The 68,947-nt window shown below is 54.1% G+C and overlaps 3 protein-coding genes across 3 annotated transcripts in view; all 3 read left to right on the top strand.

Annotated features, from left to right (window-relative positions):
* Positions 1-1,691, top strand: part of VPS18 (VPS18 core subunit of CORVET and HOPS complexes) — an 8,896-nt gene extending 7,205 nt beyond the window's left edge. Inside the window, exon 5 of the mRNA XM_082735561.1 lies at positions 372-1,691. Coding sequence (XP_082591687.1) covers positions 372-1,097 — 726 coding nt within the window. The 3' untranslated portion in view covers positions 1,098-1,691. The remainder of the gene's footprint in view (positions 1-371) is intronic.
* Positions 1,692-24,473: 22,782 nt separating this feature from the next.
* Positions 24,474-33,577, top strand: DLL4 (delta like canonical Notch ligand 4). The gene is made up of 11 exons (XM_082735563.1): positions 24,474-24,859; positions 24,971-25,240; positions 25,761-25,818; positions 26,653-26,916; positions 27,325-27,385; positions 27,474-27,604; positions 29,047-29,216; positions 29,374-29,593; positions 30,593-31,295; positions 31,812-31,920; positions 32,458-33,577. Exons 1-11 carry the CDS (start codon positions 24,794-24,796, stop codon positions 32,461-32,463), a joined length of 2,058 nt encoding a protein of 685 aa, XP_082591689.1. The 5' UTR covers positions 24,474-24,793; the 3' UTR covers positions 32,464-33,577.
* Positions 33,578-47,552: 13,975 nt separating this feature from the next.
* CHAC1 (ChaC glutathione specific gamma-glutamylcyclotransferase 1) lies at positions 47,553-49,970 on the top strand. The gene is made up of 3 exons (XM_082737634.1): positions 47,553-47,962; positions 48,344-48,379; positions 48,832-49,970. Exons 1-3 carry the CDS (start codon positions 47,696-47,698, stop codon positions 49,231-49,233), a joined length of 705 nt encoding a protein of 234 aa, XP_082593760.1. The 5' UTR covers positions 47,553-47,695; the 3' UTR covers positions 49,234-49,970.
* The last annotated feature ends 18,977 nt before the right edge of the window (positions 49,971-68,947 follow it).

Here is a 68,947-nt window from a genome sequence, read left to right as displayed (position 1 = left end):
ACGGCGAGCCTGCTTCCCCCTCTCTCTCTGCCTGCCTCTCTGCCTACTTGTGATCTCTGTCTGTCAAATAAATATATAAATAAAATCTTTAAAATGTGAATCCCTGGGTCTGGACCCAGGACTTAACTGAATCAAAGTCTGAGGGCGGGGCCCAAAAACCTGTATTTTGAATATGCTCCCCATTTGCCAACATCAGTGTTTCCCTCAACCGAAAGTAGCTTTTACAAAGCAGTGCCGGGGACAGACACATCACTGAGACAGGTTCCTCTTGGGGCTTCTCCCAGGGCCCAGGTTCACCCTGGGCATCTTTGTCTCCCCTAGTTTGTCCCAGTCTCTACCCTCGACCCCTACTGCTTGCGATCTCCCTGCAGGTGGACGTGGACCTGGCCAAGCAGTGTGCGGACTTGCCGGAGGACGACGAGGAGCTGCGTAAGAAGCTGTGGCTGAAGATCGCTCGGCACGTGGTGCAGGAGGAGGAGGACGTGCAGACGGCCATGGCCTGCCTGGCCAGCTGCCCCCTGCTCAAGATCGAGGACGTGCTGCCCTTCTTTCCGGACTTTGTCACCATCGACCACTTCAAGGAGGCCATCTGCAGCTCTCTCAAGGCCTACAACTACCACATTCAGGAGCTGCAGCGGGAGATGGAAGAGGCCACAGCCAGCGCCCAGCGTATCCGGCGAGATCTGCAGGAGCTGCGGGGCCGCTACGGCACAGTGGAGCCCCAGGACAAGTGTGCCACCTGCGACTTCCCCCTACTCAACCGCCCTTTTTACCTTTTCCTCTGTGGCCACATGTTCCATGCTGACTGCTTGCTGCAGGCCGTGCGGCCTGGCCTGCCGGCCTACAAGCAGGCCCGGCTCGAGGAGTTGCAGCGGAAGTTGGGAGCTGCTCCAGCCCCTGCCAAGGGCTCTACCCGCACCAAGGAAGCCGAGGCAGGGGCTGCCGCGGCGGGGCCTAGTCGGGAACAGCTCAAGGCTGACCTCGATGAACTGGTGGCCGCCGAGTGCGTGTACTGTGGGGAGCTGATGATCCGCTCCATTGACCGGCCCTTCATTGACCCCCAGCGCTATGAGGAGGAGCACCTCAGCTGGCTGTAGGAAGGAGGGTGTCACCCCGCTGGGTGGGCAGGTGGTCTGGGGCACAGCTGCCCCCTCTTGGGAAGACCACATCATGGTACACGCTAAGTTGCCTGGAGACCGCTGGGCCATGATGGTGTTGTGGAGAGTGGAATTAGAGCTGTCGCTTGCGAGGTGTCATCTGTGAGCACGTTCTGCCGCTGTCCGTGCTCCTCTTGAGAGCTGCTCTTAAACTGGGCCATCTGTCTGCCTCCCAAGAGAGGGCCTCAGCCTGGAGGAGTCAGAATTCTGACCCTGTCGCAATCCGCCCTCCAACAGCCCTGTTTTCCTCTCCACGGCCCACAGACCTCCTGTTCACCTTCTAGAGTGAGAGTACCATTCTTCTTTTTCCCTCTGTGACCCTTCTTCCTCAGAGGACAGCCTCTCCTGTGTCTGCCTCTCGGTCCCAGAGTGAAAAGGCAGCCCCTCTGCATCTTGGGCACGGAGGGTGGGGAAGGAGGTGCCGGTGTACACCTTCTAGGGCTCTGGGTGAGGGTGCCCTGGGGCAGAGGGCCTCCTGGGGGTAGGGGGGAAAATGGTGATGGGGGTGGGGCGCATTAAACAGCCTGCACTGCACTGGGGGCTCTTAAGTTGATGGCTTTGTGTCCATGCTGGCCTGAGGGGTGTGTGGGTTTTCTCCAGGGGTGCTACAGTGCCACAGGGTGGCTACTAGAAGCCTGAACACTTTCCAGCCTTGGCCCTCACTCCTTTGTCTGGAGATGTGACAGTTTTGTCATTGTTGTGATTTTTCTCACTTTCTTGTCCCGAGACTCCATCCTCTCTGGCTCTAGGCTTCAGCTGGGCTTGATGATGGCCCACTGTCCTCTCAGACCAAGAACTATTTTTCCCTTTGGCCAGCAGGTGGTGCTGCTCCCCACAGAATCCTCCTCACCGGGACAGCTGGGGGGCACTGATTTCTTGTCACTTTCTTCTTGGTCTGTTCCTCCCTAGTATGTTCTCGGAAATTGCACTGCCTAACCATGAATCTAAGCCCTCATCCTTCCTCCCTCCACTAGCCTGTATGCGTGTTAGATTTTGCTCCTCATCTAACTACCGTGACCAGCCCCCACCTCCACATTATACCTTTTTATCTGTGGCTACCCTAGAGAGCCCTGCATTGGGGCCTTCCTGTAACATCAGAGAGCAGCACCCTTTGCTCCATGGACTGGGGTTCACAGTCCACTGCTGGGCTCTATAGGTGTGGTCTATCAGCTGCCCAGAATGAAACAAAATAACAAGTGCATGTTCCTGGAATTAGGCTGAATACCAACCCCCAACCCCCGCAGGAGTGGCTGGTGACTGCAGGCATTTCTCTCCCTTGCAGAGTAGCCCTCTTCCGAGATTTTTAGCTCCTGCAGTCCTGGTCGAGTCTTGCCCTGCCGAGTTCCCTAATCACTAGAACAGGTGTCTCTTTGTGGCTTCTGCCAATGGTCAGGCTAGAAACTGGCCGTCTTTGATGAACCTCAGACTTTCCATTTTCCGCCAGAAGCAAGAGGGAGCAAATGTGGAAGGGGCTGGTAATCTGGGTGGGTAGAGGGCATTCTAACCCTGTTCCTTCTGTTCCAAGATTTGGAGAGCTCTGGTTCCCCTTCCTCTTCCCATGTGCTCTAAGGCTCCCCTCATACCTAGACATGCCCAGTAGAGAGCTAAGGGGTACTGTCCCCCACTGTCGGTATCAGTCTAAACTTTGACCTGCCACTTGCATGGTCACTTGCTTAGAACAGCTTGGGTTGTCTGTCGTGCCTAATACATGTTAGTTAAACAAACACTGCCCTATTGCTCCCTCCTCCCAGAGGACTTGGCTAAGACAGCCTGGGATGCCTCTGCCCCCTTCTGTCTCTTCCCAGCCTGCCCATCTGGTCCTAGGCTGCTTCCTCTTTCCTGGAAAAAAAAAAGCCCCAGGCTTCCTTGGCACTGACAGAATGGGGTTCCGTCGAGTCAGGGGAACGGGAAGCTACAGCTCTTAGATCCCTGGAAACCACGCAAGGCCTCGAATGGAGGGGGCGAGAGAAGGCCCTCAGGGCCTTGGCCCTAAGCCTGGGGAGGGCCAGAAGGGGGTGTGGCGGGGGAGCAGCTGTGTGGGCAGAGACCAAGATGAATGAGCTACTCCTGGAGCTGTCACTGGAAATAGGAGGAGTGGCCACAGGCAGTGACGCTGAGAACAGGGCAGGAGGCCTGTAAACAAGGAAGCCACCTGGGGTAGACTCAGGGCGGTCACTGGTCTTGGGGAGCAGGTGCTTCCTGAGGCGCGCCCTTAAGAGGGCTCTGGGGGGCTGCCTGGCCAAGTCGTCAGCGGGCACGAGGGGGCGCTGTCGGCTGGCTTCCCGAAACCACTGGCTCCCTTCCACAGCTGCACGGGGAGTGGCCATCGGAGGGTGTGCCGGCCCAGCGACTGAGGCCTGGCTTTCCCGCGGGGCGGCCCTCCCTTCGGTCCCTAAGGCAGACAGGCCAAGGGCACTAGCCCTGCCAGGGAGGGCACGGGGCTCCAAGCCTGGCCAGTATGGGGGTGAGCTCATTCCTCCTGGGACCAATTTTCCCCATCCCAGGGCTCAGGTTGCCTGCTGGGCCCTCATCAACCCCATTGGTTGGGAGGGGGCTCCGAGGCCACTAGGCTCCAGCCTGCCCTTGGCGCTAACCCCACCCCACCCCCACCCCCACCCCCGCCCCATGCCAGGGAAACAAAAGGTTAGGGGCCCAGAGGGAGTTATCTGGCCCCACTACCACCAAGGGAGGGGTGAGGGGGCCAAGAAGGGCACACCTCCTCCCCACTCCCCCAGCTCCACAGATTCTTCGAGACACTTTCACAGGCGGAAATTCCCAGAGGTCAGAGGAGGGAAACGGTTAATTCCTTTTATTCAATGGGTCCCCCCTACATGCCTCCCCCCAGCTTCCTCCCCCCACTTCCCGCCCCCCCCTGTGTGAACAGGAAGTGGAGAGGAAAAGGCTCAGAGCGGAGCAGCTGGGAGCAGGAGGCAGGGAGGGGGTGGCAGGCTTGGTGCCAGCCCTGCCCCTCATGGCTGCTCGCTGGAGAACCAGACCCTCTGTGGCCTGGGAAAGAACTGCAAGCCGGCAGGCAAGTGGCAGCGGAGCTGCGTGACGGCCTCCCATTGGAGTCCCCTCTGTCAACCTGCTTCTAGGTCAAAGACTGCTACCGGGAGGGCATAAGGCACCCTCTGTCCAAGCCCCAGAGGCCCGGCCACTGAGGCCCCACCCCCACTGCAGGCCGGGCATCGTGAGGCTGGCAGGCATCTCATCAGGCAGTCGCCCGGTCCTGGCACTGGCTCCAGCCACTCAGCCCCTTGGCCCTGCCAGTTCTTTGAAGCTCATGCAGTGCTTCCTGTTTGGGGCAGGCGATGCCAGAGCCCCTCCCCCACCATTGTTCTGCAGAGACCATAGGTCCATCTGTTGCCCCATGGTGGGGCCCCTAGGCAGTGCCACACGGGAGCAGCACCACAAAGGACCCTGCTGGCAGCTTTGATTATGTGGCTCGAGGCTGGGCCCCCGAAGCAGGTTGAGGATGAATGGTGGTCAGAGGCAGATCCAGCTTGGGCCATGGGACAAGGAGGATGCTAGGTAGTTCCAGTGACAGGGGCAGCCAGAGCCCCCAGCTTCCTCGGCCACCTGAAGCATGATGATGCTTTTCCGGGAACTGTACCTGCTGAAGTCACCAGGAGAGGGACACCATTCCATGCCCAGTTTCTGAAAGGGAAGACTGAGGCAGACGGGCAAACTTGGGTCTAGGATGGTTGACAAAGGGGACACAAAGTAGGGTTCTTCTCTCCAAGGGATCAGTCCTTCTCGCCAAATGCCTTCAGATTGGCGGCTTTCCTCTCCCTGAGCTGCTTTGCTGTTTCTTGGCATTCACCTTGAAGTAGCTCTTGAGCTGAGAAGTCAGGAACCATGGGGTCACTGGGAGGTAAGGGTGGCCCTACGTTGGTGACCAGCAACCAGTGTCCACTGAGAACAAGCCCAGGCAGGCCCACAGGAAAAGAGAAAGGGGCATGGGTCTGGCCCCAGGTAAATGGGTGCTGCTCTTGGTTCCCAGTCTGGCTGTAGCCAAAAGTCTGTGTTTCTCAGGTGTGTGTGGAAGGAGGTGCAGCTCAACTCCTCTGCCTAATAGCGCAGCTCTGGCTCCAACCTGCTTCCTCCCACAGGGCTAGAAGCCAAGACATGGTCTACCCCACTTCCCTTACCAGGTCCTCTGGCTTCTCCCCAGCCCAGGACCTGAACTACCTAGACCATGCCTTCCGAAGGCCAGCACGGCAGACACCTCAGCTGCTCTTGTTCTAAGAAAAGCCTTCAAGGATGTTCACAGCCCGAAATGGATCTGCTCTGCCTCCCTGATGGGAGCTGGCCCGGGAGGCCCCCACCCCCATTTACTGTCTTTCCTCCCCCAACCCAGTCTCTCTGGGATGCCAGGATGCTGAGCAACCCATCTGGAAAACCATTGCGGCCAGTCCCTGGTCCTCATCTTCCAGATGCTGAATCTCAGAGGAGAAGTTGGTGGCTGACACGAGGCTCGAGCCAGGATCCTGTCCCTTCTCCATGAAATTCAGTGACCCCGTGCCCATCAGGATGCAAACACAGCTATCGGCTTCACCGTTCTTGCTCTCCTTCTCCCCCTGAAGTGCTTTGAGTGGACGGGTGGGGAGGTGACTGGAAAGAACAGGTGTAAGACTCCTCTCTGCCATTTACCAGCTGTCAGTTTAATCATCCCCTCAGAACGTCAATTTCTTTGCTCGAAAATGCGAATAAATATAACAGAACTTGGAGGCTCAGGTGTAGCTTGGACCGGAACAGTATGGCATGTCTGTGTTGGCCCCTGAGCGATTCCTTTTGGCTTGTTTCTCTTCCACTGTCATTCTGTGCCTCATTCCTCTGAGGCTGGGACCCTGTAAGCCCTGTCGTGGCTCTTCAGCACAAACTCCTCTGATCTCCTCTTTGGAAATCCAAGCCGAATTGAAAAGAAAGAGGCTAGCTTGAGAAAGCTTTTCGGGTTTCTCAAAATATGGCGATGCTGGGTAAGTGATTCAGGATGAGTGTGAGAAGGATCCCTCGGGAGTATAGAATATGGCCCCTGAGGTGGGACAGGAAAGCTGCCCTGGGGATGGAGTCCCAGTTTTCTGGAGGTGAGAGGACACTATTCTTGCCTTGCTCCGGGGGACAGATAGGATAGGCTGAGGGGGCTGGGCCAGGCATGGCTCCACTGCCAGCCTGCCCTCCTGGTTCAGCCCTGAGAGCTTGCACAAGAGCCTGGCTGGCTGGCTGGCACTCCCCTGGGAGTCTCAGGAAGTCCCCCTTGTCCCCCCTTGACCTTTGACCTCTTGGGCCCACTGCAGGCCAGAATTCCAGGCAGCTGTCCTCTCTTTTACCTTCTGTTCCTGGCCATTTCCCTTTAAGACTAGAACTTAGAGATACCCCAAACCCCCATCTTATAGCTCATCCTTTCACATGCTCTTCGGTACTGTCCAGCTGCAGTCTTCCCTGGGGCGCTCCCTATGTGAGCAGCAGAGACCCTGGGCCATAAGCCAGCGGGAAAGACCCTTGGAGTCTAGCTACCTGAAGGGTCCAAGCCTTATAGGATAGTGCCCAACAAGTACTCCTGAACTCCAGATACCCTCGAGGCTGTGTTGCTTGACTTCATCTCTGTCCCAGAACTCAGTGGCCCAAGCCAAGAGCAGCAGACAGAGCCTCCTCACCCTCCAGCCTCTGCAAAGTCAAAGTTGAAAGGACCCTTGATACTGTTCCACATTAAAACATGCTGCACCTCACGGCAATTCAGTTTCACAATCAAATAATTCCCTTTGGTTTTCTAGCGGAATTTTTGCTTTTATTTTTTAGGGTTTCTCGGCCTTTTTTTTTTTTTTTTTAAAGCAATCTGTCTAAATTTGTCATCACACATCCCCCATTTCCGCCCCTAAGGGCCTCCTTTTCATCCCCTGGAATCTGGAAACCATATGTGTGGGCAGAAACCCCCCAGCATCCCCCACGGCACCCTGGCCCAGCCTGGCCTCCACAGGGGCAGCCTGTTCGCTGGGGAAGAGTCTACACTCCAGGCTGGGGCTGGAAAGGGAGTTTCTCTTTGGACCTTCCCAGCTCAAGCCATGGAGAAGCCGTGTGGTCTAGTGGTTAGGGTTGGAACACATGGGTTCTGTCCCCAGCAATCTCTTTCACTAACGCCAGAAGCCTGGGAAAGTCCCCTTGGTAGCCAAGGGACTCAGTTTCCCCATCTTCTGCAGGACTCAGAGCGTTACCAGCCAGCTTATCTCCTACCTGCCTTGGTAAAGAGAGTTTTTGATCCAGAATTTTTGCTCTGTTACTTGCAAGCCCTATGACCTTGACAAATGGCTTAATCTTTCTAAATTTCAATTTCCTCAATTAGAGACTATGGTACCTACATCGTGATTGTTGCTAGGATTAAGTAAGAAAACCTATTCTCAAGGGCCTAACGTCAATAAACATTTGTTAGTAATAAGTAGAAATAGATAATAAGGTGGCAGTGTGTTCTCAGCGGGCCCAGCTCTGAGGCCCAGACTGCCTGCCCCTGCCTCTCCTGCTCACTGCCCTGTCCCGACCTTCTTTGGGCCTCCTCTGGCTCTAGAAGGGGAAGGGATGCATTAGTGGGGCGAGTGGATCAGGCCTGAGGCCCTGCGCTCTGTCCCTGTCTCCATGGCGACCCCAGCCCCTCCCCTTCTTCCTTCCTCGGGAGCTTTCTGTTTACTGTAAACAGTGGCCCTAGCTCAGCCCTAGCTGATCCCGCCCAGGGACAGCCAGACCCTCTCTGAACTGGGGACAGACAGGCTAGATGTGAAGGTGCGGCCACCGGATCCTGGGCTCCAAGTGGCCTTGAACAGGCTTTGTTTTGCCACCTGGACTGGAGGGGCGGAAAGAAGGGGGAACGCAAAGGCCTGTTACTTCAGACCCAGGGCAGCCAGGGTCTGAGAGACGAGGATCACTGGAGTGTAATTAAGGGAGACCGTGCACAGAGAGCCTGGTAGAGAGATCTCTGATGTGGCCTTAGACTGATCTGGGTTCAAATCCTGCCCTGGACGTCCAGATGTGTTCATTGTATGACCTAAGTCTGGTCATTTCATTTCTCTAAGCCCTGCTCCATTTATTGATTTGTAAAATAGAGGTGATAACACAGTCCTAGTCCTTAGAAGACCAGTTGCTGGGTAGACTGGTGATAACTCGCACACACGTTAGTTGCTAGCCTGCACTGGTGGTGGCTGGAATTTTTTTTTTAAAGATTTTATTTATTTATTTGACAGAGATCACAAGTAGGTAGAGCAGCAGGCAGAGAGAGGTGGGGGGGGCAGACTCCCTGATGAGCAGAGAGCCCTATGTGATGTGGGGCTCAATCCCAGGACCCTGAGAACATGACCTGAGCTGAAGGCAGAGGCTTAACCCACTGAGCCACCCAGGTGCCCTGGTGGTGGCTGGATTTATGATTTTTCCCCTTAGATACTCTCCTGCTCAGGGACTTTGCATGAGTCCCAGCCGATTCCTCCACCTGGCGCGCATCAATCACACAAGCTACAAGCAAGTGTGTGTGTGCACAAAGCACAGACACCTGGGAACACAGCAAATACATACAAGCCAAGTAATGAAATGAAACTCACAAGCATCTGAGGCACAGGAGAATCTCCATGAAGGTGGAGTTAGAGTCCAGTTGTTTCATTTTTTCTTTTTTTAAAATATTTTATTTATTTTTAAGTAATCTCTACACCCAAATGTGGGGCTTGAACTCATAACCCCCGAGATCAAGAGTTGCACGCTCCACCAACCGAGCCCACCAGGCGCCCTGAGTCTAGTTTCCTTCTTTTTTTTTTTTTTTAAAGATTTTATTTATTTATTTGACAGAGAGAAAGAGATCACAAGTAGGCAGAGAGGCAGGCAGAGAGAGAGGGGGAGGAAGGCTCCCTGCTGAGCAGGGAGCCCAATGTGGGGCTTGATCCCAGGACCCTGAGATCATGACCTGAGCTGAAGGCAGAGGCTTAACCCTCTGAGCCACCCAGGTGCCCCCCGAGTCTAGTTTCTTAAGCCCATATCTGGGCCTGAGTAGAACGACACTGGAGGAGGGACATTGTCCCACCATTGCCAGGTCATCCCAAGTGCCTACTCTCCCTCCACGCAGCCTCCCAGGATTGCACCCATGCTCCCTTCTCACCTGACCACTGTACAGGAATACAGGGAATGCTGTTAGGATACGACTTCCCATTCCTAGGGGTCAGCCTTTCAGGCCAGAATGTCTGGAATGTGAGGCCTCTCTGGTCCCCACCTGAGGAGCTCACAAGTGACTTCTTTGACTCCAGCATCCTTGGAAGTACAGGCCAGGTAGGGGAGCCTTCAAGGGTGAGACGGAGAGCTGTCATTCCCCTTACCACCAGAACCAGGGGTGGCTGGGGTTAGGCAGGGGCATTCATGAATTTGAGTCATTCCCCACAGACCCATGAGTAAGCCTGGCTCTGGATTTCCAGCACCCCCTCCCCACCAAGATGCCTGTCGGGGTCTTCCAAGGCTGGGTTCCAGTTGATCCCAGGTGTAGCCCTGGGGTTGCCTCCTGGGCTCAGCTCCCTCCGAGGCAGGAAGTAGCATGAGGAGGCTCATGAGCTTTGCTGCCCTCACGTTGGTCTGCTGATAAGCAGGCCTAACTCCAGAGTTTCTGTCCTCACCCTGGTCTGGGCTGCATGAGCAAGGAGAGGAGCCCCCAGTACTAAAGTCAGGCCCGTGGACAGGGCTGGAAATCCCCCACTTCTTACCTTGGCTGGTTGAGGAAACAGCCTCCCGGCAGAAGGCCACCTCCCGCCAGGGACTTTTCTCCTGGGGGTGACACAACATACAGGGCAGCGACAGGGACCCCAGCCTGCCGCCCTTCAGCCAGCCCCAGGGGTCAGGGGAACATCACACATGGGACCACTCTCTCCCTTGCAGGAAGCATGGCAGTCAAAGGTTCTAGAGCCCTTCAGCGGCTTAAGCAGGCCCGAAAGGCTGGGCAGGGAGAAGGGAGGCCCTGGGGTGGTCAGGAAGGTCCACATGGCTGGTGGCATCTGGGAATCTGATAGGGCCCTTTCTGTACCAGGAGCTCCCCAACCCCTCCTCCACAGCTCCCTGCCCTCACCGATCTGAGCCGGGCTTCTGATAGGATATAAAGTCTTCATGGGGGCTCTGGTCTCTCAGGGTTGTGGTTTCCAGTTTTGATTATGAACATTTATGTATCAGTGACACACTAGACTCAAAGCCCATAGGAACTATTATTAAAGCTCGATATTTTTTTAGATAAAGAATAAGTGTAAATGGAAATTTTCCCATTTCCTCCCACCTCTTGCCAGATGGCCTTGCTCCCTCCTGCTCTCAGTCCACTGAGGAGTCCACCACACTGATAGATGAAGGCAGCACAGCCTGGCTCAGAGCGGCCCATCCCACCATGCAGGAGGGTACAGGGCATGGGGCGTGGGGGTGCAGCTCGTTTTTTTGTTTTTAAAGATTGCATTTATTTATTTATTTATTTATTTATTTATTTATTTGAGAGAGAGAGACAGCATGAGAGGAGAGAGGTCAGAGGGAGAAGCAGACTCCCCATCAAGCAGGGAGCCCAATGTGGGACTTGATCCCGGGACCCCAGGATCATGACCTGAGCCGAAGGCTTAACCAACTGAGCCACCCAGGCGCCCCGCAGCTCATTTTCTTAGTGCTTTGCACACCACCACCAAAGGAGTAACCCAGGTCTGAACTCTTCTATTCATTGTCATTAACATGGAAAGAAACTCAGTCCTTTGGTAAGGCTCTTTTGCTGCAGGGGTGGTTATGCTACTACCACATAAGGCCCCACAACCTGTCCCTAGAGCCCCCAAACCCCCATGCAGAAAGGGAGCATTTCTCAAGGAAGAATGCACGGGCCTGTGTATGTATATGTGTTTCATGATTACATGCATGTGTGTGCGCCTGCACACCCAGGTGTGCTGATCAGACAAAGCCTGCTTAGGGACAGCCTCTGATTTCGGGTCCTGCCAGCCACTGGGGCCACATGCAGGTCACACAGGTACTGAGACACCTGCCAGTAAACCTTCTGACCTGAGTCAGAAGAACCTCTGATGCTGACTCATATTTTTTATCTCACCGACATTGTCACAACAGAACCCTTTAGATAGGCGAGGCCCCTGTCAATGTGTCCCTGTCTCCTGGTGGAGGGGAGGAGCCTGAGGCACAGGGAGGAGAGGGAATGGCCCGAAGTCACAGGGTTCCACAGAGCAGGGTCTCCTGTGTGCTCCCCCTCCTCCCAGGTCCTACCTTTTCTGTCCCCCAGAGAGAAGGCAAGCTCACAACCCCCTCTCTGTCCTTGGAAATGGGACCTAGCCCATGTCAAATGGGTCAGCCCTCCTAGTGGGGAAGCAGGGGCCCCACGGGCAGAGCGCTGGGATCTGACTCTTCTGCCAAGGCCAGGACCAGAGTTGCCCCCAGCTCCAACTGGCCCAAGGGGCTGTGGGGCCAGGACTTCCTGCTTCATTCAAAAGCTCAGCCCTGTAAGGGTGGCAGAAGGGGAGGGTGAAGGGAGGGCTCAACCTCCAGCCCACTCCCCCCCTCACTGACAGCTGTAATCTGCTTGGGAAAATCTCTCTCTTTTTTTTTTTCCGCACAGGAAAAAATATTAGTTGTCCCGATAACAAGGAAAACAAAATCCAGTGCAGGGCATCAGAGACTTCCTGACGCGGGAAACAATGTCCAGGGAGTTCAGTGGAGAAGCCCGAGCTGGGAGGCTGAGGGGGAGCTGAGAGAGGACACTGGTCCAGGCCTATCCGGCCTGCGGGGGAGGGGATGACAGATCGAGGAACTTGGAAAAAAGATTTCCCCCCCAAAACCTTGAAGTCTGGGCCGTTGAGCTATATCCGGGAAATGATTCAGGAGCGCGCACGTCCCTAACGGGATCAGGCCCCATCACCTCAGGTGCTTTAAGTCTACTTCTCTTCCCTCCCAGTCCCCAGCCTGTTCTCTTGGGGGCCGCTGTCCCTGGGCCTGGGAACCTAGAGGGTTAGGCGGCAGGGTGCCTGCTAGGGGACCTGGAGAGGCCAAGGGTACCCCATGGACACCCCTCCCCACAGGCTTCTTGCCTTGTCTGCTCCAAGGTTGCTTCCCTGGGTAACTTTCCACTGGGGTTGAGGGTCCCAGAAGAGGACGGCTTCTCCAGAGGCTCCACCCTCAAGCTGCCCAGACTCTGTTGCCAGTTTCCCCAGGGCACTCCAGGAGATTTGGTCCAGTGGGTGTGGCCTCTGATCACCATGGGCTCTATGGAGGGGCAAATGAGGCCTTAGGATTTAAAGCAGGGCCCTGTGTTTCCAGGGAGAAGTGGTTCTCAAGCCACGGTGCGCAATGGGTCCCTTAGGGAGCTTTTAGAAAATACCAGAGCCTCCTAGGCCCCTTTTCCGAACAATTACATCAAAATCTTTAGGAAGCTGCTCAGGTGATTCTTATGGGCTGAGAAACCCCTGTTCCATGACGCTGTGACACTTTGGTCACTTGCTGGCTGGTCCCCTCCACCTCTGGCATCAGCACTGGTCCCTCGGTTTCAGATTGAAGACCCTCAGAAATTACCCACCACCTAGCCGATGGCCTCTAGACTGCAGAGTCCCCTGACCAGCCAGGGGCCAGCTGGCTAACCTGATAGGAGGTTCTGGGTTACCGCTGCCCCTTTCCTCTGCTCCTCTTCCCCTTGGGCGATGATGTCTGGGGCCTTTGTTCTTAGCCAGCAGGCTCTGTGATCAGAAACCTACCCACAGCTTAATTATAGCTGCCATAGGCTGGCCACCCTCCACACCCAACCTGCCCAGCTCTCCTGTTCAGCAACCCCCTTCCTCACAGAGCCTGTAGCCCAGGCAACTCCTCCCCACACCCCAGGGTCATAGCCAGCTTTATTTTCGGGAGGACTCGAGGTTCCTTCCCCCATATGCCCTCAGCCCCTGCTCGGCACAAAGGCTTGGGCCCTCCTCCTGGAGGTCTGGGCTCTGAGCACAGGAGCCATGATGATGACCATGGGCTGGGGGCCTTGCCAGGCTGCTGCTGCTGCTGGTAAACTTACATGGGAAACTCTCTGAAGTCAGAGACCATTCCTGCATCAGTTTTGATTATTCATAATCATGTAGCAATCACCTATGGGCTAGGTCTATGGGGAGCTACACACCTGAAGAGAGCCAAAGTCCCTCCACTCGAAGGCCTTCTCAAGACAGGGAAGGGCTGGGGCGCCTGGCTCTTGTGACTCTTGACCTCAGGGTGTGAGTTTAAGCCCCATGTTGGGCATAGAGATTACTTAAAAGAGAGAGACAGAGAAGGACCTGTAATGAGCTAGCACAATGAATTGTCTGAAACCATCTCAGGAACACCCAAACAACATAGTGTAAGGATCATAGCAACTACTCCATAAATGTTCATTGAATGAATATTGGTTTCTTAAGTGGAGCTTAGTATATCCCTCCCCTAGCTTACAAAGATAGGGGGATATCTCGGGGATCAGGGACAAAGTGAGGCTCCCACTGTAGCCTGGCTCAGGAGAATTCACTGGGGTCCCTTTTTGCTCCCAGCCAGGCTTTTACCAACAGAGGGGGCTTGGAAGTCCCCAGGGTCTGTCCAGAGGGTCTGTGGGTTACCGTCCCCTCTGTCTAAGTGGTCCTGCCTACCTGGAGAATCACCGCAGATCCTGAGAGACAGGACCACAGAGCAGGATTTTTCCTTCTCCTAAGGGGGCCTTCTTGGCCTTGGATTCCCAGGGGTCTCCCCCTTCCCACTGGAGGAGCCCACCCCAGCTCCCAGCCCCCAACGCATTGTTTTCCAAACAGGTGGAGGATGCCCTGGACAAGTGGCCACCTGGCTGTGGGGAGAGGGGAAGCCCCAATGCACGCCTCTGGGGCTCCCATCTCCCCAGGGGCAGCAGTTCTCTGAGAAGCCACTGCCTGCTCCCCAGAAGCTCAGGCTCTGACCCTTGGCCTGGGCAGTGGGCAGCCCGCTTCAGGAGCTTGGGGTGAGGGGCTTAGAAGGGAGGGGCTCCAATCCCAGCTGCCTAGCTCTGGGTACTAACAGGCCATGCCGGGGGCAGCCGAGATTGGGGGGGGCACCACCACCTGCTTTTCCTTGTTTTGTTTTCAGGGCACTAATTACTGTGCTGAGCTCTGAGCTGCCTAATGAGGCCGTTTGGATTTCCTGTTGTTCTGGCTTCCCAAGACCCTTAAAGGGCCAGCATCTCACTAGGAGCGGCCCGGGTGGGACACCAGCCATCCTGGTGAGGATGAACACAGAGGGGCTATCCCTCCGCTCAGCCTGAATGCCAAGGGCAGTGACAAGGGGATGGTCTATTGCTTCCCAGCTGCTCACATCCTCCATGAGGACCTGTTCAGAAGGGCCCGCACCGGAAGCAGGAGCTTCAGAACTGTGTAGCTGGGCCAGAGCATGGGGGTGGGGGGTGGTGAGGCCTGGAGGCCAGGGCTGAGGAGGAAAGGCTGGTGATGTCACCAGTGCCCAGACTGTGAGAACCACTGCAGCACCAGGCAGGAGGGAAACGCCATGACGTCCTGCCACCCCCCTACTAGAAAATAAACACTTGTCTGAGCAGCCAGTGCCACTTCCGAAGGGGCAGGCTAGCCCAGCTAGTAGCCCAGCAATGGGCCTTGGCCCAGCTGGGAGCAAAGTGCTTTACCCAAGTTGGATGCAGAAAGGCCTGCAGGTCAGGGTGCCCTAACTCAGTCCCTCCATGGCACACCACCAGACAGGGCTCACAGGACGCATTCGTCCCTTCTGCACCTTTGGGCTTATCTTTGCACACAGAGGAGTGGAGCATGGCTGGTGATGTTGAGGACCCCCGTTCCATGCGTGCCACAGGCTGCTGATGAACTGGCAGGGCTGCGGGGGGATTGCCCTTCCAATCTCTGGCACAGCCTCAGCCCCAAGACCTGCCTCAAGTGCCCCTCCAGCTGCCCCAGACTGTGGGTCTCCTGGGCCCCAGGAGCCCTGGCCCGCAGCACCCTCCCCCACAGACAGGGTGACGACATTGTTGTTCTTATACGGGGCCTTCCGCCTGGAGTTCCGGCTCCGCTAAATGGTGGGAATGAGGGTCCCAGGGACAAAGCCAGCCTGGTTCCCGCAGTCACCTCAGAATGGACGGAATCCCCATTGTGTGCGGGCGCCCTGTGCCCGCCCTCCCCTTGCCCGCGCCGGACATGCCAACAAACAGCTCATTGAGTCCGGGGGAGGGGCCCGGGAGACAACAATGTCCCCCAGCGGGCCAGGGCAGTGAGCTCAGCTGGAGGTGGGGGCTGCCATGGAGGCCGGAGGGCGATGATCTCAGCCTGGGGAGGGACGGCCCATGCGACAGGCTGACCTGAGCCTGGCCTCCCCGGTGAGGCTGAGAAGGGCCGAGCAGGGCTGGCCTCACCCCAGCTGCCCCACCCCCGAGCTGGGAACTGACCCGGGCTTCCCATGCTTAAATAGCCCCAGCCCAGGGTGCCAAGCAGGCAAGGGGCCCACGAGACCCTGCAGAGCCACCCCAGATCCAAGAGGCTGGGGGACCCTACCTCTAGCAGTGGCATTCCAGAAGCCCCTGAGTGAGGCCCAGTCCAAACAGAGCCCTCCCTGCCACCAGGCCACACTGACCACAGCCGGACTTTTGGATCAATAAGCAGATGTGATTGTTATAACCAGTACTATCTAAAGAGCAGGCTCAGCCTGGAGAGGGGGTGAGGATCCAATCCCTGGAGGTATTCAAGCTCTTGGTTACAGAATATGGGGTTGGTCTAGATGGCCTTGAGAGCCCACCTCACCCTGAGCTTCTTGAAACACCTATGGATTCCCTTTGTGGGTTCCAGGCCTGAGGTTAGACGAACCTGGGCCTGATCCAACCCTTCATCCTCTGATCTAGGCGAGTCTGGGCTTCCAGGCAAGGTCTCGGGCCTCTGAGAGAAAAGGGAGGAAGTGGGGAGAACTGGCAGGGGAAGTGGCATGGCCAGAGCGGCTTCGGCTCTCCATATCAGAGCTGGGGAGCCCTAATGCTGGTCCTGCTTGCAGGGCTCTATCTGGAAAGCTGAGGCTGAGAAGAGAAAGCAGATGCTGGGCTTGGGGCCCCTCCTAGCAGGTGATCAGGGGTCTGGCATTCTTAGGTGGCCAGCCATCTCAGGGGCAGGACCCTGGCATCCGTATACACCTGACTACGAGCCAGATGTGCAGAAAGACTCCTATCGCCTCTGGCGTGCCCTTTGTCCCTCGCCACTCTAGACCACCTTGCAGACCTCCTCGGCTCAAAAACCCACAGGCTCCTGACTGCCTCTCAGTCAAGTCCAAATTTGCCTGCTGGGTCCCCAAACCCTAGCTATCTAACCTCATGTCCCACCCTCCCCGTGTGAAATCTGTTCCAGCTTTACCTACTTCATTTTCCCCCTGATTCTTTTCCTCTCTCCATTCTCCCTACCAGGAATGCCCCTTCTTCTCTAAGTTCCACTCTTTTTCTTCATCCAGGCCCTCCCACAAAGCCTCTTTTGACCCCTAAAGCCCCGTTCCCTCTCTCAACCCTGGTTCCAAAGGTCATCACATTTCCTCTTCATGGACCTTGATTTCATCTCCACATCCCATCACATCAGGAGCGAAGTGTGATGCTCCTTTTGGCCTTGCGGACCTTAGTCCCATGCTAGGCACATGGTAGAACGCGTCGACAATTGGCTGACAGTTGGATCCACACTCTGCACATACATGTGGCCCCAAGAAGGCTAGACTTGGGGCATACACATCTTTTGCCTGCATTCTCTTCTTCTGATGGCAATTGATGGATTTGTCTTCCATCTCCCCAGCTTCCTGTCTACCTGGAGAGGGCTTCGGTAATAAGGGTAGGGGAGGAAGCCACTTGGGAGAGGAGGGGAAGCAAGGGGCGGGGGGGAGTTGGTCACAGGGAGACACAGAGATTTTGGTGGCAGAATGCTCCAATAAAAGGAGTATTCGTGCTGCCGAGCAAGACTTAGGAGAGTGGGGTGAGTGGACACAGTAGAGGGTCAAAGCCTGCCTGTTTCTAAATGTATAGAGTAACTGAGACTATTACTGAAATTCCTGGTGTTGGAGAGGCTGAGTATTCACTCTTGCTCTGGAAATTCTCTATGAGCTCCCAGACCTGAAATTCAGCCTGCCCCTTTGCCTCAAAGTTCTTGTGGCTGGACAGTTCCGTAGGGCTTGTTTTTCTGAGAGTGGCGGCCAGACGGCTGGGGGCAGGAGAAGCAATGTGACATTGGCTCACAGCGGCCTCAGCTTGTCCAGAAAACTCCTTGGGGCTCTGGTTCTGGTGCCTCCCAGGCCTCTCTGGACTTATTCCCTGGGGAGAGTCTGAACACATACATTCTCTGGGCTGGAGGTTCTTTGCTAATTACAGGCAAGGCAAGTTATTCATTAGCAAGCATCAACATGCAATTCTCATCAACTCCAGGGGAGAGTTCAACCTGGCTGAACAACTGGGATACGTAGTGTAGACACTGTCACAGGAAGTTCTCCCATATGTCTAACCTAAATCCTTCTTGCCACAACTGAAGCCCGTTTCCTCTCATTCCGACCATGGTGGGAGAAGGAGACAGCCGGTCACCATCCTTTGCTTCAGACCCCTCACCTCCTTGACCATGGCAGTTAGATTCTCCCTCAGCCTTCTCCAGGAATCAATGCCCCTGCCCACTCAGGCAGCTGCTCAGAGTTGGCGCCTATCCCTGATGTCTTTCTCTATGAGAGTATTTGGGAAACACAGCACTTCCTGGTTCAGGCCTGACCCTTTCTTCCAGGGAGGTTGTCCCAGTAGCCCCCACTCCCAGGTTCCTGGGGCTGCCTATCCCCTATCTCTTGCTTGCTTCAAGTCCTGGGTGGCAGCTGGGATCAGAGATCAGAAGCCATGTGGAGAAATGAGAGGTCAGAGTTCCTTCCAGGAGATGAGCTGTTGCTCAGTGGAGGAAGGCGAAGGGCACCCAGGAACCTGGGAAACCCAGGGACAACACTGAGCCTGGATGCTAATAGAAGGCCAGAGCCAGAAGAGGGGATGAGTGTTGGGTGGGGGTGCGGCTGGGGAGAGCTTCCCACCTGTCAACAGAGAAGAGAGGTTTCAGAGACAAGTGACCTGTGTGCTGGGGAGGGACCGTGGAGGCTAGCCAACCAGGGTGGAGTGAAGAGGCTCCTACAGAGGAAGAAAACCGCAGCTAAGGAAGCCGGCCCAAGATCTAGGGCCCAGTGGGTGCCTAAACCTTTGCTTTCAGGCTCTGTCCCGACTCCCTAGGTCCTCCTGCACAAGCTGGCAGAAGGTTCTCTCTTAGTCCCATCACTCTGAGCAATGTCTTTGCCCTATACCTTGTCCTGTAGCCCTGTGATCCACCTCTCAGAGTTTCCATGCCCTGAGGGATCTGGGCAGGGGGCAAGGGCAGGATGGGGCTTGGCCTATAGCCAGAGGGTCTCCACGAAGAGGCCTCCCTGAGCCTCCCCCCAACCAGCGACCAGCGTCCCTGTTCATTTGCTAGGGTGGGGACAGGAAGGAGCTAGGGAAGGGGAAGCCTGGGGCTCTGGGAAAGTTGCCGTGGAGGCGACCATAAACCCCGGACTCCTCTGTGTCTGGAAATACCCGTTGCATGGCTCCTGGCCCTGGCTTTCCAGGCATCCCCTCCCTGGGTTTGGCAAATGAAGCTGGAGCAGCTGCTGGGTCACCACCAGTGAGGACCCTTGCCTCCAGCCAGGAGGTTTCCACCCTGCCCCTCCTTTCCTCTTGATCAGCACACAGGAGGCCTGGGGAAAGCTTCCTTCTGTTACAGTTAAAAGGGGCTTCTCAGGTCAGGGGCCCTCAGCTTCTCCTCTCTTGAGCCCATTGTCTCTGCAGGCCAAAGTGTTCTCCTTGAGAAGGAGAGAGCCCTGTCCACATCATTTACCCCGGCTCTGTGTGTCACCTGCACTGGTCTTCCAAGAAGGCAAAGGAGACATCATATGAGGCTAGTCTCAGCCCTCATGCTCCATGGAAATCAGGGAGGTTGAAGGTGGGAGATGTTCCTGGTCTCACAAGGAGCCAGAGCAGACGCTCTGACTCATGGTCAATGATCTTACCCACTTGGACATGCATTCCTTGAGACACTGGGTCACCAATCATGAACCACCAGCGGACAGTCCAGTCTAGTCTGTGGACCACCCAGCTCACTTGGTGATGGGCAGAGGGCTGAGTCCCCTGAACTACCAGGAGCCTCAATGACCAGGGCAATTCAGAAGTGGACTTCTCCTTCCTCCTATACACCTCTGCTATGAAACACCACCAGGAAGGAGGAGGGCTGCCATCCTGAGACTTACACTTGGTCCTGGTAGTAGAGTCATGGGCACTTGGTTCATTCAACCTTCATCTCTTCTCCAAACCCATTCTCGAAGCTCCAGTCATCTCTCTCCAGCCAAGAACCTCATCACATCCTCTTCCCACAAAACACCCTTAGAATCAAGATTTTTCACAGGGTCCACCTCGTTTCCATGCCCTACCTGGCTTTCCTCCCTTATGACTGTTTCCTTTAAGCTCTCCTTTTTCCTTCCCTTCCTTTTGGATTTCATTTGGTGTCAGGGATCTCCCTTCTACCCCAAATCTTCCCCCTGGCTGTCAGAATGTCACCCGGGGGAAAGGAAATTAGTGTTTATTGGGCCCTGAGAATGTGTAATCACATACAGTCAGTCCCTTGGTCACCCTCCCACATTACTGTTATTATTATCCCCATTGCACAGATGCGAAAACCCAGGGGTTTAAATTACAAGCCCCAAGAGGGGCACCTGGCTGGCTCAGTCAGTAGAGTCTGTGACTCTTTTTTTTTTTTTTTTTTTTTTTTAAGATTTTTGTTTATTTGACAGAGAGAGTGAAAAATCACAAGCAGGCAGAGCAGCAGGCAGAGGGAGAAGCAGGCTCCCTACTGAGCAGAGAGCCTGCTGTGGGGCTCGATCCCAGGACCCTGAGATCATGACCTGAGCCAAAGGCAGAGGCCCAACCCACTGAGCCACCCAGGTACCACGAGCCTGTGACTCTTGATCTCTGGGTTGTGAGTTCGAGCCCCAGATGGGGTGTAGAGATTACTTAAAAATAAAACTTAAGGGCACCTGGATGGCTCAGTTGGTTAAGGGTCTGGCTCAGGTCACTATCTCAGGGTCAGTGAAATTGAGCCCTGCATGGGGAGAGCTGAGCCAGAGCCTGCTTGAGATTCTCTCTGCCCTGCCCCCCCAATTGTTTCAAAAAATAAATAAATAAATTACAACTCCGAGGCCCCAAGACTAGATGGCTGAGGAGTGCCAAAAGCCAAGTCCATTTTATGCTTATTCCCCACACTCAGCCAGAGCACACAATGGAGAGAGGCCCCATTCCAGCCTAAAGCTCCCCATCACTTGATCATGGGGGGTCTTCAAGACTCATTGCCTTCAAGACTCTTAGCGCCCATGCCCCAAGTCCTATCCTTTCTCCTCACAGGGGCTCTCACATCTTATCCCGAAACCCACAATTAGCACCCAAATGCGTCCCCAAGGCTACCACGAAGTCATCATCTTTTCTCTTCTACCAGCCTCAGGCCTGTCCTACGGGAAACCCACTCTGTTCCACGGGAAAGACCCAGAGCAGAGAGTTCCTTGTAGGGACTTGAGAAAGAGGTGAAGGAGGCCCCGCGGGGCACCGCCTGCCGAGCGGGAATCCCTGCCCTAACCGCTGGCGCCCCTCGAGGGGAGGGGTGAGGGCGGAGGTAGTTCTGCGGCGGCATCTGTCCCAGGCGGGCGGGAAGCTGCTGCATTAAATTGTAAAATCGATTTATTGACCGGCAGGTGCGAGCAGCGGCAGATGGAGAGTAGCGCTGCCGGGGCGCATCTGCGGGGAGCGGCGGCATCGATCCTGGCCCCCCTCCGAAACCGTCCGTCCCGGTCCTTTCTCGTCGGCTCGCTCCCAATTGCAGGGCCAAGGTCCGCGAGACTGCGGCGCCTGAGCGGCTAGGGTAGCTCGGCTCCCTTCTCCTCCCCCCTCTCCTGGCCGCAGGGCCCTGGGCTGCGCCCCCATGGCTGGCAGGCCCCTGCCAGCCCCACTGCCCCAGTTGGCACGCGGCGGGCCGAGCTGACGCGTGGCAGCGCCCTGCGGCAGATGAGGCACGCGCCGGCCTCATTTCAATGTGAATGGATCGAAAGGAGCAGCCATGTGGCAGCAACAGTTTGCAAATCTCCCCGCCTTCTGTGCAGCTCCCTGGCCGCGGCTCCCTGCACGTGGCCCCTTCTCCGCAGCGACCGCAGCGGCGCACCTCAAGGCTTAAGCGCCCCGCCCAAGCCGGGCCCGCTCCCCCGCCCATGACATGCCCGACGGGCTCTGCGGTCAGGCCTCCGCCACACTCCTACCTGGCTTCAATTTGCCCCGCCAAGAACCGGAGTCGGGGGTGGACGAAACCATGCTGTAAGCTTCGGAGCTGCGCCGCCGACTCGGGGTCGGGGGTAGCGGCGTGGGGGGCGAGTAGGCTACCCAACGGGGGAGGGGTCCCGAGGCTCTACGTGGCCCCCGTGGAATCCCCAATAAACCCGGGGTCAGCTTAGGGGCGCAACTGGAAGACAACCTTGGCGCTTTAGGGTCCCAGGTGAGGGTTCTGCCTGCTGGGGGGCTGCGTACAGGGGCCAGAAGAAGAGGACAAGAGAAGCAGAAGGCCCTGCATGGGAAGCTGTGGGCCTTGCATGAAGCCAGGCCTGGACCCTGCTCCGGCTCCTGACGTTGTCGGTGCCAGCAAGGATGAGGACCCACGGACTTTCAGAGGGCCCGCAGTCAGTCCAGGGGAGTCCCAGGCCGTTGAACCTTGCATACACGCTCCTTCTCCAGGGCATCGTGGAGCGTCTGCACAGGGGCAAGGTCAGCAGATGTCCAGATGGGTTCAAACCCCTTGTGATTTGCAGCCTCCGGAGGCCTCACAGTCTCCTGCTCTTGGCAGCCCTCAGGACACATGTTGGGTTCTTCTGGTCTCTAGTGGGAGAAAAAGGGAGGAGCCCCAGCTGTGGACACTTGCATTTCAGTTCTGGGCCAGCAGTGGGATCCTTTCTTGTTCAGCAAATGTGGGCAAAGAGGGACTCCAGTGGACTGGAGTGCGGGTGGGTACTCAGGGCCGAGGGAGGCATCTTAGTAGGATAATGAACTTCTGGGACAGAGGCCACGTGGCAAGAAGAGGCTTCATAAATGCCTTTTGATGGCTAGCAGAATTAAACCCTTTCCTCCTCAAAAAGGATTTCTAGGTCTCTGGGATCCCTTGCATTTTGTGTCTCTGAGAATAATAATAGTTTTGTCTGGTCCTTAACTGTTTGCAAAGTGCTTTTGGACCCATTAGTCAGGATGTGTGAGGTGGGTATTGAGCAAGAGGCATCCTGGAGGACTGGATGTCTCCCTTGAGAGGCAGGCAAGTGCCAGCGTCAGTAAAGAAGCGAGTTTTTATGAACTCCGAGGCTAGGATTTGGAGGTGGAAGCAGAGAGAACTAGGTGGGGATGGATGCCAGCTCAGAGGAGAGGGACACTCTTTGGCACCCTAGGCAGGTCTAGGTAGATTATTGGGCGGAGCGAGTGTGAGGAACCCACTAGTCAGGATCGCTGGGAGGCAAGCCCTGGGCCCCCCTCCCTCGGGCCTGGGGACTCCGCCTGCCCATAACCTACATTAACTCTGGAGCGCAGCCTGGGCCCATCTGCCGGCCCCCGCCCCACCTCGGTTCCCCACGCCAACCCGCTCGCGCCAGATGGTGGCTGGGAGGGGTGGCCGTGCGTGGGGGACCCCGGAGCCCATCTCCTCATCTCGCCCCTCCCCCAACCCACGCTCTCAACCTCTTGTTTCTCATCCTTCCCCCCAACCCTCCACCACCCCCAAGTCAAAAAAATCAGACCGTACTAGGCATAGGCAGCTGTTGTGCTGCACTGCCTCACTCCCCCCGGCCCCTCCCCGCGCTACGGCCTCCCCCGGGCCCGCGCCGCGTCCCTGCTCCCTCCCGCTTCGCGCCGATCTTATCGCTCGACGACAGCCATCGCTGTGCGGGCGGGCTGACAGCTGAAGCCACTGGGCCCCCGCCGCCCTCAGCGTCGCAGAGACAGAGAGATCCCCGGCACCCCCCGAGACTGGGAGAAGCCGGCCCTCCCCGGTCTAAGGCCTCCGGGGATCACGCCGGGTTCCGGGAAAGCAGCTGCACTGCAGCCGCTCGGAGAAGTGGGGCCACCCGGGGGAGCCGCGAAGGCGAGACAGACGCAGCGGTCTGAAACCCAAACTAGTGCGCGCGCTTTCAGTTCCACCCTACATTTCGCCCCTATGAGGAGAGGACCCGGGTCTGCCGGACCTCAGCCCCTCATCAGGACTCTCCAGTGGCTGGAGCCAACGCTGGAGCCAGTAGAGTTCCTCCCTGCCCCAACGGAGCGACAGGACGCGGGTGGGGGGTTGGGGCTGCTGGGGTGGGGGGAGACGGAGGGCAGTGGAGCTGAAGCTGAACCCAGGTGAGGGGAGGCGCTAGAGGAGGGGCCAGACCCTCATTACCATACAGCTGAGGACGCGCCCCCCTCCCCTTACCTCGGGGACCACGCCCCCTTCCCCAGTCTCCGGGACCACGCGTCTAGGGGCTGGCACGAGTCGAGCCCAGGAGGGGGGCAGAAGGGAGAGGCACGAGTTGGACACGCCCCTCGCAACTAGGGAGGGAGACGCCCACCAGGAGGAGGGAGCCCCCGGGAGCCCTAGAGTCTTTGACTCAAGGACCTCGTCTTGCCCGGTGTGGCCACAGAGAGGTTAAAGCGTCCACTGGCTTCTCTGTTGTGAGGGGGACGCGAGGTGGATGGGAGCTCACAGGTTGGGGACTGAGGTGGCGACAGCTTCCAGGGCTCGGGGAAGAAGGCGATCCGAGTCCTTCGACCCTGCTTTCGCTTTCCGAGCTTAAGTTCTTTTTACCTGCTCGAAGGCTGAAGGTAACTAGCTCCGGCTGCGAACGGACCGCCCACGGGGACTCCCCAGTGTCTCCGCCTCCACGACCATCCGGGAACCACTCGCTCACCTCCCTCCCCATTCCCCCCAGGCCCTCCCCCACCCCCTCTCACAGCGGGGTCTCGGACCTTAACTCCTCCGCCGCGGAGAACTGGTTACCTTGGCACGCGCAGAGTTAGGGGACCCAGGGGCTGAGAGCGGCGCGGAGGGGCGGGGACCTGTGCGTGACTGGCTGGCCGGAATGGGGGATGGCGGGGGCGGAGGCCCCCTCCAGGCCCTGCTGGGGCTGGAGCGCTAGAGGCCGGGAGGGGAGGGGAGAGTGACCATGGGTTCTGAGTGACAGGCGGCGAAGAGACGAGCCAATATATATAAGGAAGGCTCCCGAGCGCACAGGTTTCAGTAGCGGCGCAGAGCGCGAGCTGGGAACACGAGGCCAAGAGCCGCCGCTCCAGCCGCCTCAGTGCAGTGTACCCAGCACTAGCCCGCTTGCAGCTCCACTATCAGCCCGAGGACACGTCCTCAGCCCAGCCGCCACCCAGCCATCCTCACCTGGATTACCTACCGCAGCAGCTGGAGCAGAACTAGCGAGAAGGCGAAGCGAGAGGAAAGCCCCAGAAGGGCTTTTCAGGGACCCCTCCGGCGGATAGACGCACGGGAAAGCGGCGTCCCGAACCAAGCCAGCTACAGGGCGGGCGCGGGGAGAGAGCGACGCTCCAGGGGATGGCAGCCGCGTCCCGTAGCGCTTCTCGCTGGGCGCTACTGCTGCTGGTGGCACTTTGGCAGCAGGTAACGTCCCGCGACCCCTCCACCCCTTCCCGCCGCGCCCGGAGCCTGAGCCCCGGGCGTCTGCCGAGCTGACCGCTCCCCTCCTTCCTTCCCTTGGTCCCTGTGCAATAGCGCGCAGCCTGCTCCGGAGTCTTCCAGCTGCAGCTGCAGGAGTTTGCCAACGAGCGTGGCGTGCTGGCCAGCGGGCGGCCGTGCGAACCCGGCTGCAGGACGTTCTTCCGCGTCTGCCTTAAGCACTTCCAGGCGGTCTTGTCGCCCGGGCCCTGCACCTTCGGCAGCGTCTCTACGCCTGTGTTGGGCACCAACTCCTTCGCCGTCGGGGACGATAGTAGTGGCGGGGGACGCAACCCTCTCCAGCTGCCTTTCAATTTCACCTGGCCGGTGAGCACAGCCCGGGTGCACTGGGGGGTCGCGAAAGACGAGAAGGGGGCTCCCTGGGACCAAAGCCCCCCCCCCCATTTCCTCGCTTCCAACTAAACCAACCAACCAACCAAACAAACAAACAAACAAACCAAGGGTGCTCTCTTTTGATACTTTCTTCTGACTCTCCCCTGAGACCTCATCCTCAGGAAGGCTCTCACCGGTCTCCCTCTTCCCAGTCCTGTGCCCTCTCTTCTCCCAACTCTTGGGATATGATTTTCATGAGCCACTGCATCAGCGCATCACCCACCTTCGAATGACTCTAGCTAACATGCCCCCATCTCTCAACCCTCCTGCTCAGGGTTCTCCGCTCACCTTCCCCGCTCGCGCGATGCTGCGCACAGACCCGTTATGTTGACCCGGGAGTTGTAACTGTATCCTGCAATTAGATTAATTAAACCCGAGGCCGCGAGGCACCTCCACCTTCCCCGCCCCTACTCATCTCTCTCTGTCTTCCCCCACCCCCTCCTTTGGCCTCCAGGGTACCTTCTCACTCATCATAGAAGCTTGGCACGCGCCAGGAGACGACCTGCGGCCAGGTGAGTAGCTCGCTCGGCCGCCACAGGGGGGCGACACGGCGCAGCGCCGAAAGAGTTAAACTGTGATAGGCGGGGGAAGTGCGGGGTGGGGGGTGAGGGGGGCAGGACTCTAAGCTCTGCCTGGAGCTGCGCCCCGCGCTGGACGCTCGGATTCCGCTAGCTGCCTGGACTCTGAGCACAATTGCGTTTCCTGCGGGTTATTTTTGGCGTGGGAACGCGGGGAGCACGGCGGTGAGAAAGGCTGAAGCTGCCAGCACCGCTGACGGGCCCCTTCCTGTATTTTACACCTTTCGCGAATTCCGCTCCTTTGGAAAGGGAATAATGGCTTTGGGATGTTGTTCTGACACAGAGGAAAAGGATATTTCAGCAGCACAACAATTCTCACTTTGAAAAGGAAAAAGAAAAGCATTGCCCATCTCTAAGGGCAGAACCCGTGAATGGGCACCAGAGGACCCTTTGCTCCCAGGGTCCTCCCCGGCCTGGCTTTTTCCTTTCCTTTTCTTTTCTTCCTCCGTCTCTCCCTCCTTCCTTCTCTCTCTCTTTGCCCCTTTTTTTCTTCTCCATTTTGACCTCTTTTCCTCTTTCCTGGTTTATCTGCCTCCAGAACACTGGAGAACATTTTGACATCCTTCTGTTAGCTCCTTTCTGAATGATATCAGGCCTTCAGCTAGTGCACACACGCGCTCGCAGGTGGCAGCTAAGCAGTGGGACATTTGGGTTCCTCTAGCCTGTGCTTGCTTGCTGGGGGTCTTCTGAACAGCTGGTTTGATCCAGCAGTTGCTGGCATTCTCGGGACTGGCTGCCCTTCCTTGACCTGGCCCTCTGCCCCTTCAGAGGCCTTGCCACCCGACGCGCTCATCAGCAAGATCGCCATCCAGGGCTCCCTAGCTGTGGGCAAGAACTGGTTACTGGATGAGCAGACCAGCCCCCCAACGAGGCTGCGCTACTCTTACCGGGTCATCTGCAGTGACAACTACTATGGGGACAGCTGCTCACGCCTGTGCAAGAAGCGCAATGACCACTTCGGCCACTACGTGTGCCAACCAGATGGCAGCCTGTCCTGCCTCCCCGGCTGGACTGGGGAGTACTGCGAAGAGCGTAAGCAGCCAAGCTCCTGCCTCCCTGGCTCCGGGTCCCCCGGAGCCAACACAGTGGCCTCTTTTTGGCCACAGCCTACCTCCCTCACAGAACAGGTCCAGGCTGCCCACTAGCCGGGTCTCAGGAACAGGTGGGGATGCTTAGGATAGGCGTGGACTCTGATCTGTCTTTTCTTAGTGCTCCTCCCCATCTTGCCAGAGCCCACAGGGACCCCCTTATTGCCTTCTATCCAGCCTGGATTCTCCTTCCCTGTGCCACTGTTGCCCTTAATAACACCTGCGGCCCCTCTGGGAGGCCAGGAGAGGGAAGTGAGACCAGGAGAGCTGGGGGCGCCCCCAGGGCCAGGAGAGGGAGAGGGGGCTGCAGAGTCCTTAACAATCTGACTTGGGTTCTGTTTTCTTTCCTCAGCGGTCTGTCTTTCTGGCTGTCACGAACAGAACGGCTACTGCAGCAAGCCAGCGGAGTGCATGTGAGTAGGGGACAGGAAGTGGGCTAGGAGGGAGCCAGCCCCCCAGCTAAGCCCTCACCTCACCCTCAGCCTCCCTTTTGCTCAACAGCTGCCGCCCAGGCTGGCAGGGCCGCCTCTGCGATGAATGCATTCCCCACAATGGCTGTCGCCATGGCACCTGCAGCATCCCATGGCAGTGCACCTGCGATGAGGGCTGGGGCGGCCTCTTCTGCGACCAAGGTGAGTCAGGGCAGCGAGAGCACGCAGAGGGGCTGGGAGAGGTGGGCAGGGGTGGGAACCTGAGCGCTTGCCCTTCTTACTGGATGACTGCCCAGTTGGCTTATCTCATAATCCTTCAAAGACCTTGGGGCTTTTAAGGATCCTTACATTGGTCTAGAGTGAGATGGTGGGTCCTTCTTGCTCAGGGTGCCTAGAGAAGCCAGGAAGCAGGAGCAGTTGCAGGTTGTGCTCAAATTCCAGCGAGGCCCAGGAGGAGAGATGCTGGGCTCGGTTCCTCCTTCTACCTTGTAGTTACCTATTAACCCCCTAAGTGTTTGCTTACCTGCCTGGGCTGTTTGAGCAGCTCTCCCTACACAGCTGTCTGGTGGGGTGTGCCCAGCAGCTGCCCTGAGACTGTGGGCGAGCTGCGCCCCTGGGCGGAGTGGCATCTAACCGACTTCTTGGTGTGGGGCAGAAACAGCCTCCCTTGTTCCTCCCCAGTGGCGCTTGCCAGCCAGCTGCCTCAGCCTACAGTCTCTTTCTGGGTTTGGGAGGGCAGGCTGGTCACTCCTCCAGTGGGGGTCGGCCAGCTCCAGCCGTGCGGGAAGGAGCCTCTGCTCCCTCATCCTGTAGCCAGCTGCAGCGTGTCTCCCATTTTCAGGGTCAAAGAGGGTGGCTGTTGCCATGGATACACCAGCACAAGCTGAAGGAAGGGTGGTCAGGGGGCTTGCCAGGCTAGAAAGAACTTGCCTGGGCCCTGACTTTCTGGCATCAAGGGGCTTGGAATTCAACAGCCCCTGTATTCTGTGTGTTTGTGTGTGTGTGTGTGTGTGTGTGTGCTTTCTCTACCCTACCCCAAACACATGTACACACCTCTTCCTGCCCACTCTCTTTCTTCTCCCCACATTAGCTCCCAGGTAACATAGTCATATACTCATCAGAGGCAAACACAGCCCTTCAGTTTCTGTATTTGCTCCCTCCCTGTCCTTTCCAAATGAGAAAACAAATACTTATATTTCAAAATACTATAGCAATGCATTTCCCTTTAAAAAAATGCCTGGTCACTACTTAAGGTGGCTTTTACCTCCTTCCTATCATTTCCACCTGTTAACATTTTATCCCTCCTTCTAGGCTTATCTCAGCTGCCCCCCCTCCATGAAGCCTTTTCTGACTTCCTCCTTCACATGGGGCCTTGCCATCCACTCCTCCTCCTTCCCTTCCTTCTACCCTGGTGGCCAGTGGCTGGGAGCTTACCTAGCAGGCAGTTGTCCAACTGTATTTTTTTTTTAAACTTGGGTGCATTGCTCGGGTCAGATGTGGGTCAAGGAAGAAGGGTATGGGCCAGGACGACTTTGGGCTGAAGCCTCTGGGGCGCACACGGATGGTGAACTTGCACTATGAGGAGCCTGGAGGTGGGGACCATTCTACAGCCCTGCTCAGCTGTCTGGTGCCTGTCTTGGCAGATCTCAATTACTGCACCCACCACTCCCCCTGCAAGAATGGGGCGACGTGCTCCAACAGCGGACAGCGGAGCTACACCTGCACCTGCCGCCCAGGCTACACTGGCGTGGACTGCGAGCTGGAGCTCAGCGAGTGTGACAGCAACCCCTGTCGCAACGGGGGCAGCTGTAAGGTGAGACTCGGGCCCATAGAGGTCTGGCCAGGTAGAGCCAGGGGGGCCAGTGGAGGTGCAGCCATGGCATTATGGGTGGGGTGGGGGGGTCTGGTCCCAAGCCATGCATTGTTGCCCCCCTGGGTCTGACTCACGCCTCTTTCTGGTCTCTCTCCAGGACCAGGAGGATGGTTACCGTTGCCTGTGTGCCCCGGGCTACTATGGCCTGCACTGTGAGCACAGTACATTGAGCTGTGCCGACTCCCCCTGCTTCAATGGGGGTTCCTGCCGGGAGCGCAGCCAGGGAGCCAGCTATGCCTGTGAGTGCCCCCCTAACTTCATGGGCTCCAACTGTGAGAAAAAAGTGGACAGGTGTGCCAGCAACCCGTGTGCCAATGGTGAGTCTCGTGGCCTTGTTAACCCGGGGTTGGGAGCGGGCTTAGGACTCAGAGAGCCTTCTGGGGAGGGAGAGTCAGGAGCAGAGAGAGGCCAGGTCTGTCCCTCTGGGCAGGCTGAGATGGTCCCAACCCGCTCTGGGTGGTGAGGGGCTGGCATCATCAGCTGGTGGTTTTGGAAGAAGAGCAGGTTGGCAGTGGGTGCAGGCCTTAAGGGGAGGAGAGGCACATACCCAGCTTCACGTCTTAGTCTGACATCAGAGCCCCCTCCTGGCGGGGGTGGCCTCTGACCATCCCCAGGAAGTCCTGGTCTAGGGAGAGGGACCTATGAAGCCTTGGGCCCCTCCTAGTGAGAGGCTGGCACAGTCAAGGCCCGACTTTGAAAGGCCTCACCTTACCTCCTGGCCATGTGGAGCCTGGCATGGAACAAGGCATCTAGAATGTTCCGCATTTTGGGGGGCACAGAGCACACTGGTTATCTTTGTCTCCTTGGTCTCCTGATGACCCTCTGTGAGCCAGGCAGCACTGTGCAGGAGAGAAGCCTCAGGAGCTGGAGAGGGGTGGGAAGGGCAGAGATGGAGCCTGTTCTCCAGATAATCACTCTGTTAACTTTGTTAACCGATAATTACATTTATTTGAGCATCTACTATATACCAGGCAGGGGCTCCTGCCTTCCTGCATCATCCAACCTAACCCTCGGAGATCTCCTGTGGAGGGGAGAGAGTTATACTCTAATTTAACAAGGGAGGAAACTGAGGCTTCAAATAAGGCACAGCAACAGGTGCCAGGTCACCTTCAGCTAGAGAGAGAACCCAAACAGAGCTGTCCGATTCCAGCTCTGCAAGATGCTAGTGGTTTTTATATGTAAGTTCACTGAAGAATTCGGGGCCCAGATCTCCCGATTCCTGGTACAGCACTTTTCGTGGTGGGATCTGGGCTGGGGCGCTCCCCCTGGGGGGACTCCCAGGCGATTGCTCACTCAGGACCCATGTGTACCCACAGGGGGCCAGTGCCTGAACCGTGGTCCTAACCGCGTGTGCCGTTGCCGTCCTGGGTTCACAGGCCCCTACTGTGAACTCCACCTCAGTGACTGTGCCCGCAACCCTTGTGCCCATGGCGGCACCTGCCACGAGATGGAGAATGGGCTTGTGTGCACCTGTGCTGCTGGCTTCTCTGGCCGGCGCTGCGAGGTGCGGATACATGTCGACGCCTGTACCTCAGGACCCTGCTTCAATGGGGCCACCTGCTACCCTGGCCTCTCCGAGGACAGCTTTGTCTGCAACTGTCCCTATGGCTTTGTGGGCAGCCGCTGCGAGTTCCCTATGAGCATGCCGCCCAGCTTCCCCTGGGTGGCTGTCTCTCTGGGTGTGGGCCTGGTGGTGGTGCTGGTGTTGCTGGGCATGGTGGCGGTGGCTGTGCGGCAGCTGCGGCTCCGGCGACCTGACGACGGCAGCAGGGAGGCCATGAACAACTTGTCGGACTTCCAGAAGGACAACCTGATCCCTGCTGCCCAGCTCAAGAATACAAACCAGAAGAAGGAGCTGGAAGTGGACTGTGGCCTGGACAAGTCCAACTGTGGCAAACAGCAGAACCACACGCTGGACTATAATCTAGCCCCAGGGGCTCTGGGGCGAGGGACCATGCTGGGAAAGTACCCCCACAGTGAGAAGAGCTTAGGGGAGAAGGCGCCACTGCGGTTACACAGGTGAGCAGCACTGGGATGCTCCAGGCCTGGCCACAGGGCCCTGCACGGTACTCCCTAGGCTCCCCCAGGACAGGTGGAAGGCTGGCACCAGGCCCTTGACTAGTTTCTCAATGCTGACAGGAGTCCCTTGCGACAAGACAAGATTTCTTCGGCCAGGGATCCTTCTTCCCTTCTTCTCATTCATTCTTTCATTCATTCACAAATGTCAAGGGACCACATGGGACGGTGTGGGGGGGTGTCTCTTCTGACTCTGTCTTTCCATGGGATGGCTTGCCTGGAAGAGCAATGCTGGTTTTTTCCAGGCCTGAGACCCTGGTAAGGTTGGAGGTCCTGTGGCTCTCTTGGGGGCCTATTCTTCACTGTCCCCCAGGCTAGCCTTGGGCATTCCCAGTCCCTGTGTCTTCTCTCAGAGCCCATGCCCTTTGGCTCTCCAGGGTCAGAGACAGGTGCCCACCTGTCCCCCACCCAGCCTCTACCCCCGCCCCTCCCTCACCGGCCTGTCTTGTGTTCCCACAGTGAAAAGCCAGAGTGTCGGATATCAGCGATATGCTCCCCCAGGGATTCCATGTACCAGTCTGTGTGTTTGATATCAGAAGAGAGGAATGAATGTGTCATTGCCACGGAGGTGAGTGCTGGGCTCACCTTCCCTTCTAGCATGCCTCCTTCCGCCATCCAGGAATGGGAAAGTAGCCTGGTGACTCTCAAGCCCAGGGGCCCGCTTCTGAAGGGTGGGTCAGAACCCCTCCTTGGCAGGCCAGGTTCAGGGGCTCTTGGGTCCCTGCTGCCCCTGTTGCTGCAGAGGATGTGAAACAGGAGCCATGGGGGGGTGAGCTGGGCTTAGCCCTCCCCGTTGTGTTACCGCTGGGCTGGGTGGCCGTGGCATCTGGCCAGCTCCCTGGCACTGCTTCCCAGCTGCTGGGGTAGGGGGCAATAGTGGTTGCCTTGTGTCCCTGTTGCCCCTTCCCGCTGCTTCCTCCATTGGCCAGCCGCACGAACACAGGCTCCCAGGCTTGTGCATGTATCAGGGCCTAAGTCTGGGGAGGGCTGCCCCACCCTCCCTTTGCCCCACCTGTTTCTCCAGGGAGGTCCCGGGGCCACCATGGAGGAGGGAGTTCTTGTCCTCCAGGATAACCGACTTCCTTGTTTTCCACGTTCTCTCCAGGTATAAGGCAGGAGCCTTCCCAGGACATCCCAGCTCGGCCCCAGCAGCTGGATCTTCCTTCTGCATTGTTTACATTGCATCCTGGATGGGACATTTTTAATATGCAACGTGCTGCTCTCAGGAGGAAGAGGGAATGGCATGACCTGGACAGACTGTGAACTTGCCAAGAGATGCAGTACCCTTCCATGCCTCTGGGTGTCTGTCTGGCATCAGACTGGTGGCCGTGCTGGCCCAGGGAACAGAGGAGAGGTGCCACTGGAACCCAGCCGGGACCTTCAGAGGGCCCCTCTGGGGATCTGGCCTGTTTTCCAGAGGGAGCGGCATTGGCCTTATGGGGCCTGGAGCTGGTGTGGCCTCCACTGGCATCTGTGTTTCCAAAAGTGCCTTTGGCCCAGGCCCCACTGCAACAGCTGGGTCCAAATCAGAGAGGAGGCCAGTATGAGCGGGGCCATCTGCAGGCCCGGATACCATCGGGTGCAGCCCTTGGCAGGAGCTGCCCTGCAGGTGAGGTGAGCGCCCGAAGCGGAAGACCTTTCCGCCTGGTGCCTTCAACTACTACACGAGGGCCTTGCTCATAACACCCCTCCAGCTTCTCCCTGGCCTTGGCCCTCTGGGCAAGGCTGTTGGTAAGCCTTACCTGGCTCCCCAGCCTCCTGCCTGGGGTGCCTCTGCGTTCCCATGAGCACACAGAGGAAGGGCCTGCCAGGGGAGCCAGGCCTAACTGGGAAGCTCAGGGCAGTGATGCTGGAAATTCCAGTGAGGAAAAAAGGAGGTGCCGTTGCCACCCAGGCCCTTGCCTCCCTTGAACCATTCCTACAGCCTCGAGCCTGGGCTTTGCCCACACCCACTACTGCCCCCCGACCACCCTTGAAGCCGATCTTCAGAAATCAATAATATGAGTTTTTATTTTGTTTTTTTTTTTTTTTGTAGTTTATTTTGGAGTCTAGTATTTCAAGTAATTTAAGAATCAGAAGCACTGACCTTTCTACATTTTATAACATTATTTTGTATATAATGTGTATTTATAATATGGAACAGATGTGTACAGGAGTTTATTACTTCTTGGGTCCTGTGTTTGTGATGGCAGAAGGGGAATGAATGCTCTCTCCAGCCTCTCTGACTCCCTGTCTCCTAGTGGTGCCCGCTGCTCTGCCAGAACCGCCGGGACCGTGGGCACGCACTTGGGCTTCGCCTGCTGGGCTCCGGATGCTTGTCCCCTTCCAGTCCTTACAGGGCCCCAACTGGCGCATCTACTCCCAGGCCTAGACCAGCCTTCCCTACCTGCTGGCTTGAGGCTGCTGTGGCCCCCTGTTTCCCCCTATGTTTCCACCATCACTTGGGGGATATGACCCCTGACCTGAATCTATCCCCCTTTCTCTCCTCAAGCCTGAAAAAAATTTGGGGCTCCCTAGTCAGCCTGGGGGATACAGGAATTTGGGGGAAGGGATGATTCTCCTGGTGTTGCTCTTCTCAAGTAGATTCACTTATTGGAGAATGGGGTCTCTGAACCAGAATAACATCTGGGTCTTTCCTCCTGCCACTGAAGGGTTTTAGATAGACTGGCACCTACCTACTCTTTTCTCAGTCCCGGCATGGCACTGGTCTTGGGGGTATGCAGCATGGGGGACTTGCCTTAGGTCTGTCCTTGCAGCCAGCCAGGAGAACTGAGTCCAGGCACCTGGTCTACCCAGAGCTGCAGGAGTTTATTGAAGACCGCAGGGAGAGGAGAAGGAAGGGGAGGTGGCCTTCCCTGAGTCCAGGTTTCTTGGGCTGAGACACTAATGAGAGAGTTTCAGTCTTGACTTCGTGTCTACCTTCCTGTAAGGTACGACATGGTCCCTAGGGGGCCACAGTCCTCTCTCTATAGCCAGATATATCCCATGGAGAGCAAATGATGAAAAAAATTGAGTCACTGACAAAGGCTAAGCACATGCTCCCAGCCTGTCTGCAGTAACGCGAAATAGGCCCACCAGATGCTCCCCATGGAGTCCAAGTACATGCATGCTCCTTGCCCTCCCTTTTCCTTTCTCCCTTAAACGCACAGCATGCTCACCCTTGACCTGGGGGCTTATGCTGAGATGTGGGAGCTAGAGACCTAGGCTCGTCCACACTCGCCTGCAGGCACATGCTCCACGCCTTGCTCTTGCTCCCCTCACTGCACACAGGGTATCAAACAGGAAAATATTCAGGGAACCGTTCCCACAGCCTGAGCCGGCAGCAGGGGGAAGAACAACACGACCTCACTCTTCCTGCCCAAAATGAAACAGGAAAGCGGCTCCCGGGCCCTGGGGGCTGGGAAAACTGGGCCGGGACACAAGGCAGATGACGAGGCTCCCATGTGGGGGACAGGTAGGACACCCGCGAGCCTGCACGTCCACACAGCCAGGCTGTGCTGGGCTTCACGGGCCACCAGCGCCTAGAGAAGAGCCTTGGAGGGGAGCTGGCTAAAACCACTCACAGGCTCTGATGCCCTAGACAGGGAGCTGAGAGAGTCCACCACACAGGCTTTCCCCGGGAAAGCGGGGATCTAAGCACAGATCTGGGTTAGGCACTCTAACCTGTGGTTCTACCTCCAGTGACCCTGCAGAAGCTAGACCAAGCAGCTGGTGTATGGACAGGCCACAGCAAAAGCCTTTCTATACTTAGCCTGGAGGTCACTTCCTGAGGGTGCAGCTGCTTCTCATGGGTAAGGTACCCAAGACTTTCTTAAGACTTTCCTTAGAGTGTCCAGGTATACAGGAGAGGTCCCTGGCTTGGCAGAAACAAGGTCAAACAAAGCCCTGGGAAGTGCTCTCCACGGTTTAGCAAATGCCTCCTGAATTTGTTAGAGTATTTCATAAGAGAATTCAGAGTTCAGTGGCTCCTTAATAGCCTGGAGGCAGTGCCCAGCCTAAAGGCTCATCTGACCCCTCTGTGAACTCTAGCTCTGGGGACAGCTGCTTTTCCAGGACCCACGGGCTGCTAACCACCTGGGGATCTCTGCGGGGTGGGGAGGTGAGTCAGGAAGATGCAGTGAAGGAAGGAATGCCTTTATCCTGCTAGTTCCACCAGGGCCCCCCCCTCCAGCCTCAGGGCCACTCAGGATTGGTTAGGGGGTAGGAAACAAAAAGACAGTGTCTTCTATCTGCACCCCTCCCGCCCGGTACCCCGGCTCAGGCTAAATAAGACCATTAAACTCAGGCAGTCGGGATGGACGCTCCAACTCCTACGGGGACCCCCGCCCCAACACACACACACAGGGCTCTCCCCTCCCTGCATCTCTCCAGCCCTTCCCCCTGGGTCCCGGCAGGATCGGCAAATCCAGCCCTCCGTCCCACGTGGCCTGCTGCATTCCGGGAAGGGGATGGAAGTGATTCACTCAGGGAACTGTGACTGTCCCTTCCCGGGGAGAGGATGCACCTTCCCCGGGTGGCCGCGCCCTCCCTCGTGTCCAGGGTGCACGACTCGGTCCCATGGCCCCGCCGGATCCCCGCGGGCCCCGAGCCCCGGGCGCGGCGGAAAGGGCAGGTGCGACGCGCTGGCCGGTCGGCTCTCCACCTGCCGCCGCCGCCGCCGCCGGGCGCCCCGGAGGTCCCACGGCACCCCCGCCCCCCTGCGCTCTTTGTTACAGCCCGACTTCCTGTTTGCGGCCTCCCGACCCCGGCTCACTTCCCGGGCCGGGAAGCTGCCGAAGGCCGCGAGTTTCTCGGAGACGCCCCCGCCCGCCGGGCTCCGCCCCTCGCCTCCCCGAAGCCCGCCCCGGGCCTGGGAGGCCACGCGGGGTCGGGGCCGTGGCCGCGGGAAGCCGTCCGGCAGGCAGGCGGAACCGCCCGGGGCCCCGCTGCCCGGCACCAGAGGGCGCTGTGCAGCCGTCGGGGCTGCGCGCGGTCGGGGGCTGCCCTCTTTCGCCGGGGCTCGGGGGCTCAGCCCTTCTCCATCCCCGGGCCCGAGTGGGCGAGCCCACGGAGGCGGCGGCGGCCTCGAGTTCAGTTGTCTTCGTAGCGCAGAGCTCCCTACGGGCGCCGACCCCGAGGAAGTGGACAGCAGAGTGCAGCGCGGCCCCTCAAGACGCCTCAGGGTATCCAGAGACACTGGGCCGGGGGTGGGGGTAGGGGGCTTCGCGTACAGCCAGCTTCCTACCCATCTCGCGGCCCTCAGGCTTCCAGCTACCCCCGCCCCGGAAGTAGCCTGAATGCAAACGAGTGGGGGCGGGCTGCAAAGAGCCCCGGGTCTGAGCCCGGAGGTTGAAGCTCCTTTGCCCCAGTAGGTCTCATTGCCAGGTGACCTGGGACAAGTCCATCCAATTCTTATTGCTTACACACTGATGGAGCACCTTTCATATAGCAGGCTTTGGCCATAAAGCATGGTCTCTGCCCAAGGAGGCTAACCGTCCTTTAGCCTTTCAGATGATGTCCATACTCTTGCCTATTACTAGGAGGTTGAAAGGAGTTGGTGAATGAAAATATTTATGAGCAACGGGTTCCCCCACTGATTGGTTAATCCTTCCCAAGCTTATGCCAACAAACCACTTTCTGCTGCTTCCCCTCTCCTAGCCCACAGGATAGGAATGGGGCTGGCTAGGTAGTCCCAGCAGTAGCCCTAAGGACCAAAGGGGCAGCTGAGATCCCAGGTTGTCTCCACCATTGCTTCCTGTTGTGCCCGTTTTTTCTTTAATATTTTATTTATTTATTTGTCAGAGAGAGAGAGAGCGTGCGCGCACAAGCAGGGGGAATGACAGGGAGAGAAAGAGAAACAGACTTCCCACTGAGCAAGGAGCTGGATATGGGGATTCCATCCCAGTACCCTGGGATCACGACCCTATCGGAAGGCAGACACCTAACCGACTGAGCCACCCAGGCGTCATTCCCCTTGGGATTGGGAAAGAGGTGCCACTTCCCAGGCCTCTGTTGGAGCCCTGCCCCTCCCCTGCTCAGTACCCCTTGTCTTTAAGGAACACCACTAGCTTAGGTCAACTTCTGATGTGGGAAGTAGTGGAAGGGGGACTCTGGTGCTGGGAAGAGATGGCAGAACCCCAAGTCCTCAAGAGTCCCTTTCCCCTTGGAGATCTGTCACAAGTGGCTTTTGCCCTATTTTCCCCTGGCCTCTGGGGCCCTGCACCCTACTCACACTCTGGCCGAATGGACTCAGCCTGTTCCCTTCATGCCCAAAGACCCTCCGAGTCTACAACGCAGGGTCCAGAAAGCCAGCTAAAGCTACGGCAGACACAAAGTGACTAGCATCTCCAGCGGCTGGATTCATCTCTGGGCAGCAGCCTGCCCTGAGTCATGGCACCCCTACAGGGCAGAGCCAAGCCAAAGCCCTGCCAGGCACAGCCAGCCTGGCTGTCTCCAGTCCTCCTGCTTCTTGGCTGAGTTTGGAGGCAAAGCAAACCCGGGGAATGAGCAGACAGGTGTGTGCCACTCGGCTTGTCTAAAAATTGCTGTCCTTTGGGGTGCCTGGGTGGCTCAGTGGGTTAAAAATTGCTGTCCTTTTCCCACACTGGCAGCCATCAGGCCAGGCCCATCCTTCTAGACCAGGTCTGCTATCACCTCCGCTTGTGGCTCCCTTCACTCAGTTGCTTCCTCTTCTCTCTCTCTGGTAAAAGAGCTCTGGAAGATTCTAGAATCCCCTTCCCATTTGCAGTAGGTTCATAGGGGATGGTATTCTAGCTGCTCTCATTTAAGAGGCTTTACTTCCTTGGCTCTCTCGGGGCCTGAATCATACTTCTCCACATGGGCTGTTTTTCTCGAGTTCTCTTAAGTCAGGTCCTACCACACTGCCACATTTCTGTGGGGTCTGACATTTGACTCTGACCCACGGGCCTCCCCTCAGCATCCCTGCCACTACACTGAAATGCTCCTCATTGCAGTTCTCAACCCTGCATCCAGCCACTGGCTGCCACCATGAAGGATACCTTCCTTCCCTCCTTGGAACTGGGAAAGAGGCCCCACCCTCCCAGCCCTCTGTTGGAGCCCTGCCCCTCCCCTGCCAGGAGGACGAGGCCCAGGGTCTGAGTAACTAGGCCCAGGGTCTGAGTAACTAGAATACTGCCCTGCCCCGCCCCCCGGGATACTCTGTCAGTTGGGTCTTCCTCCCTCATTAGAAGCTGAGAAATGTAGCCAAGTTTTCTCACCATCCCATGCACCCTTCTGTCAGGACATGGGGGAATTCTTATAGTCCATGCTTTTGTAGACAGGGTACCACGTAGCCTTCCACCCTTGGCCCAGGGTCTAGCTGACATAACCAGCAGAGTATGGTCTTCTCTCCCCCATCTGAGGCAGACTGTCCTGAGAGGTTCAGCTACTCCTTCTACCCATCCTTCTGCCAGTATTGACAGGACCTCTGTCCTTGCACATGGTACACTTATCTTTCAGAAGTATGTGGGAGGTATAGCCACTCCTAGACTGTGGATTATTTTATTCATTTATTTAGTTTAGCATCTCTCCCCTCCAAGCATACACAGAAAATCTCTCTCTTTGTTCAAGCAACTATTAATAGTGGGCTTTGGGCAGACTATCACTTACCTGCCTTTCTGGGTTTTTATTTTTAGGTTTTTTTTTTTTAAGATTTTATTTATTTATTTATTTGACACAGAGAGATGATGAGAGAGGGAACACAAGCAAGAGGAGTGGGAGAGGGTGAAGCCGGCTTCCCGCTGAGCAAGGGGCCCGTTGTGGGGCTCAATCCCAGGATCCAGAGGATCTGAGCCAAAGGCAGACACTTAATGACTGAGCTATCCAGGCATCCCCTGTTTTGTTTTGTTCTTAAGATTGTATTTATTTGTCAGAGAGAGAGAGAGAGCACAAGCTGAGGGAGCAGCAGGCAGAGGGAGAGGGAGAAGCCAGCTCCCCGCTGAGCAAGGAGCCCAATGCGGGGCTCATTCTGGGATCACGACATAAGCCACCCAGGCACCCCGCTCACTTTTTAAGATTTATCAAAGAGAGAGAGAGAGAATGAATGAGGGGAGGGGCAGAGGGTGAAGCAGGCTCCCCACTGAGCAGGGAGATCAACGCTGCTGCATCCCAGCACCCTGAGATCCTCTCTTGAGCAGAGAGCCCAACCCAAAGGCGGACGTTTCAGTGGCTGAGCCGCCCAAGGGCCCCCACTACTTCACTTCTGACTTGAGACTTGTGGGTTTTTCCACGTATCCAGCAATTGTGCCTCACCACCTGGGTGTGCGTAACTCAGCGAGAACACTATCAGCCTGGAAACAGCATCAGATCCCACAAACTCTGGGGCTCAGTGCCATGAGACTGCCTCCCACCTCAGAAGCAAATCACCAGTCTAGGTTACTTGTGCTTCTAAGCCGCTGCAGAGCAGAGGTTCCCACAACCCACTCAGGAACAGGCAGATGGAAGAGGTGTGTGGGGCAAGGTATGTGGGAAGGGACCTGGAGCTTCCCTGTCCTCTTTGGGTATGCCGCCCTCCTAGCACCTCCCTGTATTTAACAACCCAGAAGCTTCCCAACCCCCTGTCCTTTTGAGTTTTTACAGAGGTTTCATTACACAGGTGTGATCGATTAAATCATTAGCAACTGGTGATTGACTCAATCTCCAGCCGTTCTCCCCTACCCAGAAACTGGAAGTTGGGGCTGAGGGTTCCCGTTCTCAATTTCAATCACCTGGTTGGTTTCCCTGGCAACCAGCCACTCCCCCTCCCCCATCTTTAGAGAGTCCAAATAGCCTTCACATAACTAAATTCAGGTGTGGCTGATGTGGGCTTGTTATGAATAACAAAAGCCACCTTTATCACTCTTATCATTTAGGAAATTCCAAGGGTTTTAAGAGCTCGGTGCCAGGAACAGGATCAAAACCAAATGTATACTTCTTTTTTTATTAAGATGTATCCATACCTATAAATATGGCAGTTTCATGTTTCAAGCTGTTAATAATTTAAAATAATGTTTTTTTATAATTTTTGAGGTATTTTTCAGCTTTTTAAATTCTAAATGTTAGCTTTTTTACTTAATTTTATTATTTATTTGCTGGGGCGCCCGGGTGGCTCAGTGGGTTAAAGCCTCTGCCTTCAGCTCAGGTCATGATCCCAGGGTCATGGGATCGAGCCCCGCATCTGCTATCTGCTCAGCAGGGAGCCTGCTTCCCCTCTCTCTCCGCCTGCCTCTCTGCCTACTTGTGATCTCTGTCAAATAAATAAAATCTTAAAAAAAAAAAGATTTATCTATTTATGGGGGCTCCTGGGTGGCTCAGTGGTTTAAGCCTCTGCCTTCAGCTCAGGTCATGATCCCAGGGTCCTGGGATCGAGCCCCACATCGGGCTCTCTGCTCAGCGGGGAGCCTGCTTCCCCCTCTCTCTGCCTGCCTCTGCCTACTCGTGATCTCTCTCGGTCTATCAAATAAATAAATAAATAAATAAATCTTTAAAATAAATCTTTTTTTTTTTTTTTTTTAAAGATTATTTATTTATTTATTTATTTGCCAGAGACAGAGGGAGAGAGAGCGAGCACAGGCAGACAAAGAGGCAGGCAGAGGCAGAGGGAGAAGCAGGCTCCCTGCCGAGCAAGGAGCCCGATGTGGGACTCGATCCCAGGACCCTGGGATCATGACCTGAGCCGAAGGCAGCTGCTTAACCAACTGAGCCACCCAGGCGTCCCAATAAATAAATAAAATCTTAAAAAAAAAAAAGATTTACCCATTGATGGGGCACCTTGGTGACTCAGTCCTTACGCATCTACCTTTGGCTCAGGTCGTGATCCCAGAGTCCTGGGATCAAGCCCTGTATTGGGCTCCCTGCTCAGCGGGAACCTGCTTCTCCCTCTCCCGCTTTCCCTGCTTGTGTTCCCTCTCTCGCTGTCTCTCTCTGTCATAAATAAATTTTTAAAATCTTAAAAAAAAAAAATTATCCATTTATTTTAGAGAAAGGTAGAGGGAAAGTGTGTGAGTGGTGGGGGGTAAGGCAGAGAGAGGGAGACAGGCAGACTCCCACTGAGTGGAGAGCCCAACTCAGGGCTCTAACCCAGGATCCCCACCAGTGATCTGAGCTGAAACCAAGAGTTGGACCCCCAAAGGACAGAGCCACCCCCAGTGGCTATATATTTCTTATAGGCTGGCGGGGCGGGGGGTGGTTCAGTCATTAAGTGTCTGCCTTTGGCTCAGGTCATGACCCCAGGGTACAGGATCCAGTTCCCCACTGGGCTCTTTGCTCATGGCTGGGGGGGGGGGCTGATTTTCTCTCTGCATCTCTCCCCTGCTCTCTCTCTAAAAGGAAAGAAATTAAAAAGTAAATAAAAATAAATCATAGGCTATGGCTCTATCTTGGATAAAATGGAAAGGGAAAAAGTCTATAGTAAAAACCGTGAGCCAACTATATATTAAGCTCCCACATGCCAGGTGCTGGCTAAGGTATTATTTCTTTCAGGCCTCATCAGAACCCACAGGTGCATACTATTAATCCCCATTTCACAGTTGAGAAAACTGAGAACCAGAGACAGTGCACTTGATGGCAAATGGTGGAGATGGGCTCAAATCTGGGCAAACTGGGCTCAAGAGCCCACGTCTGGGGAGGTTTTTTTCATCTCTTGGGAATCAGCAGCTTTATAAAGTAACCTCAGCGCTTAGCATAATACCTTAGCAGAGTCCCGGAGCTCCTAAAACACACCTTCCCCCAGTTCAGATAATTGTGCCCACTAACACCAGACATTGTTTGCAGTGACTGGAATGAGAAGTGGGAAGGAACAGATCACAAGGAAATGAGAAGTGATCGCCCGAAGGGGAATAATAAGGAAAGGTTCATTTGAGAAAGGTCTAGAAAAGGAAGCCATCATGTGTGTCTCACCTGTAAGTCATGTGCCACTCTTCAAGGTGGAGGTAATCCTCTCTCATGAGGGGTACTTCTGTGGGGATGACATCTGAAGCCCCTTCCTAAGGGGATTTTCAGAGGAAAGACAGGATGGCTGCTACAAAAGTCAGAGAGGAATCCACTGAGTGGGAGTGTCCTACTGGAAGGGAAGGGGACAGATGTTGTTGGCAGGGATAAACGAGGAATAGGAACAGGCAAGATATATCCCCAGGAAGGTGGCCAAGACCCCTGGGCCAACTTTTGTAGGGATTCTTGTTTTGAGAGGGTCAGGGTTGAACCTGTGTCTTTCAGGATTCCTTCTCCTCTGAACCTCAGGGTGCCCTGGACTTTTCAAAGTTAAAGCTCCACTTCTTCTACCTACTTTTGTGGAGAACCTTCCATGAGCCAGCACTGAGTGGGTCCCCACAGAGGACCTCAAAGATGGAGTCTGCTCTCAGGGAGCTCTCAGGAAGCAGGATATCAAGAGCTTACCAGCAAGGGGGATCCAGGTTTGCTCTACCTGCCTTTATTTTTATTTTTTAAAATTTATTTGACAGACAGAGATCACAAGTAGGCAGAGAGGCAGGCAGAGAGAGGAGGAAGCAGGCTTCCTGCTGAGCAGAGAGCCTGATGCGGGGCTCGATCCCAGGACCCTGGGATCATGACCTGAGCTGAAAGCAGAGGCTTTAACCCACTGAGCCACCCAGGCACCCAGGCACCCCCCTGCCTGCCTTTAGACTTAAGCTCTGTGGCTTGCCAGGCACCCCTCTCTTGCCTGTCTCCCTCTCTCTGCCTTACCCCCCACCACTCACACACTTTCCCTCTACCTTTCTCCCCATTTGTTCATCTGTGAAATGACATTTACCTTACAAAGTAAGGGAGGAGTTTGTAACCAGAATGATATAAAGCATTTAGACAACTGCCTAGCTCATGGTAAGCACTCAACAAATGATTGTTTCTGTGGGAAGCATGAGGTGGAGGGGACACATAAACAGAAGTGGGGTAAAGGGCTGTGGGAGCAGAGGAGGAAGAGCCTAACTTACCTGGAGTTACTGAGGTCCTCACCAATGGGGCATTGTTCTGGTGTGAGGAAGTTAGCCAATGGGCATCTTGAAAATATGCCCTAGGTAATTTTTTAAAAATATTTTATTTATTTATTTGACAGAGATCACAAGTAGACAGAGAGGCAGGCAGAGAGAGAGGGAGAAGCAGGCTCCCTGCTGAGCAGAGAGCCCGATGTGGGGCTTAATCCCAGGACCCTGAGATCATGACCTGAGCTGAAGGCAGAGGCTTAACCCACTGAGCCACCCAGGTGCCCCCTGCCCTAGGTAATTCTGAGATACTTTCTGCCCCTCAGCCACCAGAAAACCATGAACTGCTCTTTAAGAGCAACTTTTATTATTAAAAATTATATCTCATAAGCCTTAAAGAGAAAAGGAGTCACCTGTAATGTAATACCTCAACACATCCATCATTGGTCTATGCCACTTCCCCCCATCTATTTCCTCATGTATCTTGTTATCATTGTTTTAATAGTTTTAATCATAGTGCATGTGATGGTTCATAGTTTGCATTTTTGCCTGACTCTGCAGCCCTGGGCATTTTTACTATGTTGTTTTCGTAGTGGATTTTTATTGTGACTTTTTCTTTTCTAGATGGAAGTAGTTTATGTTCTCTTAAAAAATCCTAGACAATCTGAATTGGCATAAAAAAAGAAAGTGCAAGGGTGCCTGGGTGGCTCAGTGGGTTAAAGCCTCTGCCTTCAGCTCAGGTCATGATCCCAGGGTCCTGGGATTGAGTCCGCATTAGACTCTCTGCTCAGCAGGGAGCCTGCTTCCCTTCCTCTCTGCCTACTTGTGATCTCTATCAAATAAATAAATAAAATCTTAAAAAAAAAAGAAAAGAAAAGAAAATGCAGGGCTACCTGGGTGGCTCAGTCTGCTGAGTGTCTGCCTTTGGCACGCACAGGTCATGATGCTCAGGTCCTGGAATCAAGTCCCTTGTCGGGCTCCTTGCTCAGCAGGGAGCCTGCTTCTCTCTCTGCATGCATCTCCCCCTCCTTGTGTTCTCTCTCTGACAAATAAATGAAATCTTTAAAAAAAATAAAAAAGGAAAGTGCAAATCTCATACAGTCCTACTACTCCGAGGTAAGCACTGAACTTTTTCACGTGGTCCTGTGGATTTTTTTCTATGCAAATAAACACATACAGACTTTTTAAGTTTAAAATAGTTATATTAGGTTATTTTATAACTTGCTTTTTTCACAGAATTCTGCATCAGATAGGTTTCTGTGTCAGCAAATATAAGCATACATAATTGTTTCTAATGACTCCACAGCTTTAATTTTATATTCATATAAAATTTATAAAACTTGATCTATTGCTGCATATTTAAGTTATTCTCTTTGTGTGTATTTCTCTGCCATGGGGATTGATTGCATAATTTACTTACACACTGAACTATTTTTGGATATTTAAATGTTTTTTTCTTCTTTTGTTTGGCTATTATAAATAACAATGCATTGAAAAATCTTTAGGCATATGACTTTTCCCATATTTTGAATAATTTCCTGGAGTGGAAATATTGGGTCAAAGGCCAGGGATATCTTGTGACTTCTGATTTATATCCCTAAACTGCTTTTTCAAAGCATTGTTTGTGTCAATTCAGATGCTTCCAGGAATGTGTTGGTATCAGTCTCTGGCCTCCTACCCTGCTACCCAAAGGTGGTTCATGGGAGGGGGGGGGAGCGTCCTTCTTAAGAAGCAAGTAGCAGGGGTGCCTGTGTGGCTCAGTGGGTTAAAGCCTCTGCTTTCAACTTGCATCATGATCCCAGGATCCTGGGATCAAGACCCACATCAGGCTTTCTGCTCAGCAGGGAGCCTGCTTCCCCCTCTCTCTTTCTCTGCCTGCTTCTCTGCCTACTTGTGATCTCTGTCAAATAAATAAATAAAAATCTAAAAAAAAGAAAAAAAAAGCAAGTAGCACAGGAGATGCTCATATGGATGAAAGGGGACAGGATACAGAGTAGAGAGGAGTGTGAACATGGAGAATGGAGGGAAAGAGAAAGAAATGACCAGAAACAACCATTTGCCTGTATTTTTTTCCTATTAGAAAAGTAATTCATGCTCCTTGTGAACAGCAACAACAAACTTTTCCAAAAATGTTTACATTTAATATTGAAAGTTCTCTGGGGATGCCTGAGTGGCTCAGTTAAGCCTCTGCCTTAGCCTCAGGTCATGATCTCAGGGTCCTGGGATGGAGCCTTGTGTCAGGCTCCCTGTGGGGAGTCTACTTCTCCCTCTCCCTGTCCCCCTTCCCCTGCTCATGGTCTCTGTCTTTCTCTCAAATAAATGAAATCTTAAGAAAAATTATTTATTTTAGAGCAAGTGCAAGGGGAGGGAGAGAGGGAAAGAATCTCAAGCCAACTTCCCGCTGAGCACAGAGCCTGGGCCTGGGCTAGATCTCACAACCCTGAGATCATGACCTGGCTCACCCTACAGAGATACCCAGGCGCCCCTAACTTACTTTGTTTTAAAATAACTAGCTTCATGCTATACACACTGTAGTACAACATTCCTACTGGAGAATATATCTTACACACTTTTGGAATGACTACTTTAAGTATGCCTATAATTTTTAGTTTAAATATCTACTTAAGGAGCACCTGGGTGGCTCAGTCGTTAGGTGTCTGCCTTCCCCTCAGGTCATGATCCCAGAGTCCTGGGATTGAACTCCACCTCAGGCTCTCTGCTCGGTGGGAAGCCTGCTTCTCCCTCTCCCACCCCGCCTGCTTGTATTCCCTATCTCCCTGTGTCTGTCTCTGTCAAATAAGTAAATAAAATCTTTTTTTTTTCTGTTTTTTTTTTTTTTTTTTTAAGATTTTATTTATTTATTTGACAGAGAGAGATCACAAGCAGGCAGAGAGGCAGGCAGAGAGAGAGGAGGAAGCAGGCTCCCTGCTGAGCAGAGAGCCCGATGTGGGGCTCGATCCCAGGACTCTGAGATCATGACCTGAGCCGAAGGCAGAGGCTTAACCCACTGAGCCACCCAGGCGCCCAGTAAATAAAATCTTAAAAAAAAAAAAAAATCTACTTAGAATCTAGTGAGAAGCAATCTTGCCCTTTTCAGCTGCCAGAGGGCTCACCCTGGACCTCATTAGCTGTTTCCCCCAGCTAGTTCTGCAGTTCCAGAGACAGGTCTTCTCCTGCCTCTGTTCCCCATTTCCAGCCAGAGACATGCCTAGGGGGCAGCCCTTTGCCTCTGCTTAGGGGCTTAACCCCAGATGGCCAGCAGACCTTCCATGGGTCAGGAGGCCAGTAGCCAAAAGAGAAGCCCGGTAGCTCGCAGCTGTCTGCGAGCCTTAATTTGGCTGCCTTGACTGCCGCTCCCAGAAACTTCCGAATTTCTGTGCCTAAGGATGAACACAACCATTGTTGGAGAAGTTTCAGGTCCAAACTATGAACTAAACCCATCGCCTCAGGGGAGAAGTGGCCCGACTTTACAGGTTCTCTCTCCAGTTTTGGTCACCACTGCCAAAGTGACAGCAGTGGATGCAAGTGTGCTGAAAGGCTCCACCCCAAGCCTACCCGGGCTCAGGGGTTCCACACCTGGCCCTGGGAGTAGCCCTCACGTGAGGCCCGCAAGCTCCCGGCGCCCGGCCTGACTCATCCTCGCAGCTTCTGCAGAAACCTTAGCCAGCCCCGTGACTCAGTTTCTCCATTTGCTCACGCGGGCCAACAGCTTGAGTCACCTGTGCGGAATGCAGAGGGTGCCTCCGACGGCTTCCCTAGAATATGTGCTCCCAGGCAGAGCCCCAGAAACGGGCACTGACGCCACCCAGAGAGGTCCTTCGGGACATGCCCTTCACTGGGCCTGTTAATGAGTCCGTGCTGTCTGGGGTGGCAGTGAGCGGACCAGGTGCACCGACAGGGCTGGTGGGGAGATACCCGCCCGGGACACGCCAATCGTGGTTCCTCAAGGGCGTAGGCCGTGGAGGGGCTGCCAGAGGGACGATCAGTGCCTGCGTCCGTGCCTACTGTCCACTGCCCGCGGCCTGACGCAATCCGAGGTGCCCTTGCTGCATGCCGGAGCTGGGGAAACCTCCCCCGCGGTTGCATCACTCCTGCCAGGTTTGCTATAGAGGTGGAGCCGAGCCAATCACCGGGCGCGCTGGGCCTGGGGCAGGCCGGGCAGTTATCCACTCAGAGGGCGGCGCGGTTAACCGGGAAGAAAAACACGAAGGTAATTGGTCAAAGGGGGATTTGCCCCGCCCCAATCACCGCGGCAGCTGGCGCGGTGGGCGGAGACCCGTTGCGGCCGGAGGGTTTAAAAGGCACCTCCGGAGGGGCCGCGCAGCTGGAGCGACCGAGCGGTGCCAGGCCAGGTGTGCGCGTCCGTCGGTCCTTCCGTGCCTGCGCCGGAGACCAGCCTCGGAGGCCGCCGGGCCCGTCCCTGTGCCCGGCACCATGAAGCAGGAGTCCACAGCCCAGAACACGCCGCCCGCCTCGCCGCCCGCCTCGCCGCCCCTCTCACCAGCCCCCTCGCCAACCCCCTCGCCACCCTCGCCGCATCCCCGGGATGACGGCGACCCCCAAGCGCTGTGGATTTTCGGGTACGGCTCCCTGGTGTGGAGGCCCGACTTCGCCTACAGCGACAGCCGTGTGGGCTTCGTGCGCGGCTACAGCCGCCGCTTCTGGCAGGGAGACACCTTCCATCGGGGCAGCGACAAGATGGTGAGCATTTGACCATGCCCGGGGGAATGAAGGGGTTGGGGGCAGGGTAGTGGGCACCAGTGCCCTGGAATGTCTGGGCTGTTCGGGGAAGTGTATAGACCTGAGCCTGGGGACTGTGTCTTAAATTTCAGTGCCCAGTGGATCCCTGTGATGGCTGGAATCTGTGATCCTGTGGATCACCATGTTGGAGAGTATTTCTGGTTATCAGTTTGGGCCTCTGCCATGTATGTTTCTCCATGTATGCATCACTCTCTCCACTTGCCCTGGATGAATGGGGCTCACTGAGGCCTGGACCAGCAGGGTTAATAAGGTTTCTTCCTCTGGTTCTGGTGACAGCTGATTTCTAACTTGTCTTTTTCAAAATTTTTCTTTCCTCCTCAGCCTGGCCGTGTGGTGACCCTCCTTGAAGATCATGAGGTAAGTGCTTGAGTCAAGAGAGGCACTCCCTGGGGCCTAGCAGGGAGGGTTGCAGACAGAGCTCTTGGGTCCGTGGCTGTAGGCTAGATGAGATGCTACTCTGGCAGCAGGGAAGGTGGTCTAGCTCAGTGCTTCTCACTAGAGTCACCTGAGGATTTCCTTAAAATGCAGATTGTGATTTAATAGGATTGGAGGGTAGCCTGAGACTTACTCCTCCTAATTGTACAGATGATGCCACTGGTTTCCAGACCACACGCTCTGAGTAGGAATCCTTTTGGCCCTGGGGCCAGACCACCTTGTCAAACCTTGTGAAGAAAGGGAGAATGAGCTTAATGTATTGCTATTAGATGACTCATCAGTCCTCTGCCCACTTTCCTTATAGAGCACAGACCTGAGGTGGGATTAGCCAGGAGCTGTTTTGGGTGACCGTGGTGTCCGTGTTTTCCTCCTAGGGCTGCACTTGGGGTGTGGCATACCAGGTTCGAGGTGAGCAGGTGAGCGAGGCGCTGAAGTACCTGAATGTTCGGGAAGCAGTGCTTGGCGGCTATGATACCAAGGAAGTCACCTTCTACCCCCAAGATACCCCTGACCAACCACTCAAGGCATTGGCTTATGTGGCCACCCCCCAGAATCCTGGTTACCTGGGTCCTGCCCCTGAGGAGGCCATTGCAACACAGATCCTGGCCTGCCGCGGCTTCTCAGGCCACAACCTCGAGTACTTGTTGCGCCTGGCGGACTTCATGCAGCTCTGTGGGCCCCAGGCACAGGATGAGCACCTGGCTGCCATCGTGGACGCTGTGGGCACCATGCTGCCCTGCTTCTGCCCCACCGAGCAGGCTTTGGCACTGGTCTGAGGGGCTGAGCCCCTGCACAGAGTGTCCACATAGACATGGGGCCAAGTCCCCAAGCCTGTGCACACAGTGGACTTGATAGAGTTGGAGCCCGCTGGAAGGACTCGGTGGACAGCTGGGAGCCTTTCTCCTAAGCCCCTGCCTGTCCCACCAGCCTCCAGCTATCCTGTCTGACACTGACTACTTGAAACTATTTATTGCACCATGTTGGTGTGGTGGGCAGGTGGGGGGCCTGCCCCAGACATAGGGGCCCTGCTGAGCAGTGCCCCACCTCAGGCACCTGGTGCCTGGCCCAATTCCCCCCAGTGCTGCTGCTAACCCCATACCATCCAGGGCTCTGCCTCCCATCCCCAGTCCAAACACTCCTCAGCCCGGGAAATAGAGGACATGGGAAAAGTCCCAGCCTGTTGGGAGGGGCGGGGTGGGTGTGGGTGGGGGGTGAGGATTAGGGAGCCTTACAAGAACTGAGACACTTGAGGGTCCTGTTGATCCCCGCCCTTTCACACCCTCCCCCTGCCACACACCCCTCCCTCCCCCAGATTTCCAGGGTAGAACTGGATCTGGAGCCCGAGCATAACTGCTGAGGCTGGGCCTGGGCCTCTGAGCCACTTGGCTGTTTCCTGTCCCTCTGTCTGTCTGCTTGTCTTCATGTTGGTCTGTTCCAAGGGAGCTCATCACTATGGGCCCTGGTACCTTCCCAGTCTGTCCCACACTGTTATCCATAAACTGATCTCTTATTATCTGTTTTGTGCTGGAATGTGGTTCTTTCTTCAGAGGGGCTGTTGGGGCAAGGGAACTGGTGAAGCCCTGGAAGGCGCACAAGAGGGGCAAGGGCTCCCTCTCTCTCCATCTCTCTCGCAGGGAGGGGGGCAGTTGAGAGGGCAGGGCTACCGGCCGGTTTGCAACAGTCCCAGGAGGCACCATTCACATCTTAGTGCAGGCAAAAATGCTCTGAGGTGCGCAGAATTCCGTCTGCAGGGCTCTACTGGGCAGCCTCATGCGCTGCGTAATTACCAAGGGCCTGGTGCTCTGCGACTCCTTTCTGATGCCCCGAGGAGGCTGGCGGGCTTGGAGGTCAGACCAGGTCTTCCTCTAGCCGCTGCCTCTTGCTGACCTCGAGAGGAGACCCCTGGCTTCCTGCTAAAGGAGCAGGTGGGTTAGAGAAGGGTGACAGCAGAGACCTGTGGCCTTTTGGAGGACATCCAGGTGCTTTCTGTTGCCTCTTGGGGCTGTGGTGTGGGCTGTGCCTTCTTGGTTAACCTGACCTGCCAGGACTCTTGCTCTCTATGGAAAGAGTTGTTGGGGGTGCCCTCTGGGCTACTACTTGTTTACCATCTACCTGCTCCTGGTTGCTGCTCCCCCCAAGCCCCCACCCCCATCCCCAGGTGCAAAGCCCAGCCCCCTGGGAGCTTAGTGGGCTGAGCCTCTTGCTCCTGGGCCCACAGGACAGCTTTTTCATTGCAGAAGAGCCTGGCTCCTCCCTAGCCTCTTCCCTCCTTGGCCCAGTGACCTCCCGAAAACTCCTGAGCCCTCTACGCATCAGTTTACGCTGGGACGCTGTATGGTATGTCTTGTTGCTGCTCTTGTTTTGGCTGGTGCCCTGGATTGGTCTGGGTGTCCCCAGCGGGGTCAGCTCGAACCAGCTGGGCAGCCGTTGGGCCTGTTGTGTTGGTGTCCTCATGTCTTGGCCATTGGTGGGGGAAGCCTGGGGTTAGCCAAGTTCTGGGACGGTAACACAACAGGAGGAGGGAGCAGGGAGGCTTAGGCAGCCACTTCCCAGGCCAGGGTGGGGCAGGGCAGCCAGTTCTGGGTGCTCAGAGCAGAGCCCTACTGTCTGCTGAGTCCTGGGCCAGGTGGGGAGGTAGGGGTGGGCACGCAGGGGGGAGGGCTGCCTTGCCTTCAAGTTATTCATTTAAGTATTGACTAAAGTGTGATAGGCCAGGCACTGCCCTGAGCACTGGGGATACAGCAGTGAAGCAATCTCTCTCCTGAGGGAACTCAGGAAAGTAGCTTAGAAATTCTGAATGGTGGCTTTTCTTTTTTTCTTTTTCTGAATGGGGACCATATAGCATGGGATGTGCTGTGATGGGAGAAGAGGGCCCTCTGCTTAGGGAGGTGGTCAGGGAAGCTTTCTGAGGGAAGGAATGATGAGGCTGAGCCTTGAGCTTGAGAAGGTGTCTCTGGTGAACGGAGGCCAGGGGCAGCTCGTGCTAGAGTGGGAAGTCAGGTCAGACCAGTGGGGATGGAGTGGACAGTGGTGTCAGGGGTGGGGGGGTGGGAATTGGGACTGGACAGGGGGCAGGACAACATCCAGCCGGCTGGGCCTGGTCATCTGTGCTGCACCATGGAGGTGGCATTCCTTCTTGGATTCTGAGCTGGGAAGAGACTGCTGGAGAGGAACCTGGCTCCTGGGTTGGGTTACAGCAGGAAGGCCAGAGACAGGCTGCGGAGACATGAAGATGGCCTGAGCCGAGATGTGGCAGTGGGAATGGGCAGGAGGATAGATCTGAGAGTGTTCAGGGCGTGAGGATGGTAGGGTTTGGTGCGGCTGGCTGAGGGGGAGAGTGAGGAAGGGTAGAGGGCCAGGGTTGCTGGTACAGTTAAAGGGGTGGAAGGGCAGGGGTAGAGATGGGCCCCATGTGAGTGTGTGAGCTGCGGATGTCTGTGTGGGGCAGCTGGGGATATGGGTCGGCGATTCAGGAGAGAAACAAGGACTGGAGTCAGAGATTTGGGGGCCTTACCCAGGGAGACAGTTTTGGAAAGCCTTGGAAGTAGATTTTGTGGGCAAATTTTGTGAAAAGAATGGAAATGAGGAAATGAGAGCAAAAAGGCAAATAACCTCTTAGTTTTACTATGAAAATAATCTTGACCTCACAGTTCCCCTGAGAGGGTTTTGGAGACCCCCAGGGGTTCCTGGGTCATATCTTTTTTTTTTTAAAGAAGAAAGAACAGGGCCCGGGCCCCAGCGCTGAGGCATCCAGCCCTGGTGGCCTGAGGGAAGCAAGAATTGGAGAGAACAGGCAGCTGGAGAAGGAAGATCTTTATGTGGTCCTCTGTGGAGGGTGGAGGAGTCTCAGGACCCCTTTACAAATTAAAAATTGAAGACCCCAGGAGTTGTTATTTACACGGAACATAACAATTGGCAACATGAGTGTATTTGAGATTAAGTTTAAAATGCATTAAATTAAAAATAAAAATTCATTATACATTAACATATTTTTAGAAGAATAATGAGTCTATGTTCCAAAACGGGCAAATTTTGTGAAAAGAATGGTATCATTTATTTATTTATGTATTTATGTATGTATGTATGTATTTTTTGGTATTTATTTTTTTTATTTTTTATTTATTTAGTTTTTTTTTTTTTTTTTAAAGATTTTATTTATTTATCAGAGAGAGAGAGGGAGAGAGCACGAGCACAGGCAGACAGAATGGCAGGCAGAGGCAGAGGGAGAAGCAGGCTCCCTGCTGAGCAAGGAGCCCGATGTGGGACTCGATCCCAGGACACTTGGGATCATGACCTGAGCCAAAGGCAGCTGCTTAACCAACTGAGCCACCCAGGCGTCCCTGGTATTATTTATTTTTTTAAAGTCAGCTGGGTTCTCATTTCTTTCTGCATTCATTCTGTTGCAAATTCATTCTGTTGCAAATCCACCTATCATATAGTTCTGGAAAACTCCACTGTACACTTGTGAGGAAATGAGAGCAAAAAGGCAAATAACCTCTTAGTTTTACTATGAAAATAATCTTGACCTCACAGTTCCCCTGAGAGGGTTTTGGAGACCCCCAGGGGTCCTTGGGTCATATCTTTTTTTTTTTTTTTAAGATTTTATTTATTTATTTGACAGACAGAGATCACAAGTAGGCAGAGAGGCAGGCAGAGAGAGAGAGGGAGAGAGAGAGGGAAGCAGGCTCCCTGCGGAGCAGAGAGCCCGATGCGGGGCTCAATCCCAGGACCCTGAGATCATGACCCGAGCCGAAGGCAACAGCCCAACCCACTGAGCCACCCAGGCGCCCCCCCTGGGTCATATCTTAGGCTTTCTGGTACAGCAGCACTAAAAAAAATTTTTTTTTTCCTTTTTTTGTTGGTGGGGTTCAAACAGAGTGATGGCTAAGTGGCGAGCCCTAGGCTGCAGCATTAATGGATTTCAGAGTTAGCAGGGAACTCAGAAATCATCCTGTCCATCCCTCAGGGCGCCCTTCTGGAGAAGGAGGAGTGAGTAGGAAGGTTCAGCCAGTTCAGCTGCTATTTATTGAGTCTGCAGTAGGCCACCTTCCTGCTGTGGAAGATGGAAGGCACAGAAGCGCCCTCACACCTGGTCTGGGCTAAGGGCAACTCGGGGAGCTCAGGGGTTGGGGCAGAGGTGGTCAGGTCTAGGAGGGCCTTAAAGAAGCTGGAGGAATCCAGCAGGCAGAGGCGCCGACAAAGGGGGAACAGACACAGTAGCTGGTTGGTAGCCCAGTGTCAGGGCCAAGGTCGAGAGCTACTCTGGAGTCAGTTCACAGAGGAAGTGTTAGACTGTATCTTGTAGGGAAGTAGGGCTCTAAAGTGATGTTTTTGCTTTTTTTCATGTGTTTTTCCTCCTGTGGAGGGTCTTTGTTTTTGTTCTTTTTGTTTTGTCTACTATGTTCAGTGCTATGTTCAGGCTTGGGTTTACGTGTTGTGGCAGGGAAAACTGGTTCGAAGGCTGTGAGACCTGGAGGGCACCTTTTGGAATGTTCCAGGTAGAGGCTGGGGAGGATGGAACTAGAACCGGGAACCTGGAATGTGGGGATCACCTCCTGGCAGGCCATTGGAATAGGAGGGCAAGTGGGAGGCAGGAGACTAGGGATTCCAGGGTTTTGCCAAGGCCAGGGGCATGGACAGTGCAGGGGGATGCAGGTGCCCCTACTCAGGCCTCTACACCCTTCTAGGGTGGGCAGGCTCCTAGGGGCTCTCCAGGTTGCCCCCAGCTGAGCCCCAGGAAGGACCATGTTCCTCTGCAGGCTGGTATTTCCCTGAAGACATGGAGGTATCCATGTCAGTCATCCGAAAAGCAGAGGGTGTGCAGAGATGGCCTTTGAATGGGAGAGACCCCACTTTCCACAGGCCTGGCTCTGAGGAGGGTTGGGGTGCTCCAGGATGTGAACCCAGCTTCAGGGGCCAGGGCTAGATTAGGGGAGGCTGACGGTCACAGGGACAGTGTCCCTGCCAACCAGGGTCCTTACACAAGGACCAGTCTCATGCTACATGGCTAGGGTGACCACACACCCCACTGTGCCCAGGACAGGCCTACTTCCCTTCCCTCATCCTGGAATAATTATGATTTTCACTCTCAGAAGCATCCAGGTTTGGATAGTAAATTGCATGGTGGCTGTGGAAAGTGGAACTGAGCTGTTTTTGCTTTACTGGATGGCTGTCCCCGGACCCTCACCTCTAGGCCAGTGCCCCGGGAGGCCTTTTCTCCTCTGCCCTTTCCTGCTTTGCCCTTGGAGAGTCCCCACCAGGCCTGCCCTTCCAGGTTCAGGCCTGTACCTTCCTTTACCCTCAGCCTGGGCATTTTCTGGGGGTGTAAGCCAGATCTTGGCAAGTCCTGCAGATTCAGCCACAGAGCTGCTCCCTGGTCACCGGTCCTTCCCCTCCTAGAGGGAGAGGGCACCATCTGCACCCACACTCCCTCTTCCTTAGTCTTGGACCTGGCATTACACATTCACCCCTCATGCTCTGCTCCTCCCCCTGCAGCTTCAGTCCCTCCTTGTTTCTGTTTTTTCTTTTTAATTAATTAATTTGACAGAGATCACAACTAGAGAGAGAGAGAGAGAGAGAGAGAGGGAAGCAGGCTCCCCGCTAAGCAAGAGAGCCCAATATGGGGTTTGATCCTAGGACCCTGAGATCATGACCTGAGCAGAAGGCAGAGGCTTAACTCACTGAGCCACCCAGGTGCCCCCTTCCTTAGCTTTGCTCTGGATCCTGCCCCTACCCCACCAGCAAGCTAAAGCCCAGTGAATGCTTCCCTTTGACCCAAGCTTCCAACCTTGCCATGTTCTGGGATCTAATGGCTTCCTACGTCCGCCCTAACGCGTGCCCTCCTTCCCTGCACGGTTGTTGTGTCCAGATGGATTCACCTTCCCGCTTTCCCCCTGGCTAGTCATTTTCCATAATGTCAAATGTGAATCTGGCTTCAAATGACAAATTTCAGCAGTTCTTTCTGGATCTGAGGATAAACGTCCCTGCAGCCTTAGTGCTGGCCCCTTCTCCACACCCACCTCTTGTGATTTCTTGCTACCAAGCCTTTGCTCCTGCTGTTCTCCTTGCTGGACCACTTTGCCCATGACTCTGATCTTCTTCAGAGCTCAGTGCCAGCATCAGGCTTCCGGAAGCTGCTGCTGACCTTGATGGCTGCTGCCCCTCCTTGGGCACCCCCACCTCTGTTTTACACCCAATAGTCCTATTGGTGTGATCCCCTTGCAGGTCTGCCCCACCAAAGTGAGCCCCTTGACCCCAGGGCAGGAATTGAGGGCACCCCAGTCCATAGCACAGCTCTGGGGCTGCAAAGCAGCTCAGGGAATCTAAGAGGAAGGGGGTTCAGTGAGGCACTCTTCTGAAAGGAATGTCACACATCCCTTTGGAGGGAAAGACCACATGAAAACCTCGGTCGTAGCCAAGAGAAAGTGCCAAGCTGCCTCCCCTTGCTAATATTCAATCTGAATATTTATGTGCACAGCCCCGGAATGAGGGACAGGGAATCCCAAGGGCAAGGGCAGACCGGCCAGGCATGGGCAGCTCCAGCACGTTCCTGACTGGGGCAGTACCGACCCATACTGGTGGCTGCCATCCTGGGCCGGCCACTCTCTCCCTTTGTCTGTCTGGGAGAGGCCAGGTCCTAGGCTACCCTTTGGCATGCATAGTAAGCGGCAACATCTATGCCCTTGTTCCTCCTCCTTGCTCTGGGCACTAAGCCAGAGGGCTGTTTGTGCTTTCCTCATGGGGTGCTGCTCCCTGTCCCCACAGGAGGGGAGGCGCAGCCTGAGGGGACTGGGGATGGGGGCAGAGAGAGGGAGAATAGGGACAGTAATGCATCCACCTGTGACTTTCCCCCCATCACAACTGAAGCCTCCGGGGCTGGCACAGCCCCTTCTGGGCCCAGTCACATTTGTGCCAGGTCAGGAGGGTGTACAACATGGGGAGTGTCGGACATGCCAGTGGCTCTGGCTGGGAAGGACAGTGAGTCCTCGGGGGTAAAAGCTGATGACAAGCTGCTTACGTGGGGCATCTGAGTCATCTGTCCACAGGAGGAGGCCCTTGCCCATGGGGGTTTCCACAGGAAGGGAGACCCAGTTCCCACTCACAGGCCACCTGCAGCGGTGAGGGCATGACACACGCCACACAGATGGGACCTGACCTGAGAGAAGCCTGTAGCGTGCCCGTGACCTGCGGGGACCTTTCTTACCCTTTCCTGCGCCCTCCAGGCCCTCACCCTAGTAGTCCCCAAACTGCTAGTTCTGGCCTGGTGAATTCGTGACTCCAACTCCAGGGCTCAGCTGAGATGTCACCTTCTCTGGGAAGTCTTCCCTGACCCTCCTCTCCCGGACGGCCAAGGCCTGACTTCCAGGCCCTGTCTTGTGTCTCTGATACCTGGGCTGTTCTCTTGCAGCCTTTTAAAAAAATTTTATTTTCGATTTATTATTTTATTTTTAAAAGATGTTTAAGTAATCCTTACATCCAACGTGGGGCTCGAACTCACAACTCCAAGATCAATAGTCCCTTGCAGCTTTGATAGCACTGTGTTTCTGGTCTGCCTCCCAGCATCCAGCATAGCGTGCACACAGTAGGTACTCACATTACATTTGTTAAATGAAAACCATGGAGAAGCAGGCACTGGTGAGGGGGGTGCTCTCCCCACAGTGGGGGTTGGGGAGAGCACTCTGGGCTGCCTCCCGATGAGAGGGTCGATGTAGCCGAGGGGGTGAGCTGGGGAGGGGTGCAGGGGAGGGAAGGAGATGGACCTGCCATGACACTCCCACATGAATCTACCAGGACCCGGTCAGGGCGTCGAACAGCTGTTCAGAGGCAAAGAGCGAGCACTGACCGGGGGTCCAGAGGTTCCTATTCCTGTTGTAAACTGTGTCTTAGGCAAGGCACTCTTCCTCTCTGGCTCCATCTTCACAAATGGAAAATGAAGAGCTCCCAGCTCCCATCCACTTCCAGTGGCTCCCCTTTTTCAGGAGAGACACGGGCTTGAGGTCAGAGTGACTGGGTTCGAGAACCAGCCTCCCTTTTCGTAGTCTATGAGTCCTGGCCAGGGCCATATGTCTGGGCTGCAATTTCTTCATCTTGAAAATGAGACTCGGGCGCCTGGGTGGCTCAGTGGGTTAAGCCGCTGCCTTCGGCTCAGGTCATGATCTCAGGGTCCTGGGATCGAGTCCCGCATCGGGCTCTCTGCTCAGCAGGGAGCCTGCTTCCCTCTCTCTCTGCCTGCCTCTCCATCTACTTGTGATTTCTCTCTGTCAAATAAATAAATAAAATCTTAAAAAAAAAAAAAAAAGAAAATGAGACTCATAATTGTCACTACCTCTCACAGTCTTGGGACTAGATGGGCTATCTGTGAAAAAAACAGTACACTCTAAAGCACTGTGTGAATGTGCCTTATTACTATTTAACTCTATTATTTTTCACCAACACCTAAATATGTCCTGGATTATCTCTAACCTCACTAGAGTGTCTGCTCCATGAGGGCCAGGGCTGACACCTTCGTGGGCATTGCTACATTCTTGGTGCCCAGCACAGAGCCTGGCTTATGTCAGGCCCTCGAAATATAGTTGCTGGACATATAAACAGATAAATGACTAGGACGAATGACTACATAAACAAACTCCCCTACTTCGCAGAGCACTGAGGTCAAGTCAGGCTGACCAGGTGGAGAGAGAAAGGGTAAAGAGGGAGGAGGCAGAGTGAGGGAGGGAGGGCTTCCTGGGCTGCCCAGGCTCTGCCAAGTTGGGGAGGGCGGGTGAAGCAAAGCAAGCAGGGACATGACAAAAACAAACTTGGGACAGTGAGACAGGCCGCTTCTCTGCTGGGTGCCTCAGGGGAGAGCCCTTTGTCTGAGCCCGCTCCCTGGTCAGACCCTCCTCCACCTCTCTCAGGCCCTGCCCTGCCAGCGAGTCCGGGAGAGGAAGGAGGAAGGCAGGCTGGCTAAAAAGTCACTCCGTTCTGGCTTGTTTACCAACAGCATAGTCCTCCTGGGTCATGACAGAGCCAGCAGCCTCTGACCCAGCTAAATATATCTCCCCTGCTGGCCAGGACCACACAGCCAGCCCCTGAAGGCCAGAGACCACCCGCTTGTCCCTCTGGGCTGGGCCCTGGGCCTCCTCCTCACCCCAGAGCCCTGGGTCCCAGGGGAGCCAATGGCGAATCAGTGTCCATCCCAAAGGCAACTGCTGGCTGAACCCAGGCGGTAGTTTCATTTGGATAGAATCAGAGAACTTTGTGGGGGGGGGGAACCCAAACCGTCTAGCAGGACAACCAAATGGCCCACCCCACCCCCCTTCCATGGAATATTTGCAGTCATTGTGAATATTTAGTATTTACTACTGTTACTTTCCATACAGTACCCTCTTAACATTACCATATAATGTTAAGTGGTGGGGGGGAGCATACAAAGTTACATACATGGTATGAATACAATCCTGTCTTTTAAAAAGCATAGAAATATGTCTGGAAGGAATCACCAGAAACTGTCAACACAGTTTGCCTCCCAGGAGGGGAACTGGAGGCCAGGGGATGGAATGGGAGAGAGACTTTTTCTTCTTATGCCCTTTGTATGTTTTTGATTTTGAATGATATAAATTTATTACTTATTCATAAGTAAATAAATCAAATATATAATAAAACACAATGCAGATTTGAATAAAAGAAAAGGGCCCATGCATAAAGAGGTGGCGGAGACAACCCTGAGTAGTTAAGAGCTCTTATTTGGGTGGGGGGCCAGGCAGGGGGCTCCCTTTCCCACACAGAGGGAAAATTGGCTCTTTGCCCAGGTAAACCAGAACCTTAGCCTGGCAAGAAGGAAGGACCCTATCAATGCTCCGAATCTAATTTGAGCCATGAAAAAGGACAGATTTCCTTAAACTAGCTCCCCAAGGAATGTGAAATGCCAGCCCATGCCTTTGCCTGAAGTACAGCTTCTCTAGAGTCCCCTGAAAACAGTATTGTATGTGTGCGGGGGTAGGGAACATGAGGGGTTGCTAGGTTATTTTATCATGTGAACCAAATTGAAACAGGGAGATGCCTTGTAAGAAAGCTTTCTTCTGGGAAGTATTCCTTCTTGCTTTTGAATTTTTCCCCTGAATTTCCCTAAGAAACATTCACTTCTTTTATTAATAATTAGTTATATATCAAATAACACATAATCACAGTGGAAAATATTTGGAAAATCTAGAATGGTAGAAAGCAATAACAATTCATTCACGGGGCGCCTGGGTGGCTCAGTCGTTAAGTATCTGCCTTTAGCTCAGGTCATGATCCCAGGGTCCTGGGATCAAGCCCCGAATCAGGCTCTTTGCTCACCGGGGAGCCTGCTTCCTCCTCTCTCTGTTTGCCTCTCTGCCTACTTGTGATCTTTGTCTGTCAAAAAAATAAATAAAAATCTTAAAAAAAAACAAACAAACAACAAACCCCTACACTATAGGGGCACCTGGGTGGCTCAGTGGTTAAGTCTGTGCCTTTGGCTCAAGTCATGGTGTCAGGGTCCTGGGATCGAGTCCTACATCCGGCTCTCTGCTCAGTAGGGAGCCTGCTTCCCCCTTTCTCTCTGCTTGCCTCTCTGCCTACTTGTGATCTATCTCTCTGTCAATCTTAAAAAAAAAAAAAAACCCTACATTATATTCAGGGGAAACTAGGTGGGGAGCAGATACAGAAGCCCCCAGCACAACCTCTGCAACTTCTTTGTGAACCTAAAATCACTTCAAAGTAAAAGTTTATTAATTAAAACAAAACAAAACAAAAAACACCCTATATGATATACATAGGCAAGTGAAAAGACCCATCTGATCACACTTTACTACTTTTGTATCCTACTTTTTTGCCCAAGTAAGATTAAATTGTGAGCATTTTCCTATGTATTCAAATATTCTCAAAAATACAGTTTGTAATGGCTAACCTAATATTCCATTATATCAACATACAAAAATTTACACAACCAATCCTATGTTTTCTATCTGGGTTGTTTCCAATCTTTGCAAGGTTTGATTATGCTACTATGAACCTCTTATGTGAGTTGCATACAACAGAAAAATCCAGTTCAAGTGGGCTTAATTAAACGAAATAGGATTTATGGGCAAAACCCAAAAGTAAAAAGAGAGCTTCAGGCAAGGCTCAATCAGGGCTCTTGCTTCTTTTCTCACCTCACCCAGAGCCCCTGAGCAGCAAGCTTTCAAGTTCACAGCCATGGAGGGTGGGAAAAAAGGCTTAGGGCCTGTTTCCCTCTTGTATGACAAGATAGCCAGAAGGGAGGGACACTAGGCTCTGATTGCCTTGGGCAGGGGCTCTGGCCCACCTTTGCCAGGTCATTGGGCAGGGTGTGCATGTAGGGTTAGGCCTACCTCTGTGGCATTTGCACAAATGCAGAAAGGGAAGATGCTGGCTAGACAGCCAAAAATTGTCCTCTGCAGTTTGGCTAATCAGATTGGTGGTGGGGGGGGGGTCTATGAACCAGCAGCCTCCACATTGTCTGGAACTAATTGGAAATGTGGAAATCTAGGGACTTTCCCATACCTACTGAATCACAGTCTGCATTTTAATAAGAGCCCCACTCAGGAGATTGTTTGCACATTCAACCTGAGAAGACCTGCTCTACAGCAAACTTGATTATCCCCTGAAAATATATCCTTAAAAAGTAGAGTGGTGGGGTCAAAGGGTGTGGCTATTTCTAAAATTCATGACACATCTAGTCAAATTGTCCTAGGTAAATAAGGCTCTATCACTTTACATTCCCTACACTGAAATCTGGGTGTGGAAGGCTTAAAGTTTAACCAATTTGGGAATACCCTAATCTTTAAGGAAGAAGAATACAGGGGCATCTGGATGGCTCAGTTGGTTGAACCCAACTCTTGATTTCTGCTGGGGTATGATCTCAGGGTCATGGGAATCAGCCTCCCTCCCCCACCCCAAGAGGGCTTGTGTTCAGAGCGGTATCTGCTTAAGGATTCTCTCTCCCTCTCTGTCCCTCCCCCAACCCACTTGCACATGTGTGTACACTCTTTCTCTCAAATAATTTTTTTTAAGATTTTATTTATTTATTTGACAGATAGAGATCACAAGTAGGCAGAGAGGAAGGTAGACAGAGAGGAGGAAGCAGGCTCCCCGCTGAGCAGAAAGCATGATGTGGGGCTCCATCCCAGGACCCTGAGATCATGACCTGAGCCAAAGGCAGAGGCTAAACCCACTGAGCCACCCAGGTGTCCCTTTTTACAAGATTTTATTTATTTATTTGAGAGAAAGCACGAGCTGGGGTGAGATGCAGAGGGAGAGGGAGAAGCAGGCTCCCCCTTGAGCAGAGAGCCCAATGCAGGTCTCAATTCCAGGACTCTGTAATTGTGACCTGAGCTGAAGGCAGATGCTTAACCGACTGAGCCACCCAGGCACCCCTGGGTTGTTTCTACTTTTTGACTCTTATGAATAATGCTGTAGTGAACCTTTGTGTACAGGTTTTGTGTGAATGTGTTTCATTTCTCTTGGGTTTATATGGAGGAATGGAATTCCCAGGGCACATTATTAGTCACTAGGGCTCTCCAGAGATACAGAACTTAAATGTCTATCTACCTATCTATCTAATTAATTAACATACATACAGACAAGCTAGATCTAGCATAATTGGCTCATGTGATTATGAAAGCCGACAAGCCCCAAGATCTGCAGGATGAGCCAGCAAGCTGGGGACCCAGGAGAGCCAACGGTGTCGTTAGGTCCCAGAGCTGGCAGGAAGAGTTAATGTTGCAGTTCCAGTCTGAAGGCAGGAGAAAGCCAACATTCCAGCTCAAAGGCAGTCAGTTAGGACTAATTCTCTCTTACTGGAGAGAGGATGAGACCTGTCGATCTAGTCAGGCCAGCAGTTGATTGAATGAGGCCCACCTGCTGAATGAGGGCAGTCTGCTTTTCCTCAGTCTATTGACCTAAATGTTCAACTCATCCAAAAACACCCTCACAGAAACACCCAGAACAATGTTTGACCAAATGTCTGGGTACCCTGTGGGCCAAACTGATACATAAAACCAACCATCACAGTAACTCTGTGATGAACTCTTCCAAGAGCTGTGAACTGTTTTGCAAGGCACGTGTGGCATTTTATGTTACCTCTTGAAGTGAATGATTCTGGTTTCTCCACATACTCATCAATACTTGTTATTGTCAGTCTTTTTAATTATAGTCACTGTAGTGGGTATGGAGGTCTGCATATTCTTTGATGGACTTTTCAAGCAATAATGATATTGCAATTACACTTTCTATAGAAAAAATAGGAAGAAATGTCTTCTTATAACTTATCGAATTTCTACAGCAGCATTGGGCTTGAACTCAGGACCCTGAGATCCACTAAAGGCACTGGCCTCCTCTGACTGAGCCAGCCAGGCACCCTGAAAATGTTTAATATTCTTTTTTTATGGATCGTTTTGGAAAGTGGCCTGTTGTTACCTCTGTGACTTTCTCAGAGATGCCTGTTCCGGCGAGGCATTACTCACTGATCTCAGTAAACATGGCTTCCCAAGGTTCAGCCGGCCAGGGCCTTACTTACTGTGCTGGTGCCACCCACTGTACTGGTTTTTGGAGGGCTTGTTAGCTGTGAAGCCCAGGTCAAGGTGGAACAGTGTCTTGTTCAGATCATTCTCCTTGCGGTTAACAGTTGGATCTGAACACCGGATGAAGGCCAAGGGCAGTTTCACTGGAGGCTGAAGAACAGCCCCATGACCACTCTTTCAAGGCCAAGGGGTTCCCCCAGGCTGAAGCAGTGTTCCATGCTATCTACTCAAAGAAGGCCCCTCCAAAGTGAGGTGTCCTGAAGCTTAAACTACAATAGCTCATGGCAAATAAGCCTCTGAATCTACGAGGAGTTTGTGGCCCATTTCCTTTTATCTTCCCCAACTGTTGCTATTGTCATTTAAAAACAAATCTTGGGCACCTGGGTAGCTCAGTGGGTTAGGGCCTCTGCCTTCGGCTCAGGTCATGATCCCAGGGTCCTGGGATCGAGCCTCGCATCGGGCTCTCTGCCAAAAACAAATCTCAGGGGTGCCTGGGTGGCTTAGCCCATTAAGGTTGGATTCTTGGTTTTGGCTCAGGTCATGATCTCATGGTCAGGAGATAGAGAGCACTGAATGGGACTCCATGCTCATTTGGGAAAACTGCTCTCTCCCTCTCACTCTCCCTCTGCCCTTCCCCCTGCTCTCACATGTGTATTCTCTCTTAAAGTCTAAAAAAAAAATTATACACAAACACACACACACACCTCCCTAGGGGAACCTTGGTGGCTCAGTCGTTAAGCGTCTGCCTTCTGCCCAGGTCATGATCCCGGGGTCCTGGGATCGAGCCCCACATCAGGCTCCCTGCTCAGCAGAAAACCTGCTTCTCTTTCTCCCACTCCCCCTGCTTGTGTTAACCTCTCTCACTGTGTCTCTGTCAAATAAATAAATAAAATCTAAAAAAAAAAAAATCTCTGGGGCGCCTGGGTGACTCAGTCGGTTAAACATCTGCCGTTAGTCCAGGTCATAATCCCAGGGTCCTGGGATTGAGCCCTGGGTCGGGCTACCTGCTCAGCAGGGAGCCTGCTTCTCCATCTCCCTCTCCCTCTGCCCCCACCCCTGCTTGTGCTCTCTCACGTGCTTTCTCTCTTAGATAAATTAATAAAATCTTAAAAATACATCTTTCAAAGAGGGGCGCCTGGGTGGCTCAGTGGGTTAAAGCCTCTCCCTTCGGCTCAGATCATGGATCCCGCGGTCCTAGGATCAAGCCCCACATAGGGCTCTCTGCTCAGCAGGGAGCCTGCTTCCTCACCTCTGTCTCTGCCTGCCTCTCTGCCTACTTGTGATCTCTGTCTGTCAAATAAATACATAAAATCTTTAAAAAAAAAATAAATCTTTCAAAGAAAAAACAACAAATCTCAGTCATTCTGATAGGAAAAGCATGGAACCTCATTGTTTTATTTTGCATTTCTTTGGCTATTGAGGTTGAACATTTCCCTGTATGATTATTAACATTTGCAAGTGTGTGGACATTTTCCTTTTTTTTTTTTTTTTTAAGATTTTATTTATTTAGTTGACAGATCACAAGTAGGCAGAGAGGCAGGCAGAGAGAGTGAGATAGGAGGAAGCAGGTTTCCTGCCACGCAGAGTCCAATGCGGGGCTCGATCCCCAGACTCTGGGATCACACATGACTTGAGCCGAAGGCAGAGGCTTTACCCCACTGAGCCACTCAGGCACCCCATGTGTGGGCATTTTCTATGCATGTACAGGGGCCAGTACATAGAAGGTGTTTAATCTTGAATAAGTGGTTTTGCCCATTTCCCCTTGGACTGTTGTGTCCAAGTGTTGTTATTGTACGGCAGCCTCCTGTGCAGTTAGGTGGGTCTAAAGCTTTTTCTGAGACTGTGAGCCACTAAAGTACTAGAAGGCACTTAAGGGTCTACCTCCTTTTATTTACTTATTTTTTAAAATTTGAGAGCGAGTGAGAGAGCACAGAAGAGAGGGAGAGAGAGAAGCTGACTCCCCACTGAGCTCAGGGGCTCAGATGCAGGGCTCCATCCCAGGATCCTAAGATCATGACCTGAACCAAAGGCAGATGCCCAACTGACTGAGCCACCCAGGTGTACCAAAGGTTTAATTCTTTTTTTAAATATTTTATTTATTTATTTGATAGACAGAGATCACAAGTAGGCAGAGAGGCAGGCAGGGAAAGAGAGAGGAGGAAGCAGGCTCCCTGCTAAGCAAAAAGCCTGATGCAGGGCTTGATCCCACGACCCTGGGATCATGACCTGAGCCAAAGGCAGAGGTTTTAACCCACTGAGCCACCCAGGTGCCCCCCAAAGGTCTAATTCTTAAGATAGCAGGTGAACCTCCTCCCCGGCCTTTCCCCCTCCTATATTTTTGCAACCAGCATTGACCATGCAGATGACACCACCACCACATGGAGGTGGCAAGAAACAGGAGGAAAGGAACCTGAGACCTTAAATGACTATGTTGAGCACATGTGAATTCCAATTCCTATGTGAGAGAAAGATATAGCTTATTTGAACCACTGCATTTTTTGGATCTCAGTTACAGCAGTGTGTGCTATCCTAACCAATGTAAGCAAGAGGATTTATGGGCCAACCAATGGACACCTGCAATTAGTCCTTAGGGATGACCAGCCTGTTTCCACAAGATGAAGAACAGGGGAGTGGAGGAGATCAGGAGATCAGGTTCAATGACACTGCCTTTGAGATCACCCATTTCATCTTCTTAAAGGGTCTCCCGAAGCTTGGATGGATGATGGACTAAGTTTGCTTATACTGCCTTCAGGCTGCCTTCTGAGAGTGAGCATGCACCAATTTATGGCCTAGACCCCTAGGCAGAGCTGTTCCTAGTTACTTAAGTTAATCAATACATTTTTTGGTTTTTAAGAATAATAAAAAGAGGGGAGAGAGAAAAATATAGACAATAAGCTTTGGTGAACTGGTTAAAAACCAAAACACACTCATCTAAGACACTTGGCTTATCCAAAGCAAAGGTACTAGAGGCCAGCGGGGGGGCCAGAAGGCAGGCCAAACAGGGGGCATGCACTGAAGCTCAATTACTTTATTCCTAGGAGACCCCATGATTCCTCCCCACAGAGTACTTTTAATTGGTTCAGAAGTTCCAAATTAGGTAAAATGGTTTCCAAGCCCCAGCCAAATTTGGAAAAAGTAAATTAGGAGAGAGGACTACCTCATATCAGCACAAAGACAGTGAGGCTCACAGGTCCTATTCACAGACTTAAGAACTGTGTAGCTGTTGGTGTCAGTTAGTGCTGGGCACACGGTAGTCATACTGCAGTGAGCCTGAGCACCAGATCCTCACATGACCCAGGTCCTCAGGAAATGTTAAGATATGTTTAGTACATATCTTAACCTGCCTCCTTAAGCAGTGGCATTCCCAAAATCTCATTAGAGTTCCAAACAAGATAAATTCTGGTGCTTCAAAGAGTTAAGTGTCAACTCTCTGAAAGACTTCACTATTCAGAAAGATTCTGGGTAACAGTTAATGCTGCCCTTTCGAAACCCATTGGGCTGAGGGCAAACTGAGACCACCAAAGCCACACAGCCCCAACAACCCACTGGATTTGAGCCCTCCATCACCCATCTTCCTCAGACATTCCCAGGCAAATGGCACCAGGACGTAAAGGGGACGACGAGGTGTGGAGCCGCCCAGGGTCTTCCAGGACCCCTCACGTGGGAATGGAGAAGGGAGCCCTTCTCTCGGAAGGGACAGCGGCAGGTGTGCCTGATCCAGGGTGGGGGTCTGTGGTGGAGAAGGTAAGAAGTTCAGAATGTTCCTGGGTTTTCTCCTGTAGAGCTGCTCTCTGGGGGTCACCAGCTGGGGATGGGAAGCTGAGCAAACTTCCGTGTCTCCTGTGACTTTGACCATCTGTGCCCCTGCTTCCTTTTGTCCTTGGGAGGCTGCTACAGCCTAATCCCCAGTCCAGGGAGGACCCAGAAAAGCCACTCAGGATACAGGGCCAGGCTTTCATTCTTTCGCTTTGGTTCCTGACAAAGAAGCTCCACAGGGAGGAGAGCAGAGGTATAGGCCCTTCAGGGCTGCTCACAGGAGCACAGTCCCCAGCCTTTTGGGAAAGAACTCTTACCTCACTAAGAGGAAGGAAAGCGTGGGGGAGCCTCTCTCCCTGGAACCCTTACTTCTCTCACCCACGGTGCCAGGAACTAGGAACCAAATACTCCGTGAGAACTGTGATATACATCTTGAGCTTTGTAACTTCCTATGTCCAGTTCTGCTTTTTCCTGTTGTTTGTATTGATGAGCAAAAAAACCCTTAACAAAGAAAAAAGCAAGATGTTCATTTTTGACAGTAGCTAGGAGAAAACCGGGGGAGCATCCTCCAGTAGCTTGCCATAATGGAGTGGGAGGAAGGGGTGGAATGAGAGAGTGGGTGGTGGCAGTTTTAAATTTTAAATCTTTAAAGTAATCTCCACACCCAGCGTGGGTCTTGAACTTACAACCCTGAGATTGAGAGTCTTATGCTCTACGAACTGAGCCAGCCAGGCGCCCTGTGGTGGCAGTTTCGGAGAGGAAAGGGGAGCCAGCAAGTCTGAGGACCCGAAGCAAGGAAGAAATGCGAACTCTGGAAGAGGCCAGAGGTGTGGGGAGGGAAGGCCTGGTGAGGAGGGAGATACCCAGCCCTCAACACTGAGGAAGTGGGCCTCAGGCATGTCCTCCCTCCTCCTCCCCCTTCCTTCCACCTTTTAAACCCAGCCCCGGTGACTGTCACCTGAGATTGGTATCTCCACAGCCCAGGCCTGGCACTGTTGGCCCCAGACACTTCCAGGGTGACAAATGGGTGGGTTGTTTCTGTGAGGACTGAAATAGCCCAAAGTCCTGCCCCCAGTCCTCAGGAGCTTCTACACAGGGACCTTTTCCAGCACCATTTGCTACCATAGAGCAAAGACCCAGGCACATGGTTTCAAGATAGCCAGAGGCCTGATTTCTCTAGAATAGATCCTGCCCTTCACACACCTTTTACCTCTGAGTGGTGTGAATGAACAATGTGAGGGGTTCGCTGGCAGCCATCACTGGCCACAGCTGCCTCCCAAACTGCATGGCTTCACAAGCCAGTGGGCTCTGAGAAACAGGAGGAGCAGCCAAATTTCCCTGGGCCCTTGAGAAGGGTTTGGCAATGAGCTAAGCAGTTAACTGGCCCTGAGGAGGCTGGTGGCCATGGTAAGACAACAGGCAGCACAAAACAATGAGTCTAGGGATCACAGACCCTCCAGTGGCTGCCAGCGGCCACACCGGACCGAGCAAGAGCCGCACGTCAGAGAGCTAGCGTACCTAACATGTCTAACAGGTGCCACCCAGAGGGGAAGGGTGAGGGAAAAAAATCGTTATTGACAGTTTCGAAATGAACAACAAAAGAAACAAAAACCTCCTGAAACATTACGTACAGGGCTGAATTTTCCTGGAAACACTTTCTGTCATCAGGTGGATTCAGTGGAATTGGGCAGAGAATAAAATTGTATTTCCTATACAGGGTTTCCTGGCTGGCGTGGGGAGGTCCAGACAGGTAAGTTTCCTCCGACTGGCACGGCTGGAGGGTGCTCGAAGGCCCTGTTATGTCAGGTGTTGTCCAAGGACTAGCAGCATGGCCACCACATGGGACGTGTTAGAAATGCGCTCTCCCGTCTCACCCAGACCTTCTAAAACTCAAATCTGCGACTCAAGATCCCAGGGTGACTCACGAATATGAAGTTTGGGAAACACCGCCTTAAGGGATGGTTCAGGTTTCAAATCCTTTTCTTTCTCTATAGTTGAACTCCACACCTAATCTTCGCCTGGCAGTTAAAAGTAGACCGGCACTGGCCATACCGCCGTGCTCCTCACTCACTGCAGATATGGAGGCACATCAGAGGAGCTCTGAAACTTGGAAGACAGCTGAAACTTACAAATCTTGCCTCAGCATCTAGTTTGGCATTGATGGGGTGTTTCTTTTCTTAAGATTTTTTCT

The sequence above is a fragment of the Mustela nivalis genome, assembly GCF_964662115.1.
Source record: "Mustela nivalis genome assembly, chromosome: 6".
NCBI classification, from domain to species: Eukaryota; Metazoa; Chordata; class Mammalia; order Carnivora; family Mustelidae; genus Mustela; species Mustela nivalis.
The sequence above is the reverse complement of the archived record's forward strand: the minus strand, read 5'-3'. Positions and strand labels throughout refer to the sequence as shown.

Excerpts from the sequence above, each read along its gene's own strand:
- DLL4 (XM_082735563.1), top strand. The coding sequence starts at position 24,794 with ATGGCAGCCGCGTCCCGTAGCGCTTCTCGCTGGGCGCTACTGCTGCTG. Across the intron at positions 24,860-24,970 it reads TGGTGGCACTTTGGCAGCAG|CGCGCAGCCTGCTCCGGAGT; the intron begins GTAACGTCCCGC and ends CCTGTGCAATAG. Across the intron at positions 26,917-27,324 it reads TGGGGAGTACTGCGAAGAGC|CGGTCTGTCTTTCTGGCTGT; the intron begins GTAAGCAGCCAA and ends TTCTTTCCTCAG.
- CHAC1 (XM_082737634.1), top strand. The coding sequence starts at position 47,696 with ATGAAGCAGGAGTCCACAGCCCAGAACACGCCGCCCGCCTCGCCGCCC. Across the intron at positions 47,963-48,343 it reads ATCGGGGCAGCGACAAGATG|CCTGGCCGTGTGGTGACCCT; the intron begins GTGAGCATTTGA and ends TTTCCTCCTCAG. Across the intron at positions 48,380-48,831 it reads CCCTCCTTGAAGATCATGAG|GGCTGCACTTGGGGTGTGGC; the intron begins GTAAGTGCTTGA and ends TTTTCCTCCTAG.